We start from the raw sequence: 72,089 nt of genomic DNA on the forward strand, positions 1-72,089 counted from the left end.
ATTTGGCACATATACACGGTCCTCGAACCATAAGGTATCGTGCTCATCCTCACGAAATCCCTTGGCTTTTCCTTTGCTCATCTTCTCCTTTATCTCTTCAATCTCCTTGTCTGCCTTCTGAGCTTCTCTGATCCTTTCCATCAAGGTAGACTGAATCTCCAATGTCGCTAAATAGCCTCTAGGGACTATCTCCAAACATAGCTCGCGAAGGTCCTCGGCTAACTCCTGAGGTAATTCTCCTGTCATGAGGGTGTTGACATGACTCTTGCGGCTCAACGCGCCTGCTACTACGTTAGCCTTTCCTGGGTGATAATGCAATCTCATATCATAATCTTTAATGAGCTCCAACCATCTTCTCTGTCTGAGATTTAACTCCTTCTGCGTGAAAATGTACTTCAAACTCTTGTGATCCGTGTACACCTCACAATGATTTCCGATGAGAAAATGTCTCCACGTTTTCAATGCATGCACCACGGCTGCTAATTCCAAATCATGCGTAGCATAATTCTTCTCATGGGGTTTCAGTTGTCGTGAAGCATACGACACAACTCTTCCTTCCTGCATAAGCACTGCTCCAAGTCCTCGACGAGAAGCGTCGCAATAAACTTCATAGTCCTTGCGTTGATTTGGCAGAATCAACACTGGTGATGTAACCAATCGTTTCTTCAACTCTTGGAAACAAGCTTCACATTCCTCAGTCCAATTGAATTTGGTGTCCTTCTTCAATAGCTCAGTCATGGGCTTAGCAATCCTTGAGAAATTCTCGATAAATCTCCGGTAGTATCCTGCAAGTCCAAGAAAACTCCGGATTTCTCCAACGGTCGTGGGTGATTCCCAACTGGTCACTGTGTCAACCTTGGCAGGGTCTACTGCTATTCCTTCTCCAGAAATAACATGTCCAAGGAATCCAACTTCCTTCAACCAAAATTCACATTTGCTGAACTTGGCATATAACTGATGTTCTCTGGGCTTCTCAAGTACCAATCGTAAATGCTCCTCATGCTCTTCTTCATCCTTGGAAAAGATTAAAATATCATCAATGAACACCACGACGAACTTATCCAAAAACTCCATAAACACTTTGTTCATCAGGTTCATGAAATAGGCAGGTGCGTTAGTCAGACCAAATGACATAACGGTATACTCATACAATCCATATCTGGTGGTAAATGCCGTCTTGGGTATATCCTGCTCTCGAATCTTTAACTGATGGTATCCTGATCGTAGATCGATCTTGGAAAATACTTTAGCTCCTTGCAAGCGGTCAAACAAATCGTTGATCATCGGCAGTGGGTACTTGTTTTTGATGGTCACTTCATTCAATCCTCGGTAATCAACAACCATCCTCAGCGATCCATCTTTCTTCTCCACTAGAAGTACTGGTGATCCCCAAGGTGACGAACTTGGGCGAATATATCCCTTATCCAGTAACTCCTTGATCTGCTTCTTAATTTCCTCCAAATCCTTTGCGGGCGTCCTGTACGGTCTCTTAGATATTGGCCCTGTGCCTGGCAAAAGTTCAATCAAAAACTCAATGTCTCTATCTGGTGGCATGCCTGGCAACTCTTCTGGAAATACATCCGGATAATCTTTCACCACTGGTACTTCCTCCTGTACAACTCCTGATAAGGAATTTACTTGAGTCCTCTTCGGCATATGCCGGGATACATACTTGATCCTTTTTCCTTCTGGGGTGGTAAGCAAAATTGTCTTGCTGGCACAATCGATGTTTCCTCCATACAATGATAGCCAATCCATTCCCAAAATCACATCCAAACCTTGCGATTCCAAAACAATGAGGTCTGAGGGGAAAACATGCCTACCAATGGCCAACGGTATCTGAAAACATCCTTGGGTGGCCATATACTCTGCTCCTGGCGAGGTTACTAACATAGGGGTTTTGAAAACTTGGGTGGACATCTTAAACTTGTTTACGAATCCCCTTGATATGTATGAATGCGATGCACCAGTATCGAAAAGAACGGTTGCAGTAAATGACTTAACCAAAAACTTACCTATTACTGCATCAGGCTGAGCTTCAACCTCCTCCACGCTCACGTGGTTCACATGTCCTTTATTGAACGGGTTCGGCTTCTTCCCAGAGCTTCCATTGCAATTTCCATTTTGGGCTTCAGGACAATCAGTTGCATAATGTCCAGTCTTCTGGCACTTGAAACAAGTAACATGGCTTAGATCCCTCTTGGCTGGGGTAGATGGATTGGTACGGTTCTGTCCGTTGGTTCCTCCATTCCCATTACCATTCTTGGAGCCATTATGGTTGTGCGAACTACCTCCTCCATGGGTATGCTAAAACTGTCCTCCCGGCTTCGGGGTAAAATGGGGCTTCTGCTGGGCTCCAGAATTGTACTTCCCTTGTCCATACTTCCTCTTACGGTTTTCAATCTGCTGTTGCTTCCCTTCAATCATGAGAGCTCTATCTACCAGCTCCTGGTAGTTGTTGAAGGTTGCTACCATCAACTGCATACTCAGTTCATCATTCAGTCCTTCCAAGAATTTCTCCTGCTTGACAGCATCTGTAGCAACGTCATCTGGTGCATAACGTGCTAACTTACTGAATTCCTCCACATACTGGCCTACGGTGCGTCCTCCTTGGCGTAGGTTACGAAACTCACGCTTCTTCATAGCCATAGCTCCTGCTGAAACATGAGCTGTACGGAAAGCTTGCTGAAACTGGTCCCATGTGACAATGTCAATAGGGTGTGTGGCTGTATAATTCTCCCACCATGATGCTGCGGGTCCATCAAGGTGATGTGCGGCAAAACGCACTCTTTCCGCATCTGTGCATCCTGCAGTGGTCAACTCCCTTCCAACTTTGCGGAGCCAATCATCTGCAACAATCGGCTCGGTGCTACTGGAAAACACCGGCGGGTTTAGCCTTAAGAAGCGGGCTAAGTGATCAACAGGTGGTGGTGGCGGTGGGTTGTTGTTGTTGTTGTTGTTGCCTTGGTTCTGCACTAACACTTGCATCAGGGCATTCTGTTGCTGAATCAACTTGGTGATCTCTGGCGGGAAAACAAATCCGGTGTCGCGTCTCGGAGGCATCTGATAGGTTTAGAAAAGATGAGAGTTAAGAATAGAATGAGGTCTAGAGAGAAAACACTACCCATATGCTCATGAGACAAATTCAATCAATATCACTCAATCAATTCAAACAAGGCAAACAATCGATCTAACTAGCGTTACAAAGTGCTTGAACTATACTATTAAATGGGGGAAAACTACTACTGATATGGTGGTCTACTAGAAATTCTGATCCGTTGAAGACTCCATGATGTCTGCTCCAGCTTCATCAATCCAGTCGTCTTCACTTGGTTCCGAGTCGGTGTCGTCGATGATGATGTAGTTATCCGGACAAGTGCATTCGTCGACTTCTGCTTTTGGCACTGGATTTCCCACGAAGGCTCCAATCTTATTCTCTAGGTCGTCAATCTTCCCTACTAGTGCGTTGATTTCCTCCAAGTAATCTTTGCGTGTAGCCTTGAGTTCTTCTTGGAGTTCCTTGATCTTCGTTAATGCCTTCTTCAGTTCTTCCTTGTCCGTGCACATCTGGTTCTCCTGGCGACGAATATGTTGGTTCTGCTCCTGGATGAAAGCTGCAATTGTTCCATCCTTCTTGGTCTTGATCATCTCCCATTGCGCGTCTCGACGTCCACAAATTTGGTAAATTGTATCCTTAAGCTCCTGGTGATAGACTTCTCCAATGCGTCCCATGGCGATGTGTGCGGCCATGCTCTTCCCTAAACTCCAAGTTGGTGCTTCGAAAACCAATCTCATGGCACTAAACATCTTTCTTGGAATGATAACTTGAATCTTCCAGCTCTCCTCTTCAGGTAATGTGGCGTTGTAGGTTCCGGTGATGCTTGGTATTCCTATGTTCAAGTACTTGGTGACTTCTTTCAAGTGTCGACCAAACGGCGTGTCTTCATCTGGTTGCATGAACTTGCTCCTTGCATTCGCCATTCCTAAAAGAGTAGAAAGTGGAGAGGGGTCAGAATTGAGAAGAGAGAAGCTTTCTAGGGCTTAAGCTTAGTGGCCGTGTCCTATAGTCAACGTGTGCTCTGATACCAACTTTGTAGCGACCAGACCTCAAATGGTCTGTGCTGCTGTGCACCAGTGTCATCCCTGGATCAGTAATGCTGACACGCACAGTACAAATGGAGGATTTATAACAGAGTAGCAATCACACACTTATTACAACGAATAACTCCGAAGAGTTTAAGTATGATAAACATGGCTTAAGGCCATCTAACAACGATAACAGCGGAAGACTTGGAAGATAAGTGAGTCCATCACTCCAGCGGCATCACTGAGTATAAGACCACGACCTAAAGCACCTTACTCGTCATCTGAAAAGTCTGCAACATGAAACGTTGCAGCCCGAAAACGGGTCAGCACATAGAATATGCTGGCAAAGTAACACATAGAGAGCAATGAACAATAATAATGCTATACTATATGCATATATGGCTGGTGGAAAGCTCTATGGTTACAGTTTTTGCGAAAAGCCAATTTTATCCTACTTCAAAAGGAATAAATTTTATTTAACTATCATGGTGGTTGAAACATTGAGAAGGTACCTCCAACTCAATCCCAATTAAGTGTCATCATTAACCCAACAAAATTAATTAAAAGTATCACGGTGATGAGATTCAAATGATAATCCAAGTACTAGATACTCAAGTTGTCCATAACCGGGGACACGGCTAACCATGATTAGTTTGTACACTCTGCAGAGGTTTGTGCACTTTTCCCCACAAGACTCGATCGCCTCCGCTTGATTCTCGCACTGCATGATGTTTGAGAAACGGATGACCGAGACACAGTCTTTCAGAAACAATCACTCTTTACTCTGGATGGACCGGTACACCTACTTTCCCCTACATCTGCTAGTCCACCTCTTCAAGAGATCCTGTAACCTACTCAGCTATGCTAGAGCCCATAATAGCTTGTGGCTGCACACGTAAGTTTCTAGCATGAATAATCTTATGATCCCTTTGAGCCTGGGTGGCGGACCTTATACATACAGACAACACTGGGTTCTCCAGGTGCCTCAATCCACCCAGATGTGAATTTTAGTTGCCACCTTAAGTTGAACCATTAATAAACATCTCACATCTGTCGTGAATATCTCTCAAACCCAAATCCACGTCTACGAGCATAGCATGGCAATATAATAGCAACGTAGAAGTAACTCCCAAGGGTTTGATAAGAAAACAGGTAATAGGCACTACCTCAACTACTTCCCAGAACCCACAATTTAATTAGATCCTACTCATGCAATGTGTTTGAGGAGAACAGATCTAATGCAATAAAAACTGGGTATGGAAGGTATGATCAAAGTGTTACTTGCCTTGCTGATGATCCGCAAAACCTAGCGATTCGAAGTAACAAGCGGCACACTCCGGGTACTCTATCGCAAACAAACAAGCATACAATCAGTACTCATCTAATGCACAGGTAAAACTCGAATGAATGATCCAACCAGAAAGTTCAACTTAAGAACTCCGGTTTGCAAAAAGAATCAACTCGAAAGAAGCAACGAAAGTCAAACGGCGAAAGAAAGAAACTTCGTTTGCTAATATGGATCTAGGTCAAATTTTACTGTAGCAAAAACTTGTTTGAGTAGATTAAACGGAAAGAGAATTTCGAGACGAAACTCTAGGCGCTTGAATCGCCTGATTCCGATAAACGAGCGAGAAAATAAACAGAATCGAAGATTTGATCAGAGATCGAATCTGAGAAAATAACGAGAAAATCCGACGAAAAGAAAAACGGACGAACTGTTAAATAACGGACGTTCGTTAACAGAGAAAAACCGACGAACGCGTTCGTTAAAACGAACGGTTCGGTAAACGCTCGCAAAATAATAAAACCGAAAAAAACCGATCTAGGGTTTTTTTAAACGAAGGGTTTTTTTTAAACGAAAACCGGCAACGACGAACGGCAGCGGCAGTACCTCGACGGGCGGACTCCGGCGAGGGCTCCGGCGGGCGCGGGGCTTGGCGGCGGGGTGCGGGGTTGGGGGGGCGCGAGGGGCGGCGGCTCCAGCGACGAACGGGCGGCGGCGGGCGCGACTCCGGCGGCGGCGACGGTGAGATGCGGGCGGCGGCGGCGGCTCGGGTTGAGGGAGAGAGAGGGGGGCTATTTAAGGAGGGGGGGTTCCGAAGCTTGGGGAAGGGGGCGGCCGGGGCGGCGTGGCCGGGGCGGACTCCGGCGGCGGCTCGGCGTCGTGCGGGAAGAGGAGAGGCGCGAGGCGGGCCGTCGGCTGGGCCTTTGGCCCAGTCGGCGCGCGGGCGTTTTTTTTAATAAGTTCCGCGGAAAATAATACATAGAAAAATAAATAAAAATCGAAAAAATATGAAATAATTTTCCCCGTCTAGTTAGAAAATCTAGAATAGGGTGAACATTTTTTAAAATCAAAATAAATATTTTGAAAACATGCAATATCTTTAATGCAATAAAAATTGCAAATAGAATCCAAATAAATGCCAAATAATGATTTTAACACTTTTCCTCCAGTATTTCAATTGTTTTGGAGAAGTCATATTTTCTCCTCTCGTTTATTTTAAAATGAAATATTTTTCCGCAGAGAAAATAATTAAAACCACAATCCTCGTCTTATTATTTGATGAAAATCAAATATGAAAATTTTGAGAAAATCCCCAACTCTCTCCGAGGGTCCTTGAGTTGCTTAGGATTTATCGAGGATTTGTCAAAATGCAATAAAACATGATATGCAATGATGATCTATGTATAACATTCCAAATTGAAAATTTGGGATGTTACAATCCAGCTGAGGTCGAGGGAGAATTTCGTCAGCACGACGGCGTGATGACGCTGTTGATGAAGTTACCGACGCAGGGCTTCGCCTAAGCACTACAACGATATGACCGAGGTGGAAATCTGTGGAGGGGGCACCGCACACGGCTAAACAATCAACTTGTGTGTATATGGGGTGCCCCCCTCCCCGTATATAAAGGAGTGGAGGAGGGGAGGGTCGGCCCTCTCTATGGCGCGCCCAAGGGGGGGAGTCCTACTCCCAGTAGGAGTAGGTTTCCCCCTTTCCGTAGTTGGAGTAGGAGAAGAAGGAAGAGGGAGAGGGAGAGAAGGAAAGGGGGGCCGGGCCCCCTCCCAATTCGGATTGGGCTTGGGGGGGGTGCTCCCACCTTGGCCGCCTCCTCCTCTCTTCCACCATGGCCCATTAAGGCCCATTAACTTCCTGGGGAGTTCCGGTAACCTCCCGGTACTCCGGAAAATGCCCGAACTCATCCGAAACCTTCCCGGTGTCCAAACATAGCCTTCAAATATATCGATCTTTATGCCTCGACCATTTCGAGACTCCTCGTCATGTCCGTGATCACATCTGGGACTCCGAACAACCTTCGGTTCATTAAAACACATAAACTCATAATATCGATCGTCATCGAACGTTAAGCGTGCGGACCCTACGGGTTCGAGAACTATGTAGACATGACCGAGACTCACTTCCGGTCAATAACCAACAGCGGAACCTGGATGCTCATATTGGTTCCTACATATTCTACGATGATCTTTATCGGTCAAACCGCATGACAACATACGTTGTTCCCTTTGTCATCGGTATGTTACTTGCCCGAGATTCGATCGTCGGTATCTCAATACCTAGTTCAATCCCGTTACCGGCAAGTCTCTTTATTCGTTCCGTAATGCATCATCCCGCAACTAACTCATTAGTCACATTGCTTGCAAGGCTTATAGTGATGTGCATTACCGAGAGGGCCTAGAGATAACTCTCCGAAACATGGAGTGACAAATCCTAATCTTGATCTATGCCAGCCCAACAAACACCATCGGAGAAACCTGTAGAGCATCTTTATAATCACCCAGTTACGTTGTGACGTTTGATAGAACACTAAGTGTTCCTCCGGTATTCAGGAGTTGCATAATCTCATAGTCATAGGAACATATATATGTCATGAGGAAAGCAATAGCAATAAACGAAACGATCATAGTGCTAAGCTAACGGATGGGTCAAGTCAATCACATCATTCTCTAATGATGTGATCTCGTTCATCAAATGACAACACATGTCTATGGCTAGGAAACTTAACCATCTTTGATTAATGAGCTAGTCAAAGTAGAGGCATACTAGTGACACTCTGTTTGTCTATGTATTCACACATGTATTAAGTTTCCGGTTAATACAATTCTAGCATGAATAATAAACATTTATCATGATAAGGAAATATAAATAACAACTTTATTATTGCCTCTAGGGCATATTTCATTCAAGTTATTGTATTATGGAACAACTAAAGAGACTTGCCGGTAATGAGATTGAACTAGGTATGGAGATACCAACGATCGAATCTCGGGAAAGTAACATACTGTAGACAAAGGGAACTACATACGGGATTAGCTGAATCCTTGGCATCGAGGTTCGACCGATAAAGATCTTTGTAGAATATGTGGGAACCAATATGGAAATCTAGGTCCCGCTATTGGTTATTGTCCGTAGAGGTGTCTCAGTCATGTCTACGTTATTCTTGAACCCGTAGGGTCCGCATGCTTAACGTTCGGTGACGCTAGAGTAGTATTGGGATATTCACGTTGGTGACCGAATATTGTTCGGAGTCCCGGATGAGATCCCGGATATCACGAGGAGCTCCGGAATGGTCCAGAGGTAAAGATTTATATATGGGAAGTCATATTTTGGCTACCGGAAAGGTTTCGGGTTTTACCGGTATTGTATCGGGAAGCTTCCGGAAGGTTCCAAAAGGTTCTAGAAGGTTTCAGAGGGTTCCGGAAGGGTCCCTCCACTGCCTAGATCGTGCATGGGCTGTAGGGGGGCGTACTATCCTTATTGGTCCAGGGGCACCGGCCCCAAAGAGGCCCATGCGCCTAGGGGCCCTAACGGGGAGGGCCCTCCACTTTGACTTGGAGGGAAATCCTCCCCCTTGGACACCTCACCTCCTTGGAGGAGGGGCTAGGGCCGCGCCCCTAGGCCTCCCACACCCCTATATATAGTGGGGAGGGGCGTGGGGGGCTGGGCACACCAATTCCCATGCCCTGGAGGCATCCCTACCTCTCCCATTACTACGTTTTCTCCTCAGATCGCATATATGGTAGCACTTGGCGAAGCCCTGCTGGGTTTGCTCCACCATCATCTCCACCATGCGGTCGTAATGGTTGAGATCCCATCTACTTCTCCTCCCTCTCTTGCTGGATCAAGAAGGAGGAGACGTCATCGAGCCGCACGTGTGCTGAACGCGGAGGTGTCGTCTGTTCGGCACTTGATCAGGAGTTCGTGGGACGGATCGTGATTGGATCGCGAAGACGTTAGACTACATCAACCGCGTTTCTTAACGCTTCCGCTTAGCGATCTAGAAGGGTATGTAGATCTAGTCTCTCCTCTCGTAGATGTTCATATCCTAGATTGATCTTCATGAGCGTAGGAAATTTTTTGTTTCCCATGCAACGTTCCCCAACAGTGGCATCATGAGCTAGGTCTATGCGTAGATGATATCACGAGTAGAACATAAAGGAGTTTGTGGGCGTTGATATTCAGATTGCTTCCTTCCTTGGTCTTTTATTGCTTCGGTTTGTGGGATGAAGCGGCCCGGACCAACTTTACATGTCCACGTACATGAGACCGGTTCCATCGACTGACATGTGACTTTGTTGCATAAAGATGGTTGGCGGGTGTCTGTCTCTCCCACCTTAGTTGAATCGGATTCGACAAAGGCGGTCCTTGTAGACGGTTAAATAGCAACTTGCATATCACCTTGTGGCTTTGCGTAGGTAAGAATCGTTCTTGCTAGATACCCATAGCAGCCACTTAAAACATGCAACAACAATTAGAGGACGTCTAACTTGTTTTTGCAGGGTATGTTGTGATATGATATGGCCAAAGACATGATGAGATATATTTGATGTATGAGATGATCATGTTTTGTAATAGTTTATCACGACTTGCATGTCGATGAATATGGCAACCGGAAGGAGCCATAGGGTTATCTTTAATTATTGTATGACCTGCGTGCCAATCATTAAACGATATGTAACACTTTACTTTATCGCTAAGCGGTAGCAGTAGTAGTAGAAGCATGGTTGGCGTGAAAACCCCGATGGCGACACGATGATGGAGATCATGGTGTTATGCCGGTGACGATGGAGATCATGACGGTGCTTTGGAGATGGAGATCAAAAGCACAAGTTGATGGCCATATCATGTCACTTATGATTTGCATGTGATGTTAATCCTTTTATGCATCTTATTTTTCTTATGACGACGGTAGCATTATAAGGTGATCCCTCACTATAATTTTAAGATAGAATTGTGTTCTCCCCAAGTGTGCACTGTTGCAAAAGTTCGTCGTTTGAAGCACCACATGATGATTGAGTGTGATAGAATCTACGTTCACATACAACGGGTGCAAACCAGTTTTGCACATGCGGAACACTTGTGTTAAACTTGACGAGCCTAGCATGTACATACATGGCCTCGGAACACAAGAGACCGAATGGTCGAACACGAGTCATATAGTAGATATGATCAACATAGAGATGTTCACCATTGAAACCACCTCATCTCACATGATGATCAGACTTGGGTTAGTGAATTTGGATCATGTTACACTCGGACAACCGGTGGGATGTTGATTTGAGTGGGAGTTCTTTAGTAATATGATTAATTGAACTCATTTATCATGAACAATAGTCTAAGTTATCTTTGCAAATTTATGTTGTAGATCAATGGCTCACGCAGTAGCTCCCCTGAATTTCAATGTGTTCTAGAGAAAGTTAAGATGAAAGATGATGGAAGTAACTTTGTGGACTGGGCCCGTAATCTGAGGATTATCCTCATGGTTGCCCAAAAGGCTTATGTCCTTGATGCACTGCTTGGTGCGCCACCCCCTCCAGCGACTGTGGACGTTGTGAACGACTTGCAGTCGCGAGTTGATGACTACTGAATAGTTCAGTGCGCCATGTTGTATAGCTTAGAGCCGGGACTTCAAAGGCACTTTGAACATCATGGAGCATATGAGATGTTCGAAGAGTTGAAGTTTATCTTTGAGAAGAATGCCCGGATCGAGAGGTATGAGACCTTCGATAAGTTCTATGCTTGCAAGATGGAGGAGAACGGGTTTGTCTAAGTTGGGATTTGAGCTCCCGCCAGAGACTGTCACTGACATAGTTCTTCAATCGCTACCAGCTAGCTACAAGAGCTTTGTGTTGAACTATAACATGCAAGAGATGAACAAGTCAGTCTCCGAGCTGTTCGCGATGCTGAAGGTCACTGAGTCAGACATCCAGAAGGAGCATCAAGTGTTGATGGTGAATAAAACCACTAGTTTCAAGAAAGGCAAGGAAAAGAAGGGAAACTTCAAGAAAGGTGGCAAAGCAGTTGCTCCTCCCGTGAAGAAACCCAAGGCTGGACCCAAGCCGAAGACTGAGTGCTTCTATTGCAAGGGAACTGACCACTGGAAGCGGAACTGCCCCAAGTATCTGGCCGACCAGAAGGGGGCCAACGCCAACAAAGGTATATATGATATACATGTTATTGATGTGTACCTTACCAACTCTCGTTGTAGTGCCTGGGTATTTGATACCGGTTCGGTTGCTCACATTTGCAACTCAAAGCAGGAACTACGGAATAGATGGAGGCTGGCGAAGCATGAAGTGACGATGCACGTGGGAAATGGTTCCAAGGTTGATGTGATCGCCATCGGCATGCTCGCTCTTCGATTACCATCGGGATTAGTGATGAACCTGAATAATTTTTATTTAGTGCCTGCGTTGAGCATGAACATTATATCTGGATCTTGTTTAATGCGAGCCGGTTACTCATTCAAATCAGAGAATAATGGTTGTTCTATTTATATGGGTAATATCTTTTATGGTCATGCATCCATTGTAAGGGGTTTATTCTTATTGAATCTCGATAGTGATGATACACATGTTCATAACATTGATGCCAAAAGATGTAGAGTTGATAATGATAGTACCACTTTCTTGTGACACTGCCGCTTAGGTCATATTGGTGTAAAGCGCTTGAAGAAACTCCATGCTGATGGACTTTTGGAGTCACTTGATTTTGAATCACTTGACACATACGAACCATGCCTCATGGGCAAGATGACTAAGACCCCGTTTTCTGGAACAATGGAACGGGCAAGTGACTTGTTCGAAATCATACATACTGATGTGTGCGGTCCGATGAGCGTTGACGCGCGCGGTGGATATCGTTACTTTCTCACCTTCATCGGTGATTTGAGTAGATATGGGTATATTTACTTAATGAAGCACAAGTCTGAGACGTTTGAAAAGTTCAAGCAATTTCAGAGTGAAGTTGAGAATCATCGTATCAAGAAGATCAAATTCCTACAATCTGATCAAGGAGGAGAGTATCTGAGTTATGAGTTTGGCAATCACTTAAGACAATGTGTAATTGTTTCACAGTTGACTCCACCTGGAATACCACAGCGTAATGGTGTGTCTGAACGTCGTAATTGTACCTTATTGGATATGGTGTGTTCTATGATGTCTCTTGCCGATCTGCCACTATCGTTTTTGGGTTATGTGTTAGAGAAAGCTGCATTCACTTTAAATAGGGCACCATCTAAGTCCGTGGAGACGACACCGTATGAACTGTGGTTTGCCAAGAAACCTAAGTTGTCATTTCTTAAGGTTTGGGGCTGTGATGCTTATGTCAAAAGGCTTCAGCCGGGAAAGCTTGAACCCAATGCGAACAAATGTGTCTTCATATGATACCCAAAAGAGACGGTTGGGTATACCTTCTATCCCATATCCGAAGGCAAAGTGTTTGTCGCTAAGAACGGGTCCTTTCTCGAGAAAGAGTTTCTCTCAAAAGAATTGAGTGGGAGGAAGATAGAACTTGATGAGGTTGTTGAACCTTTACTTCAACCAGAGAGTAGCGCAGCACAGAAAGATGTTTCTGTGGCACCTACGTCAGTTGAAGATGAAGTTAATGATGATGATCATGAAGCTTCGGATCAAGTTGCTATCGAACCTCGTAGGTCGACGAGGGTACATACAGCTCCTGAGTGGTACGGTAACCCTGTCTTAGAGGTCATGTTGTTGGACAACAGTGAACCTACGAGCTATGGAGAAGCGATGGTGGGCCCGGATTCCTACAAATGGTTAGAGGCCATGAAATCTGAGATGGGATCCATGTATGAAAACAAAGTGTGGACTTTGGAAGTATTACCTGAAGGGCGAAAGGCCATTCAGAATAAATGGATCTTCAAGAAGAAGACGGACGCGGACAGTAATGTCACCGTCTATAAAGCTCGACTTTTGGCAAAGGGGTTTTCACAAGTTCAAGGAGTTGACTATGATGAGACTTTTTCACCCACAGAGATGCTTAAGTCCGTCAGAATCATGTTAGCAATAGCTGCATATTTCGATTATGAAATTTGGCAGGTGGGTGTCAAAACAGCGTTCCTTAACGGTTTCCTTAAGGAAGAGTTGTATATGATGCAACCGGAGGGTTTTGTCGATCCATAGAAAGCTGACAAAGTGTGCAAACTCCAGCGGTCCATTTATGGGCTGGTGCAAGCATCTCGGAATTGGAATCTTCGCTTTAATGAGGTGATCAAAGCGTTTGGGTTTATACAAGTTTTCGGAGAATCTTGTATTTACAAGAAAGTGAGTGGGAGCTCTATAGCGTTTCTAATATTATATGTGGATGACATATTGCTGATTAGAAACAATATAGAACTTTTAAAAAACATGAAGGAATATTTGAACAAGAGTTTTTCAATGAAGGACCTACGAGAAGCTGCTTTCATATTAGGCATCATGATTTACAAAGATAGATCGAGATGCTTAATAGGACTTTCACAAAGCACATACCTTGATAAGATTTTGAAGAAGTTCAAAATGGGTCAGTCCAAGAAGGGGTTCTTGCCTATTTTGTGAGGTGTGAAGTTGAGTCAGACTCAATGCCCAGCGACTACAGAGGATAGAGAGAAGATGAGTGTCATCCCCTATCCTTCCGTCATAGGCTCTATCATGTATGCGATGCTGTGCACAAGACCGGATGTCAGCGTTGCCATAAGTATGGCCGGAAGGTTTCAAAGTAATCCAGGAATGGATCACTGGATAGCGGTGAAGAATATCCTTAAGTACCTGAAAAGGACTAAGGAAATGTTTCTCGTTTATGGAGGTGATCAAGAGCTCATCGTAAAGGGTTACGTTGATGCAAGCTTTGACACTAATCCGGATGACTCTAAGTCTAAAACCAGATACGTATATATTCTAAATGGGGAAGCGGTAAGCTGGTGCAGTTCCAAGCAAAGCGTGATAGCTGATCTAATACAGACTTGCACTTTCATTGTATTAAGTTGCTTTCTAGAAACTAGTACATGTCCTAGAAACAACACGTAAGAATTTTAATGATATGCAAACATTTATATAGAAGAAACTTACCTTATAGCTTCAACCATTAATAAGCATATGGTACGTATATCGGTTTTGTAAAGGAAAAATTATGGTTTTTGCACAAATCTAATTTTGATAACAGAAATTTGTTTATTTAATATCAACACACGCCCTCCGGAAAATTGCAAATATGTTTTTTGTGGCCATTTTGATGAGACACGGTCTACGAAAAATGCTACACCTAAGTATTGCTTTATGAAAAGTTACGTAAATCTTTCATCCCTAACTAATCAACCACGCCCCCTTAATTTTCACTGGGTGGGCCCCCTTCCCTCTTCTTTTCCAATCAGCTGTTTCCACCTAAGCCTGTTCGTAAGATACGTAAAAGAATTTACGTAGGTGTAGCGTTGTCCCACAGTCTACTACATCCCAACTATATACTAGAAGCTTGCTTTTAATCCAAACAACTACATCCCAACTATATACTAGAAGCTTGCTTTTAATCCAAATAATTATCAACTTATCAGCTATTCTAGAAAGTATCTGTCTACGAGAAATTTCTTTATGATAGAAAAAATTGTGTTGCAGAAAATGTGTCCGAATATTCCCATGTGGGATCTAGTTTTGAAGATCATGTACAGGAACGTAATAGTGAAAACTAAATATGATTTGGATGCTTGCTTTGAAAGTGATGCATCTTTTTAATTCCTTAATACATTTGCATGCCACGTTTTTGCTAGGACATGTTTGCATGCACTAGCACAATCTTTTTTGTCATTGTGTGATAATATGTTGCTTTTGCAATGAATACATGCAAAAACATATGGTGTGGATGGTCCGTGTCTATGTCTCACTTCATGCGTGACAGTAGACCTCGTCGCCTGCAGGGAACATGTAGTGGGTTGGCCCACTAACCACGTGATCCCATCACACTGATGTCTTATGCATGTTGTATTTTATTATTTACTTTATTTATATTTAATAAATACCAAATACATATATTATGGGAAAAGTATTTTTTTTGAAGTGTTCATCCCACATTTAAAAAATGTAAATGCAGCATAAAACTGTTCGCTCAAATTAGAGAAAATGTTTGTACCATTAAGAAGATGGTTTCGAAATTTCATAAAATGTTCTCCCATTTCAAACAAATGTACAGGATTTAAAAAAAATTCATACAATGTTTCGTGTAACTAAAAAAAGGTATACTACAGAAGCAATGCATGTTACATTTAGAAAATGTGCACATGTTTCGAACAGAACGTTTGCGTCACTTTTAAAAAACAAGTTTCGTATCATACAAAAAAAATTCAACACGTATTTAAAAATGTTTAACACGTATTTGGAAAAAATATGTTTGAAACAAATATTTGTAAAAATGTTAACCAAGTATTTCAATTTTCTAAACTAATATAAAAATACTTTAAATAAATACAAAAATATACAATGTGTACGAAAAAATGTAGACACCAAAGCACACATTTGTAAAAACATTAATCATGTATTTTTAAAATATTTAAAATATTTAAATGGGTATACAAAAAAGGAAAATGCATATGACATGTATTAAAAAAATAAAGAACCCAAAGAAAACAAATGAAAAACAAAGAAAACCGTTGAAAACCAAAGAGAGAAGCAAGGAAAACAGAGGAGAAAAGGAAACTAAAAAGAAAAGGGAAAGGGAAAGAAAGGGAAGGAAAGCGAAGAAAAACAAAGGAAACCCATGAACAACGAAGAAGAAAAAAGAAAAGAAAAAACGTGTAGAACAGTGGAAACCGAAAAAGATCGTGCTACAATAAAAGTGCCGGCCAGTAGAGCGTCCGCCAAAGGCGAGCTGGGGCCTCGCATCGGGTGATATATAGCTCCGGCGGTGGGCGGATCCTATTTGGTGCATCGGTCGCTGTGGAGCGACCTAGCGCGTACCCCCCTTGCCTGATCATTCACACAGTGGGTCAGCCCATATTTTGGGACTTCACGTGCGTTCTGCATCGGTTTTGGGATGGTTCCTTCCCTGAACCAGGTTTTTGTTTTATTCATGTATTTTTGTTCCGGTTTTTCTTTTATTTTTTTTGTTTCTTTTCTATTTTTTATTTTTCGTTTATTTTCCTTTTTCTCTCTCTTTTCTTCTTTACTTTTCACCTTTTTTGTGTTTTTTTTTCAAATTCGTGAATACACTTTTTCTTTGAATTCAAAAAATGTTCATCAATGTAAGAAAAGGTTCATAAAATTCAAAATATGTCCATTGGTGTAAAAAATGTTCATTAAATTCGAAATTCGTTCATCGAATTAGGAAAATGGTCATCAAATTCAAAATATGTCCATGGGTTTCAACAATGTTCAACACATTCAAAATTCGTTCATCAATTTAAGAAAATGGTCATCAAATTCAAAATTTGTTCGTCAATTTAGAAAAAGTCATCAAATTCAATTTTTCTTCATCGAATTGAAAAAAATCAATGAATTCAAAATCTGATCATCCAATTTTCTGGAAAAAAATGTTCTTGAATACAAATTTGTTCATCAAGTTCAAAACATGTTCATCGAAGTCAAAATTTATTCATCAAATAGAAAAAAAATCATCATTATTAAAAAACTGCTTTTAATGATGTGTTCATCAAAATGAAAAAATGCTCATTTTTTGAATCACAAACTTTTTTGAATTCAGTTAGCATTTTTTAATCCTTCAATGAAAAAATGTTTGAATTCAGTGCGCGGGTCGCCGAATAGGAGGCCCCCTGGCTGTGTGTATGTGCGTCTGCTCAGAAAGCCAGAAGCGCACATGCACGAATTAGCATTTGGGCCCTAAATATTGTAAAATTGTAATGGGCTGGGCCAGTCGCCGCAAGGGAGAACATGGAGGGCTCTAGGAGTTGAAATTCCTTTTTTTTTAGGGAAAGCCTGTTCAAAGAGCACAAACCACCTCTACCTAGCTTGTTTGGAAGTCCCGCTAAAAAAAACCTCGACCCATCTTAGGAAAAACACATTCTTGGACCCTACTATCAGTGTTTGAGATTCAAGCGGCGCTACACCCATCGATCACCTGAGCTGGACATCCACTGTTTTACCAGGGCCTAAGCAACCTGGCCTTACTAATAATCTGGCAGTTAGGCAGGCAATCAAATCCATAATGCCACGACCTGATAAGTTTGGCCACATGTACGTAAATGGCAGCAGTTAGAGGCTGTCCCACAAGATAAGGTAAAGCCTTTCCTCTCACGACAACCAAACTGTTACCTTATCTTTTTCGGACAGCTTGCACTAGCGCGTGCATCCATGAAAAGTCATTACCGATACCAACTTATCCTGACGAGCGCGTAGTCCAATCTAAATCTAATGGCTAAAGTTGATGCAGCCCGTACGGGCACTGAAATCCAAAGTTGCAAGCTGGATAAAGCAGTATCTGGCGCACCGACAGGGAGAATCTACCGTTGTTACTTGCAAAGCAAACTTCTTGCTCCGATAAGGACGACGTCGTGGTGGAAGCTCATACGGGCACGTACTCCATCACCAGTGCTGCTGCATGGACATCACATGTGTAGGCTTTCGGGTGTGCGCCGACACACAGGCAGAGACAGATTGGTGTTTAGCTGAATGCTCAATGCTGGAGTTGGAAGCGAAGATGCTAGTACAATAAAATATGCGGAGCATCTTACACGTATTAGGGTGCAGTATCAAAGTACAGATCCAGCTCGATCTCGTAGCTCCAAGGGAATAGGACGCGCCATTCCCAATGACTGTTAAAGAATAACACTGGAACGAACTTCAAGTTTTCTGCATGATGATTACTCACGCCAGCCAGGAAGCCGGGAGCATATTGGGAATGGGATTTCCTGGTTGCGTACGTATCATTCCGCGGTATTTCGAACATCACAGACCAGAAGTCCAGAACAGCATTTGGTCTGCACGAACAAAGATGGCCCTCCCGTTCGCGGTCGAAATCCACCGGGTTTTTCAGGTAATTTACACGGGCGGCCGGGGGGGCACTGGCGAGACAAGGTCACTTTCTGATCGCCGTTGGTGATCAACTTGGCGCCTTATCCGATGGGTGACCGCTGCGGGCAGGGCACCAGACGACGGCGACCCGAGGTGGGTGGGCGGCCAGCTCTCCGGCTCTGCTCCGGGGCAACCCGCCAGGCTCGGCCCGGCCGGCCACGTACGGTCGCTGTCCCCGCCGGCTGATCCTGCGTCACTAGCGCGCAAGCTCACTCCCCGCTGCCCGTCTCGGCCCCCTGCCCGGCACCCGTCCGACCATCTGATGCGTGCGTGTGTGGACGTGGTTAGAGCTGCCGCCACCGGCCCTCCTTGGATCGCTCGGGGATTCCATGCGCAGGACAACCGACAGGTCCGATGGTGTTGTACTTTGGGCGCGGTAGGGGGGCGCCTCCCCGTCGCTGGGAGGGCCGGCCGCAGTGGGTGCCAGCCAGGGGTGAGGTGAAGGTCCAGATAATGGCGCGCGGGTACGTGCCGTTGGCGGCATCCGCGACGGTCCATGTGGGCGTATCTCGGCGCGCGATCCGCCGGCTCGGCGGGCGTCCTTGAATATTGCTTGCATCCGTCCGGCCCCCGGCAGCACGAACATGCCATGTTATTCGAAATTCCAAGAGCTTTGAGGTTCCACCAGAAAATTCGGGATTAAGTACAGCTGGGCCGAAATTTTTAGATGCTCGATGTTCAACGTGAATTACTACTTGGTAGCCTTGCTGCTCATCCCATCCCAGGCCAGAAGGTTGATCAGTTCCATCCAGGTAGATAGTTACATCATCATCTATCGACGTCTCGGGTCACATCGTGCATGGGCTGCACGCACGGGCGCCACTATTATTAAACAATCGCCGGACTGCGCGTCGGGTTAGGTGGCAGGTTTAGTCGTGACGTCCGGCCAAGACGCTGTGGGACAGCGAAGCTCTCGGCGACAAAAGGAAGCCACAACTACGAAGTTTAGGTTAATCACTTAATCAGCGTCAACACAAACACAATGGAGTGGCCTGTTTTTCTTTTACATACATCGGTTTCTATCTAGAGTCGTCATACGCCGATCGACTGTAACGTTCTTGGAAAAGCACCGTCGTTTTCCTCACTCTCAGAAGATGACAAGATATTTCTGAAAAACAAAGATGACAAAAGAACTTGCCAGTGGACGAAACGGCAGCGTGATGCTACAAATTTGTCACCACCACCAGTATATACAACATTCGAATGTCTAAGTTAACTGAGCAATGCAGGCCCTCAGTAAGTAACAATTGTTGGCCTTGCCCAACTCCAAAACAAAAGAAGGGCTTGTCGTTAGCACTGCATATCTTGAAGTCTATCTCATGGAAATGGAATAATCAAGATGGCCCCTGGACCTTAAGAATCCATTTTGCAATCAAGGTACATCTGTATATACTAATTGCGGTGGTTGATTTGCTGATAATGAAGTACACGAAAGAAGATTGCCACGATCTGATTTCATGTGCCACCACAAACAAACATTTTGTCTGTTCTGTAGAAGGATCAAGGAGAATCCTAATGCCAGCGAAACCTAGCTTAGTCATTCGTTCAGGGCAATGCTGTCCTTAAAAATACCCCTTTGTTTTTATTTACTTTGCATATTTGCTTTGTCTTAAATCCAATTTTGTAACTTTATCCAAGTTTCACATATACAATGCCAAATTAATACCATTATATTCGTCACTGAATATATTTTCTCATTGTGTGTGTGTGTGTGTATATATATATATATATATTCATTTCGGTATTATAAACTTGGTCAAATTTTATAAATATTGACTTAGGACAAAGCTAATATGTAGAGTAAATAAAAACAAAGTGTTGGTCAATAATTCCGGCGGTAATCTCGATGGGATGTCGCATGTAGCAGGATGCGAGGATGAGATTCATATAAGGCAGTTTACCCATGTTTGACCCCTCGTGATCAAGGTAATACCCTACTCCTACTTGATGTACATTGATCATATAGTATGAGAACTATAGTATGGTGCACAATGGAGAGATCGCTAGGATCACGTAGGTATGATATTAAATGCCTACAGATCGCTAGGATCACGTAGGTATATATATATATATATATATATATATATATATATATATATATATATATATATATATATATATATATATATAGATGGGGAACAAAGTATGAAAATAATTAAAAAAAATCCTACGGAACACACAAGATTTGATCTAGGAGATGTATAGCTATGAGAAGGGAGTGTGTCTACATACCCTTGTAGACCGAAAGCGTTAGCGTCGTAACGCGGTTGATGTAGTCGTAATCTTCACGATCCAATCGAGATCCAATCCGATCTAGTGCCGAACGAACGGCACCTCCGAGTTTAGCACACGTATGGCTCGGCGACGTCCTCTCCTTCTTGATCCAGCAAGTGGGGGAAGGAGGTAGATGAGATTTGAACCAACACGACGGCGTGATGGTGATGGTGGCGACGGAACTACGGTAGGGCTTCGCCAAGCGCTGACGGAACGTGGAGGAGGAGTAACGGGAGGGAGACGGGGCAAGCACGGAAGGGCAAGCTGCCCCCTGCGCCTCCCCACTATATATAGGGGTGAGGGAGGGCGTGGCAGCCCTAGCCCCCGTCCCAAGGTAGGGGGTGGCGGCCAAGGGGGGAGGAGTGCCCTCCAAGTCAAGTGGAGGCCCTCCCCCTTAGGGCTTCCCCTCCCCGATGCGCACGGGCCTTGTAGGGGCTGGTGCCCCTGGCGCATCAAGGCCAGGGCGTCCCCTACAGCCCATGCTATTGTACGGAACGTGGTGGAACCCTCTGAGGACTTCCGGACCCCTCTGGAACCTTCTGGTGGCTTCTCGGTACAATATCGAAAAACCGGACTTTTTCTCGAAACCCCGTCAACAACTTTCCATATATAAATATTTACCTTCGGACCATTTCAGAGCTCCTGGTGATGTCCCGGATCCCATCTGGGACTCCGAACAACCTTCGGATTTTCCACTATTAATATCTCAGTACTACCGTAGCGCTACCGAACGTTAAGCGTGCGATCTACGAGTTCGGAACATGCAGACATGACCAAGACTCCTCTCCAGTGAATAACCAATAGCGGGACCTGGATGCCTATATTGGTTCCAACATATTCAACGAAGATCTTTATTGTTGAACCATAATGTCAAGGATTCAGTCAATCCCGTATGCAATTCCCTTTGTCCGGCGAGATGTTACTTGTCCGAGATTCGATCGTCGGTATCCCCATACCTAGTTCAATCTCGTTACCGACAAGTCTCTTTACTCCTTCCGTAATACAAGACCATTGACTAAACTCATTAGTCACATGAAGCTTCTTATGATGTTGTATTACCGAGAGGGTCCAGAGATATCTCTCCGTCACACGAAGCGACAAATCCCAGTCTTGATCCATACAACCCAACAGACACCTTCGGAGATACCTGTAGAGAACCTTTATGATCACCCAGTTACGAAGTGACGTTCGATAGCACACAAGGCATTCCTCCGGTATCCAGGAGTGGCATGATCTTATGGTCTAAGGAAATGATACTTGACATGAAGAAAGCTATAGCAAATAACTAAAAGATCTGATGCTAAGCTTACGGTTGGGTCTGTCCACCACATCATTCTCCTAATAATGTGATCTCATTATCAAAATAACAACTCATGTCCATGGTTAGGAAACCATAACCATCTTTGGTCAACGAGCTAGTCTGGTAGAGGCTTACTAGGGACACGGTGTAGTTTATGTATTCACACATGTATTTAAGTTTCCGGTCAATACAATTCTAACATGAATAATAAACATTTATCATGACCGGGAAATATGATAACAACCATTTTATTATTGCCTCTAGGGCATATTTCCAACAGTCTCCCACTTGCAGTAGAGTCGGTAATCTAGATTACACTGTAATGAATCTAACACCCATGGAGTCATGGTGTTGATCATGTTTTGCTTGTGGAAGAGGTTTAGTCAACAGGTCAGCCACATTCAGGTTTCCAAAGTTCTACGTCTCCCTCCTTGATGTAATCGCGGATGGAGTTGAAGCGGCGTTTGATGTGCTTGGTCTTCTTGTGAAACCTGGGCTCCTTGGCAATGACAATTGCACCAGTGTTGTCACAAAAGATAGTCATTGGATCCAATGCACTAGGCACAACTCCTAGATCGGATATGAACTCCTTCATCCAGACTCGTTCATTCGTCGCTTCCGAAGCAGTTATGTACTCCGCTTCACATGTAGATCCCTCTACGACACTCTGCTTGAAACTGCACCAACTGACTGCTCCACCAATCAAAATAAATATGTATCCGGTTTGTGACTTCGAGTCATCTCGATCAGTGTCAAAGCTAGCATCGACGTAACCCTTTATGTTGTGGATTTGTCATGGCACATGCCCTTGTGAAAGGCTTAGGTGTGGAGTCATCGCAACGTAGGTTAGCTCGAAGGGGTTGGACAGGACAAAGGACACCAAAGGATTTACCCAGGTTCTACCCCTCACCACGAGGTAAAAGCCCGCGTCCTGCTTCTAGTTGTATTGCTTGAGTTTCAATTACAAGGGAGCGAATACGCTTGACTTAGCTATCGATCAATTGTATCCTGAGTTAACCCGCCGCCGGGTCTCGCCTTTATATACACAGGTCGAGGTCCGGCGGCTTACAAGAGTCCGGGTCAGATTACACAACGTAACCGACCCTGTCCCTAATTTATCTTGCCTTGTTAGGTAAGCTACCATCAGGCGGCTCACACCTTCGGGTCTAGAGTCGCCTCTGGGTCACGGGCCTTCAATAGCCTGCTTGTAAGCCGCCTTCGGTCTTCTCATCTTATCTTCTTTAAGCCTTACAGGGCCTTTGCTACCTCTTGAGCACTGCGTTGGTTTTCCCTTGAAGAGGAAAGGGTGATGCAGCAAAGTAGCGTAAGTATTTCCCTCAGTTTTTGAGAACCAAGGTATCAATCCAGTAGGAGGCTACACGCAAGTCCCTCGCACCTACACAAACAAATAAATCCTCGCAACCAACGCGATCAGGGGTTGTCAATCCCTACACGGTCACTTACAAGAGTGAGATCTGATAGATATGATAGGATAATATTTTTGGTATTTTTGTGATAAAGATGCAAAGTAAAGTAAACAAAAATAAAAACGACAAAAGAAATAGCTAAGTGTTGGAAGATTAATATGATGGAAAATAGACCCGGGGCCATAGGTTTCACTAGTGGCTTCTCTCAAGAGTAGAAGTATTTTACGGTGGGTGAACAAATTACTGTTGAGCAATTGACAGAATTGAGCATAGTTATGAGAATATCTAGGTATGATCATGTATATAGGCATCACGTCCGAGACAAGTAGACCGACTCCTGCCTGCATCTACTACTATTACTCCACACATCGACCGCTATCCAGCATGCATCTAGAGTATTAAGTTCATAAGAATAGAGTAACGCTTTAAGCAAGATGACATGATGTAGAGGGATAAATTCATGCAATATGATAAAAAAACATCTTGTTATCCTCGATGGCAACAATACAATACGTGCCTTGGTGCCCCTACTGTCACTGGGAAAGGACACCGCAAGATTGAACCCAAAGCTAAGCACTTCTCCCATTGCAAGAAAGATCAATCTAGTAGGCCAAACCAAACTGATAATTCGAAGAGACTTGCAAAGATAACCAATCATACATAAAAGAATTCAGAAGATTCAAATATTGTTCATAGATAAACTTGATCATAAACCCACAATTCATTGGTCTCAACAAACACACCGCAAAAGAAGATTACATCGAATAGATCTCCACAAGAGAGGGGGAGAACATTGTATTGAGATGCAAAAAGAGAGAAGAAGCCATCTAGCTAATAACTATGGGCCCGAAGGTCTGAGGTAAACTACTCACACTTCATCGGAGAGGCTATGGTGTTGATGTAGAAGCCCTCCGTGATCGATGTCCCCTCCGACGGAGCTCCGGAACAGGCCCCAAGATGGGATCTCGTGGGTACAGAAGGTTGTGGCGGTGGAATTAGGTTTCTGGCTCCGTATCTGATCGTTTGGGGGTACGTAGGTATATATAGGAGGAAGAAGTACGTCGGTGGAGCAACGTGGGGCCCATGAGGGTGGAGGGCGCGCCCGGGGGGGTAGGCGCGCCCCCCTACCTCGTGGCTTCCTGCTTGATTTCTTGACGTAGGGTCCAAGTCCTCTGGATCATGTTCGTTCCGAAAATCACGTTCCCGAAGGTTTCATTCCGTTTGGACTCCGTTTGATATTCTTTTTCTGAGAAACTCTAAAATAGGCAAAAAAACAGCAATTCTGGGCTGGGCCTCCGGTTAATAGGTTAGTACCAATAATAATATAAAAGTGTATAATAAAGCCCAATAATGTCCAAAACAGAAGATAATATAGCATGGAGCAATCAAAAATTATAAATACGTTGGAGACGTATCAAGCATCCCCAAGCTTAATTCCTGCTCGTCCTCGAGTAGGTAAATGATAAAAACAGAATTTTTGATGCGGAATGCTACTTGGCATAATTTCAATGTAATTCTTCTTAATTGTGGTATGAATATTCAGATCCGAAAGATTCAAGATAAAAGTTCATATTGACATAAAAATAATAATACTTCAAGCATACTAACTAAGCAATTATGTCCTCTCAAAATAACATGGCCAAAGAAAGTTCATCCCTACAAAATCATATAGTTTAGTCATGCTCCATTTTCGTCACACAAGAATGCTCTCATCATGCACAACCCCGATGACAAGCCAAGCAATTGTTTCATACTTTAGTAATCTCAAACTTTTTCAACCTTCACGCAATACATGAGCGTGAGCCATGGGTATAGCACTATGGGTGGAATAGAATATGATGATGGGGGTTATGTGGAGAAGACAAAAAAGGAGAAAGTCTCACATCAACGAGGCTAATCAATGAGCTATGGAGATGCCCATTGATTGATGTTAATGCAAGGAGTAGGGATTGCCATGCAACGGATGCACTAGAGCTATAAATATATGAAAGCTCAACAAAAGAAACTAAGTGGGTGTGCGTCCAACTTGCTTGCTCACGAAGACCTAGGGCACTTGAGGAGGCCCATTGTTGGAATATACAAGCCAAGTTCTATAATGAAAGATTCCCACTAGTATATGAAAGTGACAAAACAAGAGACTCTCTATCATGAAGATTATGGTGCTACTTTGAAGCACAAGTGTGGTAAAGGATAGTAACATTGTCCCTTCTCTCTTTTTCTCTCATTTTTTTGGGGCCTTCTCTTTTTTATGGCCTTTCTCTTTTTTTTATTCCTCACTTGGGACAATGCTCTAGAAAAATGATGATCATCACACCTCTATTTATTTACAACTCAATGATTACAGCTCGATACTGGAACAAAGTATGCCTCTATATGAATGCCTCCGGCAGTGTACCGGGATATGCAATGAACCAAGAGTGACATGTATGAAAGAATTATGAATGGTGGCTTTGCCACAAATACTATGTCAACTACATGATCATGCAAAGCAATATGACAATGATGAACGTGTCATGATAAACGGAATGGTGGAAAGTTGCATGGCAATATATCTCGGAATGGCTATGGAAATGCCATAATAGGTAGGTATGGTGGCTGTTTTGAGGAAGATATAAGGAGGTTTATGTGTGAAAGAGCGTATCATATCACGGGGTTTGGATGCACCGGCGAAGTTTGCACCAACTCTCAATGTGAGAAAGGGCAATGCACGGTACCAAAGAGGCTAGCAATGATGGAAAGGTGAGAGTGCGTATAATCCATGGACTCAACATTAGTCATAAAGAACTCATATACTTATTGCAAAAATATACAAGTCATCAAAAACCAAGCACTACGCGCATGCTCCTAGGGGGATAGATTGGTAGGAAAAGACCATCGCTCGTCCCCGACCGCCACTCATAAGGAGGACAATCAAAGAACACCTCATGTTTTAAATTTGTTACATAACGTTTACCATACGTGCATGCTACGGGACTTCCAAACTTCAACACAAGTATTTCTCAAATTCATAACTACTCAACTAGCACAACTTTAATATCACTACCTCCATGTCTCAAAACAATCATCAAGCATCAAACTTCTCTTAGTATTCAACACACTCATAAGAAAGTTTTTACTATTCTTGAATACCTCCATGTCTCAAAATAATATAAGTGGAGCATGAGAGATCAATAGTTTCTATAAAACAAATCCACCACCGTGCTCTAAAAGATATAAGTGAAGTACTAGAGCAAAAAACTATATAACTCAAAAGATATAAGTGAAGCACATAGAGTATTCTAATAATTTCCGGATCATGTGTGTCTCTCTCAAAAAGGTGTGTACCTCAAGGATGATTGTGGTAAACTAAAAAGCAAAGACTCAAATCATACAAGACGCTCCAAGCAAAACACATATCATGTGGTGAATAAAAATATAGCTCCAAGTAAAGTTACCGACGGAAGTAGACGAAAGAGGGGATGCCTTCCGGAGCATCCCCAAGCTTTGGCTTTTTGGTGTCCTTAGATTATCTTGGGGGTGCCATGGGCATCCCCAAGCTTAGGCTCTTGCCACTCCTTGTTCCATAATCCATCAAATCTTTCACCCAAAACTTGAAAACTTCACAACACAAAACTTAGCAGAAAATCTCGTGAGCTCCGTTAGCGAAAGAAAACAAAAGACCACTTCAAGGTACTGTAATGAACTCATTATTTATTTATATTGGTGTTAAACCTACTGTATTCCAACTTCTCTATGGTTTATAAACTGTTTTACTAGCCATAGATTCATCAAAATAAGCAAACAACACACGAAAAACAGAATCTGTCAAAAACAGAACAGTCTGTAGTAATCTGTAACTAACGCAAACTTCTGGAAATCCAAAAAATCAGCCAAAATAGTACGACCTAGAAAATTTGTTTATTGATCAGCAGCAATTGGAATCAATATTTTATCACGTTCTGGTGATTTTTAACAATTATTTTCGTGAACAGAAAGTTTCTGGAATTTTCTGCAAGATCAAATAACTATCATCCAAGAAGATCCTATAGGTTTAACTTGGCACAAACACTAATCAAAACATAAAAACACATGTAACCAGAGGCTAGAACAAGTATTTATTCCTAAACAGAAGAAAAAAGCAAAAAACTAAAAATAAAATTGGGTTGCCTCCCAACAAGCTCTATCGTTTAACGCCCCTAGCTAGGCATAAAGGCAAGGATAGATCTAGGTATTGCAATATTTGGTTTTCAACTTTTTAGCGGAATCAAGCTCGAATCTGGGAGGTTCTTTACGTTTCCCTTCATGTTCTGAAATTTTTAGATCTAAAGAATCCAACCGCTTATTGCAAAGAGTAATCAACATATTCATGCGGTGAATATTTCCGCTAACGTTCTTAAGAGGTTCAGGAGACTTATGTAAAATTTTAGTTACTTCGCAATTTTTTTCAAAAACTTGTGTCTCTTCCTGGGTATGATGAGGCCCCTTTTGTTGAGGTAGTGTTCCCACTATACCTTCTATAACTTCATCCGCAATATGGGGATCAATTTCAATAAAATTGCCTTTGGCAACGCAATCCAAGAGTTGTCTATGAGACATATTTAATCCAACATAAAAATTGCGAAGCAAAATTCTCAGGTTTACTTCAAAGGTACAAATACGGTAAGACTCCATTATTCTCAACCAGGCATCTTTTAAGTTTTCTCCTTGTCTTTGTTTGAAGTGAAAGACTTCAAACTCAGGGGATAACGGAGTAGATAAGGGACTAGCCATAACGACAAGCAAACGGAAAAGAGGCAAACGGAAAAGAGAGGGCGAATAAAACGGCAAGGGTGAAGTGGGGGAGAGGAAAACGAGAGGCAAATGGCAAATAATGTAATGCGGGAATTAAGGGTTTGTGATGGGTACTTGGTATGTTGACTTTTGCGTAGACCTCCCCGGCAACGGCGCCAGAAATCCTTCTTGCTACCTCTTGAGCACTGCGTTGGTTTTCCCTTGAAGAGGAAAGGGTGATGCAGCAAAGTAGCGTAAGTATTTCCGTTAGTTTTTGAGAACCAAGGTATCAATCCAGTAGGAGGCTACACGCAAGTCCCTCGCACCTACACAAACAAATAAATCCTCACAACCAACGTGATAAGGGGTTGTCAATCCCTACATGGTCACTTACGAGAGTGAGATCTGATAGATATGATAGGATAATATTTTTGGTATTTTTGTGATAAAGATGCAAAGTAAAGTAAACAAAAATAAAAATGGCAAAAGAAATAGCTAAGTGTTGGAAGATTAATATGATGGAAAATAGACCCGGGGGCCATAGGTTTCACTAGTGGCTTCTCTCAAGAGCAGAAGTATTTTGCGGTGGGTGAACAAATTACTGTTGAGCAATTGACAGAATTGAGCATAGTTATGAGAATATCTAGGTATGATCATGTATATAGGCATCACGTCCGAGACAAGTAGACTGACTCCTGCCTGCATCTACTACTATTACTCCACACATCGACCGCTATCCAGCATGCATCTAGAGTATTAAGTTCATAAGAACAGAGTAACGCTTTAAGCAAGATGACATGATGTAGAGGGATAAATTCATGCAATATGACAAAAACCCCATCTTGTTATCCTCGATGGCAACAATACCATACGTGCCTTGCTGCCCCTACTGTCACTGGGAAAGGACACCACAAGATTGAACCCAAAGCTAAGCACTTCTCCCATTGCAAGAAAGATCAATCTAGTAGGCCAAACCAAACTGATAATTCGAAGAGACTTGCAAAGATAACCAATCATACATAAAAGAATTCAGAAGATTCAAATATTGTTCATAGATAAACTTGATCATAAACCCACAATTCATCGATCTCAACAAACACACTGCAAAAGAAGATTACATCGAATAGATCTCCACAAGAGAGGGGGAGAACATTGTATTGAGATCCAAAAAGAGAGAAGAAGCCATCTAGCTAATAACTATGGACCCGAAGGTCTGAGGTAAACTACTCACACTTCATCGGAGAGGCTATGGTGTTGATGTAGAAGCCCTCCGTGATCGATGCCCCCTCCGGCGGAGCTCCGGAACAGGCCCCAAGATGGGATCTCGTGGGTACAGAAGGTTGCGGCGGTGGAATTAGGTTTTTGGCTCCGTATCTGGTAGTTTGGGGGTACGTAAGTATATATAGGAGGAAGAAGTACGTCGGTGGAGCAACGTGGGGCCCACGAGGGTGGAGGGCACGCCCAGGGGGGATAGGCGCGCCCCCTACCTCGTGGCTTCCTGCATGATTTCTTGACGTAGGGTCCAAGTCCTCTGGATCATGTTCGTTCTGAAAATCACGTTCCCGAAGGTTTCATTCTGTTTGGACTCCGTTTGATATTCTTTTTCTGCGAAACTCTGAAATAGGCAAAAACGGCAATTCTGGGCTGGGCCTCCGGTTAATAGGTTAGTCCCAAAAATAATATAAAAGTGTATAATAAAGCCCAATAATGTCCAAAACAGAAGATAACATAGCATGGAGCAATCAAAAATTATAGATACGTTGGAGACGTATCAGCCTTCAATTATAAGTTGCCAAGAATATGATCCGGCCCCTCCTGGGCGGGTCATACACGGGGTTATATCCCCAACACTTTATGACAATCTCTTCATCACCTCCATAAACAAGAAACACGTCCTTAGTCCTCTTTAGGTACTTAAGGATATTTTTGACTGTTGTCCAGTGATCCACTCCTGGATTACTTTGGTACCTTCCTGCCACACTTATGGCAAGGCACACATCAGGTCTGGTACATAGCATGACATACATTATAGAGCCTATAGCTGAGGCATAGGGGATTACCTTCATCCTTTCTCTTTCTCCTGCCGTGGTCGGGCTTGGAGACTGACTCAACTTCACACCTTGCAACACAAGCAAGAGCCCCTTATTTGACTAGTCCATTTTGAACTTCTTCAAAATCTTGTCAAGGTATGTGCTTTGTAAGTCCAATCAAGCGTCTCGATCTATCTCTATAGATCTTGATGGTCATATGTAAACAGCTTCACCTAGGTCTTTCATTGAAAAACTCTTGTTCAAATAACCCTTTATACTTTCTAGAAATTCTATATCATTTCCAATCACTAATATGTCATCCACATATAGTATTAGAAATGCTATAGAGCTCCCACTCACTTTCTTGTAAATACAAGCTTCTCCGTAAGTTTGTATAAAACCAAAAGCCTTGATCACCTCATCAAAGCGTAAATTCCAACTCTGAGATGCTTGCACCAGTCCATAGATGGATCGCTGGAGCTTGCATACCTTGTTAGCATCCTTAGGATCAAAAAAACCTTCTAGTTCCATCATATACAACTCTTCCTTAAGGAACCTGTTAAGGAACTTGTTTTGACGCCCATCTGCCGGATTTCATAGTCATAATATGCGGCAATTGCTAACATAATTCTAACAGACTTAAGCATCGCTACGGGTGAGAAAGTCTCATCGTAGCCAACTCCTTTAATTTGTCAAAAACCTTTTGCGACAGGTCGAGCTTTATAGATGGTGACATTACCATCGGCGTTTGTCTTCTTCTTAAAGATCAATCTTATTCTCAATGCCCTGCCGGTCATCACGGAAGTCTACCAAAGTCCATACTTTGTTCTCATATATGGATCCTATCTCGGATTTCGTGGCCTCAAGCCATTTCTCGGAATCTAGGCTCATCATTGCTTCTTCATAGTTCATAGGTTTGCCATTGTCTAACAACATGACTTCCAAGACGGGATTACCGTACCACTCCGATGCGGAACGTGTCCTGGTCAACCTACGAAGTTCGGTAGTAACTTGATCTGAAGTTTCATGATCATCATCATTAGCTTCCTCTCCAGTTGGTGTAGGCGTCACGGGAACTGCTTTCTGTGAAGTGCTACTCTCCAGTTTGAGAGAAGGTACAATTACCTCATCAAGTTCTACTTTCCTCCCACTTACATCTTTCGAGAGAAACTCCTTCTCTAAAAAGGACCCATTTTTAGCAACAAAAAAATTTCGGATCTGTGGCAGAAGGTATACCCAATGGTCTCTTTAGGGTATCCTATGAAGAAGCATTTCTCCGCTTTGGGTTCGAGCTTATCAGGCTGAAGCCTCTTGACATAAATGTCACATCGCCAAACTTTAAGAAACGACAACTTAGGTTTCTTGCCAAACCATAATTCATACGGTGTCGTCTCAACGGATTTAGATGGTGCCCTATTTAACGTGAATGGGTTTGTCTCTAATGCATAACCCCAAAAAGATAGTGGCAAATCGGTAGGATACATCATAGAACGCACCATATCCAATAAAGTACGATTACGATGTTTGGACACACCATTACCCTGTGGTGTTCCAGGTGGCATGAGTTGTGAAATGATACGTCTCCAACATATCTATAATTTATGAAGTATTCATGCTGTTATTTTATCATTCTTGGATGTTTTACAATCATTTTATAGCAACTTTATATCATTTTTTGGGACTAACCTATTGACCCAGTGCCCAGTCCCAGTTGCTGTTTTTTTCTTGTTTTTTACATCGCACGAAATCAATACCAAACGGAGTCCAAACGCAACGAAACTCCACGGAGATTTTTATGGACCAGAGGGAACCCAGTGGGCTAGAGCTGCACCTGGGGGTGCCCCGAGGGGGGCACAACCCACCAGGGCGCGCCAGGGCCCCCTGGCGCGCCCAGGTGGGTTGTGCCCACCTCGGTGGCCTCCCGCACCCCCTCTTTGCACTATAAATTCCCATATATTCTAAAACCCATCGGGGTTAACCTAGATCAGAATTTCCGCCACCGCAAGGCTCTGTAGCCACCGAAAACCAATCTAGACCCCGTTCCGGCACCCTGCCGGAGGGGGGGAATCATCTCCAGTGGCCATCTTCATCATCCCGGCGGCCACCACGATGAGGAGGGAGTAGTCCACCCTCGGGGCTGAGGCTTTGTACCAGTAGCTATCTGTTTACTCTCTCTCTCTCTCTCTTGTGATCTATATCATGGGCTTTGTTAATATAGTCGGATCATATGATGTTTCTCCCCTCTATACTCTTGTTGTGATGAATTGAGTCTTTACCCTTTGAAGTTTTGTCATGTCGGATTGAATATTTAGAGATGAGAACACATGATGTATGTCTTGCGGTATGAATACTTGAGGTGAAAATTGGGGTATCATATTGATTCACTTGATATGTGTCTTGGCATTCAACTTGCGGATTCCCGCGGTGATATTGGGGTAATCTATGCATAGGGGTTGATGCACGTTTTTATTATCGTTTCTCCGATAGAAACTTTGGGTAACTGTCGTGGTTTTGTCACGGCAGATGTCCTAGAGAAAGGACTTAGTCGTGGAGCCATCGCTACGGGTTAGCTTAAAGGGGTTAAAGCGGACAAGGGACGCAAGAGAGTTTTATACTAGTTCGGCCCCTTACGATGAAGGTAAAAGCCTACGTCTAGTTGTGATGGAATTGATGGGGTTTCGATGACCAGGGAGCGAATACGCTTTTCCTGGGTCTCGAGTTGTTGTTTGTTGTCCCTGAACTGCCGCCGGGCCGTCCCCTTATATACATGGGTTGACGCCCGTCAGTTTACAGACTCCGAGGCCGGCTCATAATCGTGTCCGGCTCGGTCTCTGCTACGCACATCTTACAATACAAGTTTACATCTCAATGCCGGTTTGTGTCTACATGCCTTAAACCGGCTTTGGGCCCTGGGCCTTCATGAAGCGTCACCGTCTGTCTTCATGGGCTTCAGATACAGATGAACTACTTATGAAGTTAACCCGGCCTCTCCTGGCCGGTTTACGCCCAGTGGTAATATCCCCAACATTAGGCCCCAAATTTATTTGAACTGGTTCATGTCAATCCTCAATACTTGAGAAAATTTCTTCTTCAAAATCTTCACACAGTCTTGTAAACCACCATGACATCATCTTCTAGGATCTTGGTAAACCGCTGTGACGTCACCTGCCATTAACGAGCCTCCGACAATCGAGGCGACAACATCACCTTATATCAAAAAATCCGGCTCCTCGATTTTTGCATCTGTCGTTTATCTTCTTATAAATAGGGCCAGGGGGTCTTTCCATTTCCCCCCTCGTGCCTCTTCGCTTCATCTTCATCCTCGCGACGCCCAAACCTTCGACCTCGGCCGCCGCCGTCAACCTTCGACTGCTACACTACCCTTGGCCGCTGCATCGACCTGAACATACCAGAGCTCCTCCGCGCCGCCACTACTCAACAGCACCCGTAAGTCTCCCCTTTCTCTTACCATAGATCTACACTTAGGGTTTTCGTCGTTCATCGGTGTTCGTCGCCGCCCTTCTTTTCCCTTGTTTATATCCGTGGGTTAGATCCAAAAACCACATAGGTCTCATGCGGTAGTAGTTCAAACCACATAGATCTCGTGCTTTAGCAGTTTCAACACCTGTTTGATATCCAACTCATCTCATCTTAGTGAACCTTCAGTATACTGGAATTTAGGTCAGAATGCCTTTTGTTTTTCCCATGCGTGGTAGATCTGAAATTACCATAGCAAGATGTGAAACTTGTTTCTTCCTTCTCTTACACCCTTTGAATACCAGATTGGTCGCTTTAACCTCACAGAAAAAATGATGACCCGGTAGATACCATTGGTCCCCTGTTGAACCGCCAATGCATTACACAGTTCCATTCCCAGACTCCGGTTTACCAATATGCTAGTATCCTCATACCGCTGTATAGTTTTCCACTGTAAATCTTAAACCGGTAATACTCATGTTTCAGATTTTCCTTGTCATGGCTAAACAAGTTTATGAGTGCAATTGGGCTCCCTCTCGAGTAACCGAGGAGCAATTAAACAACCTTGTTAAGACGGGCCCCTAGCCAAGAAAGATGTCATCCACTGGAGGGTCCCTGGCCCGGAAAATCCTCCTACACCCAAGGATGGAGAAGTAGTCGTGTTTGCTGATCATCTCGGACGAGGTTTTAGCCCTCCCGGTTCAAAAAAATTCCGAGATGTGCTAGCCAATTTCCAGCTGCGCCCTCAAGACATCGTCCCAACTCTGTTACCAATATCTGCCACTTCCAAGTATTCTGTGAAGCTTATCTGCAAGAGGAACCTACAGTCGAACTGTTTAGGGATTTCTTTCATTTAAACCATCGCACCGAGTTCTCAGATGGACCCAATACGGAACTGGGCGGAATGGCGGTTCAGAAGAGAAAAGAAGTCACCTTCCCCCATCCCAAACTCCACAGTCACCCCAAAGAGTGGAACCAAACTTGGTTTTACTGCATGGATACCTCTCCATCTAACGAAAACCCCCTGTCGGGTTACCGCCCTGAACGCCTGAGCAACACACACTCGTTTCCTCAGAGGCTGACAGCAAGAGAACGGGCCAACTATGCTCCCCAACTTTCGAAGCTTAGAGCCTTCATGGCGAACGGTTTGACAGGAGTCGATCTTGCTCGTTGCTGTATAAGCTGGAGCATTCTGCCCTTAAGCCGGCGCCCCGGTTTGATGTGTGAGTACACGGGGAGTTTGAAGGATGCTCAGCGGCACATTGACATTCAGCTTACAGATGACGAAGTCACTGAGGCTGTAAAGAAAATACTGAACAAATCGGAGGCCGTCTGTGCCCAAACCGGGCTACTCCCTTTCTGCACCTTCAATAAACCACCAGCTGTAAGAATCATATAATCCTTTGTATCTGAATTTTCTTCTGTCCAAATATTCGCTGAAAGTGTGATTATTTTTCTGACTGGGTGATGATCCGTTCTGGAACAAGAAACCATCACAAGATAAACCGGCAAAACCGCAAGACAAACCGGTCAAGCCAGTTCATCCAAAGACCAAGGTTGTCAAGAAACCTGCCAAGAGAAGGACCACAGCATCCTCCGATCTACCAGCTGATGACAATGTGCGTAATCCGGAATCAGAGGTAGAACTTGACTCTCTTGGCTTATTTTTCATACATCTCATTGACAATTATTATTATCAGGACGACGCTGAAGGCTGTCACGCCGAGGACGTAGAGGTAACTATTCTTTCCTCCGATTCACATCCTCTGCCAACATCAAAAATCCGTCAAGCAAACCGGAAAGTAAAATTTTCTCACCCTCTTGCTTATTTGGATCCAAACTTTCTTTTGAAGACGCAGCAGCACGAAGCTCGCCGTACAACCCAGCACAGCGGCCAGGTACTTACCTCCGCCGGTTTACCGAACAGTCCGGTTCGGAAACGCCGATCAGAGGTCTCTTATCCCTTTGATACTTCATGCCCAAAAGCAGGTTGTTTTCGCCAGCCTCTTAACCCGCCTGATTCAAATTATCAGGGTACTTCTCACTCATCCTCTGGCGAGTCTTCGGCCACACAGCTTCCACCTCTCAAAACAGTTCCTGGGTGAGTTATGCACATGTCTTTATTCTTGATATGTTATCTTTTCATACTGTACTGATCCTTATGTCTTATCTTTTCGCAGCGCCAAGCCAAGACCCAGCAAGAAAGCTCGGTTGAACAAACCGGCTGATGAAAATGTAGCTGCTGAACCAGAAACAACTCCAGATCTGGAAAGAACCGATGCTGACGCCATGCTTCATGATCTGCCGCTTCAAGACCATGATTCCCTTGCTGAACAAGTGCAAGTTGATATTACAAGTCATGCAGACCGGCCAACCAGCCCTGTCCGAACTGGTGACAAACCGGTCAGTCCAACAAAAGACACTGATAAACCGCCAACTCCGGCAAGAGCTGCGGATGAACAAGATGATGATGTTATGATTACTGGCACTGGCCACTCCACTCCAGGCAACCCTGTAGCTTTGTCAAAGCATACTGCCAAGGATGATCTCTCTGCTATCGGCAAAGGCAAACGGAATGCCGATTTATCAAGCTTCGCCAACCTCAATGTTCAAGATATTCACTCTGGCTTCTTGAACCGTCTATATACCAGTCGCGACTATGAAGCTAGTTTGGTAAACTTGATGAAGGAGCGATATGAGGTAACTACTGTTTCAGTTCATTGGCTCGTAGTAGCTCCCACGTGACGGTTTATGATACCAATCTGAACCGAGACTTTTGTCATAACTTAACCTTGCCTATTTAGCCTCCACGGACCGGATTACCTTATTAAGATGAACCGGTTCCTTATAATTTGCCATACTTCTCTTTCGCCGGTATAGTCCCCAAGGGCCGGTTTAACTTTATAAAGATGAACCGGGACTGTAGAAGAATTCCCATATCAACAGGTTTTTGAGCAAACACACATTAGCCCCCAAGTACCAAGCTTAATACTTGTATTGTGTTTGGGACTTGTAAAAATTTCTGAGTAAACGCAAATATGCATTAGCCCCCAAGTACTAAGGGCATAACTTGTTATGTGCTTGGTGCTTCAAATATGTACTGTCAACTCATTATGTATCTGTCTCTTTACAGGCGGAGCTGAGCAAGAAGGAACACCAAACCGCTGATCTGCAGGAGAACATCAAAACCCAGCAATCTGAAGCCTCCAAAGCGAAGGAAGAGTTGACCCGCACTCTAGGCGCTATGGAGAAACTGAAAGAGGGATTCAACAAAGAGCGGGCGGATTGGGAGACTGAAAAAGCCGCTTTGATAAAAAGGGCTGAAAACGCAGAAGCCGCTCTTAAACCGGTGGTTGACGAGCTGACTGGTGTAAAGCGGCAAGTGCATGCTATGACCTCTGTTGTGTTTGGTAAGCATCCTTCCTTTACGCTTTCAACATATGCTCTCATGCGTTGCCAGTTTACTGATGTTTATAATGATACAGGAACCCGCATTAGCCATCTAGGCTCAGATGTGCAGAAGAAGTTGAAGGCTGCCTACACGCTGATAGAGCAACTTTATACTGGCGCACAACGGATTATCTGCACCGCTTCGCACAATAAGCCACCCCCGACGTTGATCAAGGATACCTTAGACAGGCTATCTATGATGCCTGCCCGGATAGAAGAGCTGAAGAGGTCTGCTGCAAGGGCTGGCGCTCTGACCGCGCTAACCCGGGCAAAAGCATGGGTGCCTGATCTTGATCCAACGGACGTGGCTAAGGGCTACCCAAGCTTGAAAGAGGACGGATCAGAATTTTGCACTGAAGATCTCCGCGCCATAAACTAGGAAGTACGTCCACTGGCTTGTCAACTTGCTGAAGAAGCTGATCTTTCACATTATCAGGCGAGTTATGATATCAACAACAAGCGGGTTGCTGCACCAGCTCTTGAAACTCAAAGCCTGATCCCTCCAATCCGTAAGCACACTTATGCCCCTGATATTGAACCGTCCACCCTTATAAGCGATGAAGCTGTGTTCCAAGCTTTAACTGGGATCGACTGGACAACTGTTGACTTCCAGCCGCTGGGTAGGGACGAAGAAGAAGAACCGGTGCAAGATGACCCGCAGCCGTCAGGTCAAGCTGCTCAAGGATCATAACCTGGTGGCCGGTTTATCCTTCCATACTGCAATGTTTATTGAGACACAATTATTCCTTTGAGTACTGAAACGCCTTGTAATAGGCTAGTTAAAACACTTGGTCTGTTATGCCTTCGTGCATATTTATCTGCAACTGATGCGTGTTAATCCGCCATGTTTTGAGATATGATGTTCATAATCCATAGCTTTTTATTCCAATTGTTCCTGCAGATAAAAAGCTTAAAATGCCCTGGCGGTTTACCACCGGGCGCATCATGATACCCAACTATATAAATGACCAAGTTTTAAAACCTAGGTTGTAAAGGATAACCAAGTATGGAAATATATGATACCTGCGACCTTTAGGCATAGTGTTGGCTGACCAACCTTGTAATGAAGGTAATAACCTTAATCCGGAGTAAAAACATCTCCTGCTATATAATGCCGGTTAAAAAAAACCATTCCGGGTTGTGAAAAACACCGGCTTATTCCATACTGGTGACTATGAGTCAAAACCAGGCCGGGCTGATAGTCTCCGGATTATAACTTGGCCATGTACTGACAACTTGTAGTTGACAGCCCAATCGGGTTGATAAACGCTGGTTTTAAAATAGCACAAATCTTAGCAAAAGAAAAAGAAACTTAGCAAAAGGCAAATAAAACCGTTGTAGTCGAGGCTTTTCATGGGCTGCCAGGCCCCAAATTTGATCAAGAGGTGTTGCTATGGTTCGGGTTCGACCAAGCCCCCAAATGATGCTGTGGCATTACGCCGATCAAAAGGCATTGCTATGGTTCGGGTTCGACCAAGCCCCCAAGTGATTCTGTGGCTTTACGCCGATCAAGAGGCGTAGTCATGGTTCGGGTTCGACCATGCTCCCAAGTGATGTTGTGGCATTACGCCGATCAAGAGGCGTGGCTATGGTTCGGATACGACCAAGCCCCCAAGTGATTCTGTGGCTTTACGCCGGTCAAGAGGCGTAGTCATGGTTCGGGTTCGACCATGCTCCCAAGTGATGCTGTGGCATCACGCCGATCAAGAGGCGTGGCTATGGTTTGGATACAACCAAGCCCCCAAGTGATTCTGTGGCTTTACGCCGATCAAGAGGCGTAGTCATGGTTCGGGTTCGACCATGTTCCCAAGTGATGCTGTGGCATTACGCCGATCAAGAGGCGTGGCTATGGTTCGGATACGACCAAGCCCCCAAATGATCTGATATCAAGCTTTAAGAAGCTAAATCAAGGGGTAAACGGGACGCCACTTTGTAAGCTCCATGTAACCACACGTGATGTAAGAAACAACAGATACCCCGCTTTAGCCGAGGTTCCGGTTTATTATATTGATCATAATATCTACAATGTCATAATATGTACATAAGCAGAGCCTGTAGCTCAAGTATAGTAGGACCGAAGATGAGCAATATTCCATGACCGGTTGGTCTCCTCCTTCGATTTACGTGAGTCTTTGCGCTCTCGAACATCGATTAGGTAGTACGACCCATTGTGCAAATCCTTGCTGACCACAAAAGGCCCTTCCCAAGGGGGGGATAGCTTGTGCATATCCGTCTGATCCTGGATGAGTCGAAGCACCAAATCTCCTTCTTGAAAGGTTCTGGTTCTAACCCGGCGGCTATGATAACGACGCAGATCTTGCTGATAAATCGCCGAACGGGCTGCCGCCATGTCACGCTCCTCATCTAACAGGTCAAGAGCTTCCTGCCGTGCCTTCTCGTTATCCGCTTCAACATATGCCGTTACACAAGGCAAGTCATGACGGATGTCACTAGGAAGAACCGCTTCCGCTCCATAAACCATGAAGAACGGTGTGTAGCCTGTTGATCCGTTGGGTGTGGTATTGATGCTCCATAATACTAAAGGTAACTCCTCAACCCAACAACCCGACGTCCGTTGCAAAGGAACCATAAGCCGGGGTTTGATGCCTCTCAAGATCTCTTGATTGGCCCTCTCCGCTTGACCATTGGACTGGGGGTGAGCCACTAATGACACGTCAAGCCGGATGTGCTCACGTTGACAGAACTCCTTCATGGCACCCTTTGACAGATTGGTACCATTGTCTGTTATAATGCTGTGTGGAAAGCCAAACCAGAAGATCACCTTTTTGATGAATTGAACTGCCGTGGCTGCATCACACTTACTAACTGGCTCTGCCTCCACCCATTTTGTGAACTTATCAACTGCCACCAAAAGGTGGGTCTTCTTGTCCTTGGACCTCTTGAAAGGCCCAACCATATCCAGCCCCAAGTTGCAAACGGTCAGGTGATTGGAATCATCCTCAATTCTTGAGCTGGTACATGAACACGCCGTGAGAATTTTTGACAGCCATCACATCTTTTAACCAAGTCCTCGGCATCAGCATGAGCTGTCAACCAATAAAAACCGTGACGAAACGCCTTGGCCACCAAAGATTTTGAACCGGCGTGGTGCCCACAATCTCCTTCGTGGATCTGTCACGGCCTTCCTCAGGAGATACACAGCGTTGAAACACCCCTGTCACACTGCAATGATGTAACTCTCCATTGATAATAGTCATGGACTTGGACCGCCGGGTTATCTGTCTGGCCAAAGTTTCATCCTCTGGTAACTCACCCCGGTTTATATACGCCAGATACGGAACCGTCCAATCCGGGATAATACATAGAGCTGCCACCAACTGAGCCTCCGGATCAGGAACAGCCAAATCCTCTTCACCATGGAGCTTGACGGACGGATTATGCAAAACATCCAGGAAAACATTAGGTGGAACCAGTTTACGTTGGGAACCCAGGCGGCTTAAAGCGTCTGCCGCTTCATTCTTCCGCCGGTCCACATGATCCACCTGATAACCTTTGAAGTGACCTGCAACAATATCCACCTCACGACGATATGCTGCCATCAGTGGGTCCTTGGAATCCCAAGTGCCAGACACTTGTTGAGCCACCAGATCCGAGTCACCGAAGCATTTAACTCGACTGAGATTCATCTCCTTAGCCATCCGTAGACCATGGAGTAAGGCCTCATATTCAGCTGCATTATTAGTGCAAGGGAACATCAAACGGAGAACATAACAAAACTCACCTCGTGGGGAAGTTAACACGACTCCAGCCCCCGAGCCCTCCAATTGCCTGGACCCATCAAAATGAATAGTCCAATAAGTGTGATCTGGCTTTTCTTCTGGCGCTTGTAACTCTGTCCAATCATTGATGAAATCCACAAGTGCTTGAGATTTGATCGCCGTTCGGGGTATGTATTTCAACCCGCGAGGCCCGAGCTCGATAGCCCACTTAGCAATCCGACCAGTTGCTTCCCTGTTCTGGATTATATCCCCCAAAGGTGCAGAACTGACCACCGTGATGGGATGACCTTGGAAATACTGCTTAAGCTTCTGGCTTGCCATGAAAACCCCATACACCAATTTTTGCCAATGCGGGTACCTCTGCTTGGACTCAATAAGTACCTCACTGATATAGTAAACCGGCCGCTGAACCGGATATTCCTTTCCTGCCTCCTTGCGTTCCACCACAATAGCCACACTAACAGCCCGAGCGTTAGCTGCCACATATAGCAGTAACGGTTCTTTATCAACCGGAGCAGCGAGAATCGGCGAATTAGCTAGCTGCCGCTTTAAGTCCTCAAATGCTTCATTAGCGGCATCACTCCAGACGAAGTTATCCGTTTTCTTCAGCATCTGATACAAAGGAATGGCCTTCTCACCAAGACGACTGACAAACCGGCTCAACGCGACAATCCGTCCTGCCAGGCGTTGAACATCATTGATACACTTTGGTTTCGCCAGGGAGGTGATGGCCTTGATCTTTTCCGGATTAGCTTCAATGCCCCTGTTAGACACCGAAAAACCCAAGAGCTTACCTGCAGATACACCAAAAACGCACTTGGCCGGATTAAGCATCATTTTATAAACCCGCAGGTTATCAAAGGTTTCCTTCAATTCATTAATCAATGTCTTCTTTTTCCTTGATTTCACCACAATATCATCCACATAGGCGTGAACATTGCGGCCGATCTGTTTATGAAGACAATTCTGCACACACCGTTGATAAGTTGCCTGTGCACTCTTGAGCCCAAAGGGCATGGACACATAGCAGAAGGCTCCAAAGGGAGTTATGAAGGCCGTCTTGTCCTGGTCCTTAACTGCCATCTTGATCTGATGATAACCAGAATATGCATCCAAAAAACTTAACCGCTCACAACCCGCCGTAGCATCAATAATCTGATCAATACGGGGGAGGGAAAAAGGATCTGCCGGACAAGCCTTGTTGAGATCTGTGTAATCCACACACATACGCCAAGTGCCATTCTTATTGAGGACCAGCACCGGATTAGCCAACCACTCAGGATGGAATACTTCAACGATAAATCCAATCGCCAAGAGCCTGGCTACTTCTTCTCTAATAGCTTTGCGTCTCTCTTCATTGAACCGGCGGAGAAACTGCTTGACCGGTTTAAACTTAGGATCAACATTGAGGGTGTGGTCAGCGAGTTCTCTCGGTACACCAGGCATGTCAGAAGGCTTCCATGCAAAGATGTCCCGATTCTCATGGATGAACTCGATGAGCGCGCTTTCCTATTTCAGATCCAAGTTAGCGCTGATGCTAAACTGCTTGGATGAATCGCCAGGCACAAAGTCAACAAGCTTAGTCTTATCAGCCGATTTAAACTTCAAGGCCGGATCATGCTCCATAGTTGGTTTCTTCAAGGAAGTCATATCTGCCGGATCAACATTATCCTTGTAAAACTTCAACTCTTCTGTTGCACAAACCGACTCAGCATAAGCCGCATCACCTTCCTCACACTCCATAGCAACCTTGCGGCTTCCATGCACGGTTATAGTTCCCTTGTGACCCGGCATCTTGAGCTGTAGATAGACATAACAAGGCCGTGCCATAAACTTGGCATAAGCTGGCCGTCCAAATAGGGCATGATACGGGCTTCTGATTTTTACCACTTCAAAGGTCAAGGTTTCCGATCTCGAGTCATGCTCATCTCCAAAAGCCACCTCCAGGGCTATCTTACCAACAGGATATGCCGACTTACCAGGCACCACACCATGGAACACCGTATTGGATGGTTTAAGATTTTCATCTGTTAGCCCCATGCGACGGAAAGTTTCATAATAAAGGATATTGATACTACTCCCTCCATCCATGAGTACCTTAGTGAACTTATAACCTCCCACCTGAGGTGCCACCACCAGAGCCAGATGACCCGGATTGTCAACCCGGGGTGGATGCTCGTCTCTGCTCCACACAATGGGCTCCTCGGACCAGCGCAAAAAACGGGGCACCGCCGGTTCAATGGCATTCACCATCCTTTTATGAAGCTTCTGATCGCGCTTGTCCAAGCTAGTGGTGAAGACATGATACTGTCCGCTGTTTAACTGCTTCGGGTTGCTCTGGTAACCCGACTGCTGCTGCTGCTGATTGCCCTGACCATTATAGCCACCTTGGTTACCTTGATTATTTTGACTATTATGTCCACCCTGATTGCCATGGAATCCTGAACCGGAATTTCCTCCGCCTGAACCGCCTCCTGATCCATGATCATACCGGAAAGAGTCAGAATTTTTGAACTCTTGCATGATATAACAATCTTTCCAGAGGTGTGTAGATGGTTCCTCCTTCGTCCCATGCTTTGGACAGGGCTGGTTCAATAGATACGACAATCGGTCCGGATTAGGATTCAGCATTCCATTCCGCCGGGGCGGTTTACCCTTACGCCGCTGGCCCTTGTCGTGCGTATTAGTGTTTGCCACAAAAAAACGTGGTCCGCTTTACGCTTGCCGCCGTTTCCATGACCTGGCGGGTTGTGGTGCTGCCCCTTGGTGTTGCCGCTCTTCTTTCCCTTCCCTGTCTTGTCATCGTCAGACTCGGGATCCTTGGTACTATCAGAGTCGGCATACTTCACCAGTGCAGCCATAAGGGTTCCCATGTCATTACAGTGACGTTTGAGCCGTCCCAACTTCAACTTCAAGGGCTGAAATCGGCAATTGCCTTCCAATGTTAAAACTGCGGTGTCAGCGTTGATGCTGTTTGATGAATGCAAGATCTCCGAAACCCGGCGCACCCAATGGGTTGTTGACTCTCCTTCCTCCTGGACACAGGCAGCTAAGTCCACAATTGACATGGGCTGCTTGCATGTATCCTTGAAATTCTGAACAAACCGGGCTCTCAGCTCAGCCCATGACCTGATAGAATTAGCTGGTAAACTCTTTAGCCAAGTGCGGGCCGTTCCTTCTAACATCATGGTGAAGTACTTCGCACATGCCGCATCATCCACGTCCAGCATCTCCATGGCCATCTCATAGCTTTCAACCCATATTTCAGGGGATAAATCAGCGGTGTAATTCGGCACCTTGCACGGGCCCTTGAAATCTTTGGGCAGGCGCACATTGCGCAACGCTGGGACAAGACATGGCACTCCCAAGGAACAAGAGGTAACTCCTGGTTCCACCGATGTGGTTGGATGAACCGGAGTGAGCTGACGGGCCTCGTGCTGCACCGCTAACTCGGCCTCTCTGCGTGCCCGAGCCCGGTTCACCACATCCTGAGCATCACCGGCACCACCCGCCGGGTTATGGCCACGGGGCAGATCACGGTTCCGCGCATTGCTTGACACTGCCGGTTCATCCATACGCCTGCTGTAACTCCGGCTTGGACGGGGAGTGGAATGAATCCGATCGCGACTATACGAATAAGCCTCCTGTTGAATCAGGGCTTTCTGAAGAAGCTCCTTAACCCGACGCGTCTCGACCGCTGCTGGAGAATCGCCTTCGATCGGGATGGCCGCCAGCCGTGAAGCGGCAGCGACAATGTTGTCCATTGGGTTAGAATAATGACCCGATGGTGTGCGGACATGAGGTACCACAACGTTGTTCTGACGAGGCGGGTCCACCAAACGTGGCTGAACTGGCGCCCCTGCTCCGGGTGCCTCTACCCGGTTTACCACCGGCGAATTACTGGTTCCTGCCCCTGGGGTGTTAAAGAGATTTCTAGCGTTGTAAACTGGCGGCAGGCGAGATCGGTGCCTCCTCTTCAGGACTTCGTTCGACGCACTCTGATCCAGCATAATCCGATAAGCTTGTGCATCCAAAGCGGCCCACTCCACGGCTATCCTGGTATCCTCAGCTGCTAAGTCGGCTTTTGCCTGGGTGATCTGATCTTTCACTTTCGCAACTTCCGCATTGTGTGCATCCTGATCCACCGAGTTAACCTGCGCCATCAGCGTTGCCAACACATAAAACAAATCAGATAGAACCTGAGCTGGCGGTCGCACAGGGCCTCCTGCCCCAGCCGCTGCCGCTGACTCGGAAATCATTGCCGCTGCGGTTGAAGAGTGGAGCGCTGGTTGCGTGCCGGCCATGAAGATCGCCACACGGTTTGGCAGATCGAAGGGGTCCGGAATACTGTCGCCCTCGGAACAGCCCCCAATCCGGCCATCTTGTAACTGATATAACGACTCGATCTCTCCAGTCGATGACTCGTCGCCGGAATAAACGACGGTCTCACCACCAGATTTTGATCTATCCTCAGATTCACCACCATGGATAACTCCCACGAAGGCACGCTTCATGACAGGCTTCACCCGGGCAGATCTCGCACGCTGAGCCGTTTCGAAGAGGTCGGCGCAGATGTCCGGCTCAGGGCCCGGTTCACCGATCTTGCCAATGAAAACGTGTATGCCACCAAAGGGGACCCGGCACCCGTCCTCGACTGAGCCAGCCTCGGGGCCCCAGCCTGCATCATCGATGTAGAGCTTGCCGCGACGACTCTTGGTCATCCGGCCCACAGCGTAACCCTTGAGTCCTTCGAAGCTGCTCTCCAAGAACTTGAAACCATCGTGCGATAGCCCCACGGTGGGCGCCAACTGTCGTGGTTTTGTCATGGCAGATGTCCTAGAGAAAGGACTTAGTCGTGGAGCCATCCCTACGGGTTAGCTTAAAGGGGTTAAAGCGGACAAGGGACGCAAGAGAGTTTTATACTAGTTCGGCCCCTTACGATGAAGGTAAAAGCCTACGTCTAGTTGTGATGGAATTGATGGGGTTTCGATGACCAGGGAGTGAATACGCTTTTCCTGGGTCTCGAGTTGTTGTTTGTTGTCCCTGAACCGCCGCCGGGCCGTCCCCTTATATACATGGGTTGACGCCCGTCGGTTTACAGACTCCGAGGCCGGCTCATAATCGTGTCCGGCTCGGTCTCTGCTATGCACATCTTACAATACAAGTTTACATCTCAATGCTGGTTTGTGTCTACATGCCTTAAACCGGCTTTGGGCCCTGGGCCTTCATGAAGCGTCACCGCCTGTCTTCATGGGCTTCAGATACAGATGAACTACTTATGAAGTTAACCCGGCCTCTCCTGGCCGGTTTACGCCCAGTGTTAATATCCCCAACAGTCCCCTCGTAGTTCCTTGTGATGGATTGAGTATTATGAATATGAATTTGCTTTGGTGTTATTCTAGTACGAACTCTAGGATAGATCGAACGGAAAAAATAGCTTTGTGTTATTTTAGTACGAACTCTTGAATAGATCGAACGGAAAGAATAGCTTTGAGGTGGTCTCGTACCCTACAAACAATATCTATCTTTTGTTCTCCGCTAATAGGAACTCGGGAGTGATTCTTTATTGCACTTTGAGAGATAATCATATGATCCAACTATGTTAGCACTGTTGAGAGATTGCACTAGCGAAAGTACGGACCCTAGGCCTTGTTTTTAAGAATTGCAATACCGTTTTTGTGTCCGTTTACTATTTGCTGCCTTGCTGTTTTTATTTATTCAGATTATAAAAATATATTTCTACCATCAATATTACACTTTTATCACCATCTCTTCCCCGAACTAGTGCACCTATACAATTTGCCATTGTATGGGGTGTGTTGGAGACACAAGAGATTTCTTGTATTTGGTTGCAGGGTCGTTTGAGAGAGACCATCTTCATCCTACACCTCTCACGGATTGATAAACCTTAGGTCATCCACTTGAGGGAAAATTGCTATTGTCCTACAAGACTCTGCGCTTAGAGGCCCAACACGTGTCTACAAGAATAAAGTTGCGTAGTAGACATCATGAAACAATTATACATTGTCTTAGATGAGCGCCAAACTCGTAACTCAAATATTCACCTCCATGATTAGATCATAGAAACTTTATTTTCTTGTTACCATGATTCTCCACTTCACTCTGAAATTCCTTGAACTTTTCAAATGTTTCAGACTCGTGTTTCATTAAGTAAATATACCCATATATACTCAAATCATCTGTGAAGGTAAGAAAATAACGATATCCACCGCGTGCTTCAACACTCATCAGACCGCATACATTGGTTTGTATTATTTCCAATAAGACACTAGCCCGCTCCATTGTACCAAAAAACGGGGTTTTAGTCATCTTGCCCATAAGGCATGTTTCACATGTATCAAATGATTCATAGTCAAGTGATTCCAAAAGTCCATCAGCATGGAGTTTCTTCATGCGCTTTACACCAATATGACCTAAGCGATAGTGTGACAAGTATGTGGTACTATCATCGTTAACTTTGCATCTTTTGGCATCAATATTATGAATATGTGTATCGCTATGATCAAGATTCAACAAGAATAAACCATTCAGAAGGGGTGCATGACTATAAAAGATATTATCCATGTAAATAGAACAACCATTATTCTCCGACTTAATTGAATAACCTTCTTGAAATAAACAAGATCCAGATATAATGTTCACGCTTAACGCAGGCACCGAATAAAAATTATTTAGGTTCATAACTAATCCCGAAGGTAAACATAGAGTGAGCGTGCCGACGGTGATCACATCAACCTTGGAACTATTTCCGCCACGCGTCGTCACCTCGTACTTAGCTAGTCTTCGTTTATCCTGCAGCTCTTGTTTCGAGTTCCAAATATTAGCAACCGAAACAGTATCAAATACCCAGGCGCTACTATGAGCACTACTAAGGTACACATCAATAACATGTATATCAAATATACCTTTGTTGATGTTGCCAGCCTTCTTATCTGCCAAGTACTGGGGCAGTTCCACTTCCAGTGTCCATTCCCCTTGCAATAGAAGCACCCAGTCTCGGGTTTGGGTCCAGCCTTGGGTTTCTTCATGGGAGCGGCAACTGTCTTGCCATTCTTCTTGAAGTTCCCTTTATTTCCCTACCCTTCTTGAAACTGGTGGTCTTATTGACCATCAACACTTGATGCTCTTTCTTGATTTCTACCTCTACGGCCTTAAGCATTTCGAAGAGCTCAGGGATCGTTTTCTCCATCCCTTGCATATTATAATTCATCACAAAGCCCTTGTAGCCTGGTGGTAGTGACTGAAGAACTCTATCACTTGCTCATCTTTAGAACAACAATATATTGTCATTTAACTTCTTATGCTAAAGTGGTAATTCGTTCACAAGGTAAAGTATGAACCAAAAACTTTATTGAAAACTAACAAACTATGATCTCGGTCACTGAAGCAGTTGCAATTTATCATAACATCGAAAAAGAGTCAATATAAGAGCTTTGTCTAGCAAATCCAGATACTCAATCATCATTTAGTATTTCATTATTGCTGACACTCACATGACACTTATGAGATCAAAGCTTAAATTAGACATAGAGAAAGATAGGGGCTTACAGTTTTGCCTCCCAACTATTTACCTCAAGGGAATGTCAACAATAATAATTTATGATCACCTATATCCCAGTGGATATGTTTGTCTGGATCTTTCTCCAACATATAGTGCTTGCCAAAAAGAAAAAGTATAAAATAAAATGTGAAGATCACCCTGACTCTTGTATAAAGTTAAATGATAAAATAAAAGATAGGCCTTCGTAGAGGGAAGTAGAGGTTGTCATGCGCTTTTATGGTTGGATGCATGAAATCTTAATGCAATATAACGTCACTTTATATTGCCGCTTTTGATAAAGAACTTTATTATGCACTTCATCACTTTTATTTCTTCCCCATCACAAGTTCGTATAAATTTTATTTTCCTCACACTAATAGATCATACCTATTTAAATAGCAATTTTTATTGCTTGCACCGATGACAACTTACTTGAAGGATCTTGCTCAAACCATAAGTAGATATAGTGGACTCTCATGGCAAAACTGGGTTAAGGGTTTGTGGATGCACAAGTAGTATCTCTACTTGGTGCGGAAGTCTTTTGTCAACATAGGATGAGAAGCAAGCTCAACATGTTGGAGGATCCATGACTATATAACTTCTATTTGGATACAAGGGAACATAAAGCATTATGTTGTCTTCCTTGTCCAACCTCAACTTCTTAGCATATAATATTTTAATGAGTGCTCACAACCATAAAAAGATGTCCAAGATAATATATTTATATGTGAACCTCTCTTTCTTTATTACTTCCTTTTAATTGCAACAATAACCAAAAAAAATTGTCAACCTTCAACAAGTTTAAATCCTCATACTTCTTATATGTGAAGTCATCACTCTCCATAAGATTATTATATAATCCTTTATTTCTTTATTCTTTTTCTTCTATTTGAAGATCAAAACAAGAAATCAAAGCCCTTATTCAAAACTACTCTTTATAAAATAACTCTCACACTCGATTACATAGATAGATCATGAAGCAAAACTAAAAAAACTTGAGCATACTAAAAAAATTATTCTACTAGATCAAAATCTAACCAAAAGGATCAAACTAAAGTAAACTATAAATGTAAAGATGTGATGGTGATACGATACCGGGGCACCTCCCCCAAGCTTGGCACAAGCCAAGGGGAGTGCCCATACCCATGTACTCAAGTCTCCTTCTTCGGAGGTGGTGATGATGAAGTTGATGATGTGGGAAGCTTGTCTTCAGTCTTCCAAGGCATAGGCTCCTCATCATAGAAAGATGAACGAGTCTTCGGAATCCTCAAATCTGCAGCCAAACTCATACTCACACTTCTGGTTTTGCAAATCGTAGATCTGCGCTTGAAGGTGCTCTATCCGCTCATGAAGCTTGAAGATAGCCTCCCCAATATTAGCGGCATCCAGCTTGTGGTCGCGGGTGAATTCCGTGATCATGGAGTGGTTGGCGTTGAGTCCGCGTTCCACCATCCCTTGGCACCAGAAGATCTCCTGCTCCACCGCTTGAAGCCTGGTCTCCACGGTTCCGGTCTTCTTTGGCCCTTGAACATCCCGCATGTGAAGCACCCCCTCACGCGTCTCAATGGTTTTAGGGTGATGCATCACCTCCTGAAGGTAAGGGTTGATGACCTTCTCGTAGAACTTGTCCTTGGGGGCGCTTGGAGATGACATGGCGATCTAGATCTGTCAGAAAAATAGCTCGAAACAAGAACAGAGGATACTGTCGTGATACGGTGGTCAAAACCTTCGGAAGATTATATAATGATTTTTTCCCGTGCCAAACAAGTAATCCGAGAGAAAACGGAGTTCGGAAGGCACACAAGTTGGCCACAAGCCTGGCAGGCACGCCCGGGGGGTAGGGCGCGCCCCCACGGCTTGTCGCCTCCTCGTGCACTATTCGGGCTACTTTTTATTTTTCTAATTTTTTAATATTCCAAAACAGAGTAAAATTGCCTTTAGGAGACTTTTGGAGTCGGTTCACTTACTATATCACATACCTACTCCTTTTCAGGGTTCTAGCGTGTTCTGGAAGGTTTCCTTTATGTACTCCTCCGGTGTTGTGGTATGAATAATATTAGTTTCCACATCTATGGGCGTACCTAAAATATAATGTTTGATTCTTTGCCCATTCAGCACCTTCGGATTATTACCTTCAGCATTGTTGATCATGATGTCACCGGAACGATACACTTCCTTAATAATGTATGGACCTTCCCATTTGGAGAGAAGTTTTCCTGCAAAGAATCTTAAACGAGAATTGTATAGCAAGACTTGGTCACATACATTGAATTCCTGCTTTTGTATTCTTTTATCATGCCATCTTTTAACCTTTCCTTTAAACAACTTGGAATTTTCGTAGGTTTGGGTTCTCCATTCATCAAGGGAGCTAATGTCAAACAACCTCTTTTCACCAGCAAGTTTGAAGTCATAATTGCGTTCTTTAATTGCCCAATAAGCTTTTGTTCTAGTTCCAGAGGTAAGTGACATGATTTTCCATAAACCATTTTATATGGATACATACCCATAGGATTCTTATAAGCAGTTCGGTGAGCCCATAATGAATCATCAAGTTTCTTAGACCAATTCTTCCTGGATCTATTAACAGTTTTTTGCAAGATTAATTTTATTTCTCTATTACTTAATTCTACTTAACCACTAGACTGAGGATGGTAAGGAGATGCAATTCTATGGTTGACATCATACTTAGCAAGCAATTTACGGAAAGCACCATGTATAAAGTGTGAACAACCATCAATCATTAAATATCTAGGGACTCCAAACCTCGGGAAAATAACTTCTTTAAGCATTTTAATAGTAGTGTTATGATTAACACTACTACTCGGGATAGCTTCTACCCACTAAGTAACGTAATCAACAGTAACTAGAATATGAGTATACCCATTGGAGGAAGGAAAAGGTCCCATATAATCAAAACCCCAAACATCAAATGGTTCAATAACAAGTGAATAGATCATAGGCATTTCCTGACGTCTACTGATGTTACCAATTCTTTGACATTCATCAGAAGTCAAGACAAACATACGACCATCTTTGAAAAGAGTAGGCCAATAAAAACCAGACTGTAATACCTTGTGTCCAGTTCTATCTCAGCATGGTGTCCTCCGTATGACTCGGACTAGCACTTCCGTAGGATCTGTTCCTGTTCATGCTCAGGTACACAACATCTAATATCACCACCTACTCCTTCTTTATATAGATGTGGGTCATCCCAGAAGTAATGTCTTAAATCACAGAAAACCTTTTTCTTTTGCTGGTATGTGAAACTAGGTGGTATAAATTTAGCAAAAATATAATTAGCATAGTTTACATACCGTGGAGTACTACGAGAAGCATTTATGACAGCTAATTGTTCATCAGGTAAACTATCATCAATAGGTAGTGGGTCACCAAGAATATTTTCTAACCTAGACAAGTTGTCTGCTATGGGGTTCTCAGCTCATTTCCTATCAACAATATGTAGATCCAATTCTCGTTGCAAGAGAACCCGTCTAATGAGTCTAGGTTTAGCATCTTTCTTTTCTATAAGGTATTTAATAGCAGCATGATCAGTATGAATAATTACTTTGGAGTCAACAATGCAAGATCTAAATTTATTACAACAAGCACAACTGCTAAGAATTCTTTTTTAGTAGTAGCATAATTTCTTTGAGCGTTGTCTAGAGTTTTACTAGAATAATGGATAACATTTAATTTCTTATCAACTCTTTTCCCTAGGACAACACCGACAGCATAATCACTAGCATCACACATAATTTCAAAGGGTAGGTTCCAATCAGGTGGTTGAATAATAGGTGCAGAGATTAAGGCTTTCTTAAGTATTTCAAAGGCTTCTAAACAATCATCATCAAAAACAAATGGAACATCCTTTTGCAAAAGATTAGTAAGAGGCCTAGAAGTTTTAGACAAGTCTTTAATAAATCTCCTATAGAGACCAGAATGACCAAGGAAACTTCATATACCTTTGATATCTGTAGGACACAGCATTTTTTCAATTGCATCAACTTTAGATTTATCAACTTCAATACTCCCTCCATTTACTTATATAAGGCCACTATGGAATATACATTTTGCATCTATACAAGGCCACAAAGAGTAATCAAGGCAAAATTAATGATATTTTCTCGTAGTAGCAACCTGTTTAATACTTGCATGCATGCAGTCATAATGACAGTCAGCTACTTCCTCCACTCAGTTTCCTTGCATGCATGCGGCATATTAATGATCACAGTAAACAAAAAGAAAAATTGACTTGCAAAGCAGGAATTAAAATTTACATTGGTACCTGTAATCTGTGTTTGTGGCCTTGTATATAAAAATAGAGGGAATACCTCTTTCAGAGATTTTATGCCCTAAGACAATACCTTAATTAACCATAAAGTGGCACTTCTCCCAGTTCAAGACAAGATTAGTTTTTCTCATCTCTACAAAACTCGATCAAGGTTGCTTAAGCAATCATCAAAAGAAGTCCTGTAATCGGAAAAATCATCCATGAAAACCTCCACAATCTTTTCACAAAAGTCAGAGAATATAGCGGTCATACATCTTTGAAAGGTGGCAGGTGCATTGCATAAACCAAAAGGCATAGGTCTATAAGCAAAAGTACCAAAAGGGCATGTAAAAGTGGTTTTTTCTTGATCCTCTTATGACACAGGTATTTGAGAGTGATGACCCACAAGTATAGGGGATCTATCGTAGTCCTTTCGATAAGTAAGATTGTCGAACCCAATGAGGAGCAGAAGGTAATGATAAGCGGTTTTCAGCAAGGTATTCTCTGCAAGCACTGAAATTATAGGTAACAGATAGTTTTGTGATAAGATAAATTGTAACGAGCAACAAGTAACAAAAGTAAATAAAGTGCAGCAAGGCGGTCCAATCCTTTTTGTAGCAAAGGACAAGCCTGGACAAACTCTTATATGAAGGAAGATGCTCCCGAGGACACATGGGAATTACCGTTGAAAGTGCGTTATATCGACTAGAGGGGGGGGGGGGTGAATAGGCGATTTTTATAAATTCTTCACTGAGGAATTTGTGGGTGAGGAAATTCCTTAGCGAAGAACTACTTGCAGCGGAATAAGTACTCAAAAGTATGCATAACAGAACACAAGCATACTCATCATGATGAAATGAAAACAAGCACAGAGTACAGAAAGCGTAAACACAGGATAACACAGGATGAAGACAAACAGACTAAGGAAATTGAACTGAGGAAATTGAGAAAGTCTTCAGTCAAAGTCTTCAAACACAGATATGAACAATTGCACAACACAAGAATGAGGAAATGAAAGAGTTGAGGAAATAGAACCAGTTGGCTTGGTGAAGACAATGATTTGGTAGACCAGTTCCAACTGCTGTCTCAGTTGTACCTCTGGTTGGAGTGGCTAGGTATTTAAACCTGAGGACACCCAGTCCCGGACACACAGTCTTGAACACACAGTCCAGGACACCTAGTCCTCACCATATTCTCCTTGAGCTAAGGTCACACAGACCTCGCCCAATCACTCATGGTAAGTCTTCAGGTGACTTCCGAACCTTCACAAACTCGGTCACTCGGCGATCCACAATTTCCTCTTGGATGCTCTAGACCATGACGCCTAACCGTCTGGAAGAAGCACAGTCTTGAAAGGTAACAAGCATCGGATCCACGTAGGATCAATCTCTTCAGTGATGCTCAATCACTTTGGGTTTGTAGGTGTTTGGGTTTGGGGTTTTTCCTCACTTGATGATTTTCGCTCAAAGTCCTCGGAGGATGGGATTCTTTCAAATGACAAGTGTTAGTTTCTCTCGAAGCAGCCAACCAGCTAGTGGTTGTAGGGGGCAGCTATTTATAGCCTAGGGAGCAGCCCGCATGATAAGACATAAATGCCCTTCAATGATATGACCGTTAGGTGGGTAGATATTTTGGGACAGCTGGCGCATAGCACAGCAATGGTTGGAAATTTGAGGTTCAAATTCCTCAGGGCTATCATGTTCCTCACTGTGTAGGCAATCCGCACTGGCGAATTCCTAACTCCTCAGTCAGAACAAATTCCTCAGAGACCAGAAGAACTTCGTCTCTGTCACTGAAGAATATGACTGAACTGTATGAGATTTCCAATGGCTTCACTCGAAGGGATTGGTAGGTGTGGGATTTTGAGTTGAGCATCACATGGAAATTTTTTCCTTAGTATTTCCTCGACCCCCTTTAAGAGTACGGTGTTTCCTATGACTCAAGAAAGAGAAAATGAAACTACGAAAACAAAAGTCTTCACGCTTCATGTTCCTCAAATGAATACCAAGTCTTCAAGGTCACACCAATTTCTTCACTTTCAAAGTCTTCAGAAAGTCTTCAGAAATCCAAAGTCTTCAGTCGAAGAACTTCATTTTTAGGGGTCGACTTTCTCTGTAAGTATCAAACTCCTCATAGACTTATAGACCTGTGTACACTCATAAACACATTAGTCCCTTAACCTATAAGTCTTCAATACACCAAAATCACTAAGGGGCACTAGATGCACTTACAATCTCCCCCTTTTTGGTGATTGATGACAATATAGGTTAAGTTTTCAACGGGGATAAACATATGAAGTGTAAATATTGATATTGAGGAATTTGATTGCAAGATATAGAAGAACTCCCCCTGAAGATGTGCATAGTGAGGAATTTGCTTTTGAAGCAATGCACACTTGAAGAGTAAAATCATGGAGATCTCCCCCTATATCTTGTAATTCATACACGCATTTGACATAATATATGAAGAATTTGAAATGCATGATGATATATGGTGATTGATGTAATTCAGCATGCGTGCAATAACATTAACGAGGAATAAGCATGCAGAAGAAACATCAAAAGTATCAGGCCACCATAGAGTTTTAAGTTTACAACTCGATCCAACAAAGTTATCAGAAGAACGAGAGTTGTAACTTAGAAAAAAAAACGCCCATAAAAGATAGACTCGCTTGAAGACTAACTCAAATTTCTCCCCCTTTGTCATCGAATGACCAAAAGGTTCGAAAATGAGGACTAACTCCCCTGAAGAATATCAAGTTGATGAAGGAGCACCAGCGTTGTTGGGGTCGTTTGTTGATGTAGGGCCTGCCGCAGTGTCGTCCAAGTCTTCATGTTCATCAGTGTCACGTGATGAAGAATAGGAGCTGGCCACCAAGGAAGGAACCTTGACCTTCTTGTACTTCTTTGGAGGAGGTGCAGCCCAGTCAAGATCGTCCTTGAGACCCATTGTCTTCAGATCTTCTTCACTATAGACTTGAGACAGAACAGCCCAGGTGCGGTTGAGGATTTCATGAAGGTAGTAGTGTTTTTTCTTCACCGCATTGTGGGTAGCAGTCATGTTGTGAAGAATTGAACCAAACTGGCGCTTGACCCATTTATGATTGTGATCAACCTTCTGGTGAAGACTGAGGAGAAGCTCACGGTCAGTCATCACCCTAGGTGCTGTGCCTTGAGGATTTTGCTTGGGTGCGTTGGCGGCAGAGTCATGGGTGGCAGAGTCATCATTGGTGGAGTAGGATGCAGCCTTGCGAAATTGTCCATCCAATGGACGAATGCCTTCATCAATTACAGTAGTAGCCTTACCCTTTTCATCAGCCGAGGAAAATGTCCGTTTGAGGACTTCAATTGGGGGCAAGTAGCTGCAATGGTTCAGTGTATCAGCTTTATAGTTGAGTGAAGACCTTGTCCTGATGAATCTCATAATCCAAGGTGCATAAGGCTTCAACTCAAATGGTGACATGGCGACATTAGCCAGAGTCCTCATGAAGAAATCATGGAAGTTGATGGGAATGCCATGAATGATATTGAAAAGCAGATTCTTCATGATGCCAACGACTTCTTCTTCATTTGAGTCGTGGCCCTTGATTGGACTCAATGTCTTCGTCAGAATGCGATAGACAGTCCGAGGCACATACAACAATTCCTTCACAAGGAATTTTGTTCTTGAGGTCTGACCTGGCTTCAAGGCTTCATCAGCACTTGCATGTAGTGATCGGTTAGCTCAGGTTGATTGTAGACGCAACAAGCACCTTCAAGGGGCGGACTGAGAGGTAAGGCATGAAGCAATTCAGTAGCTGGTGCCTTGTAGTGAGTGTTTTCAGACATCCAGTCCAGCACCCATGAATTCACATCTTCAGAATTTTCGGTGATGTGCAGCGTTGCATAGAATTGAAGAATAAGTTCTTCATTCCAATCACAGATGTCAGTGCAGAAATTTAACAGTCCAGCGTCGTGAAGAACACTGAGGACTGGCACGAAGCACGGCAGAGATTCCATATCCACGTGAGGAATGTGCTCATGATCGAAGACTTTGTCTTTGTCGAACAGCACTAAGGAATAGAAATTTGCCTGGCTGGCAGTCCAGAAACGCCTCTTCCTTATGCGAGCAGAGTCATAAGGGTTGTAATCAGTGAAGAATACATGCTCGCCAAAGAAGGCATCAGTCTTGATTTTTTGCTTCCTGGAGAATGGATCCTTTGGTTTGGGCAGAGGAGTGTCAGTGAGTTGCATCACAACCTCAGGAATCGCAATCTCAGGTTCTTCAGGCTGAGGAATTTCTGGTTCCTCTTTAGTGGCAGCCTAGTTCTTGAATTCTTCATTTTCAGTTTCTTCAGCACTAGCGGCTGGAATGTCTTCATGAGCTTCATCAGATCCCATTTGAACTGTATTGACTGGGGACTGAGGAATTTGCTGCAGTGGAGTGAAAAGTGGAGAATTGGGGTGCTGACTTTCCCAAAAGTCATCATTCATCACAGGTGTGGTACAGCCAATGTCCACATCTTCATCTTCAATTTCTTCAACGCCGGCCTCTTCAGCAGTAAACTGAGGCACATGAGAGGAAACAACTGGGGTTGAAGGGATTTCATCCACTTCAACTTCTTCACCCATCTGCTCTGACGTAGCAGCAGAAGGAGTTTCTACATCAGATCCGCTAGGGATCACATATTCTTCACCAAAAGGAACAAGGTCCTTTGATGGCATGGTTGAGATTGGAACAACATCAATCGGGTTTGCAAAAGAGCTGGTCATAGGCTTCATTTTCTTCGGAGCAGAAGAATCTGAAGAAGCTGATGCTTTCCTTTTCTTCACTGCTGCACGCTCTGCAGCCTTGGTCTTCTTCACATCTGATGCAGATGGAAGGATTGGAGTTGGAGTAGGCGCAGGTGGAGCAGAGGAATTTGGTGCAGTTTCTTCAGGCACAACTGATGCAGTTGCCCTGACCTCTTCATTTTCTTCAAGCGCACCACAAGTGGGTGCCCTGGGAATTTCATCAGCGGCTGGAATGCAGTCATCAGCCCTGGAACTCACATTATCTTCAGCAGCCTGATTGTCATCAGCGGTGCTGGCATGTTCTTCAGTTTGCTGAACAGATGCTTCAGCCGGAGTGACTTCAATATGCACAGGGGCAACGGCACTTGAAGTGAGTGTCTTCGTCAGATTGACGAACCTGACCTTGGCTCCTTTCCAATCAGCATAGTAAGCATTGAAATCATCGCTGAGGACTTTGATTTCAGACTGGAGCTTTACGAGTTCATCAGTTGTCATAGAGACAACGTTGTTCTTCATAAACTTCTGCTTCCTGTACTGTGCTTTCTTGAGTTGTCTGGCCTTCTCATATTTCCATTTTTCTTCACTGATGAAATGGGTCAGCATGTGACTTTGGCCAGGTGTCAACTTGAAATCAGGCATAGGAGTGTTTGGGTCCTTGTGCCAGAGATCAATATAGTCGAGGATCAGCTTTGGATCCAAAAGCAGTGGCACTTCTGTGCCCTTGGCTCTAGCGGCCCTGACTTGCCTATCTCTGATGATTTCAGCAAGTTCTTCATCATCAGCTTCGTCTTCTTCAGACGGTACTTGGAAGGCGACCTGCTTCTTCTAAGGACTTGGGCGAGAGCCTTGTCCTGCAGTGGTCTTAGTCTTCAGCAGAGAGGGTCCTATTGAAGAATATGGTGCAGCTGAGGAACTAGCTAAAGCTCCTGAGGCAATGGAGATGCCTGTAGTCCTTTGGCACGTGGCAAGATGCACAGGTGCTGAGGATTTTGTCGAAGCAGCTGAGGACTTTGGAGGAGCAGGAGCGGCTTGAGGAATTGGCTGTGAGGGCTTAGCTGAGGAAATTGGCTGTGAGGGCATTGAAGAAGAGGCACTTGGCTTGTGCGCAGGCTTCTTTGCCATGGATTTCTTTGGCCTTACAGAGGCCTCAGCAGCAGCAGCAGTGGAATCTTCGTTGAATTTCCTCACTGCATCTTTTGCCTGTTTGGCCAATTTGGCCTGGCGCTTGGCCCATTCTTTAGGAAAATCCTCACCGCGCTTGATGCTAGTGGGATCTGCCTCTTGGCCAGGTGCCAATGGAGGTCTTGAGCATGGAGGAGTAACAGCGAATTTCTTCATGTCTTTTGGAGTCACATACCTGTACTCCCTCCACTCTTTTGCCCATCTCCTTTCTATCCTCTGAATGCGCACCTTGCGCTGATTTTTATCTTCCTCAGGGGGTGTGCAGTACCCCGCATAAATGTCCTCAGGGATTTCAAAGGCAGTATTGACCTCAGGCCTCTTTCCTCCTTTCTGTGGCCTCTTTTCATTAGCCATTTTCTTTAGTTCAGTAATTTGAACAATTGAACTCTCTGAAGAAGTATGCAACTTTTCTTCAAGGAACGCTGCAAATGAGTTAAGTTGATGAGAACCTAGTGATTCAGCAGCGGACATGAGTACCTGTGAACAGAGTATAGTTGCGAGGAATTTCGAGAGGTCATATGCATTCTCAGAAGGTTTTTCAATAAGAACAAGTTTGAGGAATTTGACCAGATGAGTCTTGAAGAATTTCACTAAGCGCTCTTTGTCTTAGGTTCCAGAGTTTTATAGATCGAAGATCCACACAATTGAGGAATCTTGAAGAAAAGTGATGCTTAGAGAAACGAATCAAGAGCAGATGACATGTGAGGTGTTTAGTGTGTGAGGATTTGAAGAAAAACACCTTTGAAGAATTTGTTTTTAACATTTGAATCAAAGTGGGCAGTAAAAGTAACTTTTAATTACCCTGAATGAAGAACACGACGAACTGGGATGTGGAGAGGTGAAGCTCGTCTGTGCAGATCTTCCACGCCCTAACTTGGCGGAGGAAGACGGCTACAGCGGCGGCGGAGTGAAGATTTCCGCGGCCGGCGTGAGTACGGCGGCGACGAGGTCGAGGCAGTGAAGCTCTTCCTCACCGGCGACAATGATGTAGCGGCGGCGCTAGGGTTTGAGAAGCTCGAGCTGGAGAGAGGTCGAGCGGAGTAAAAGAAGTGAGGAAGGGGAGAGGGGGTATTTATAGCCACGGTGTAAAACGGTTCGCCCGAAGAAATTGGACAAACGTGCCCCTGACCCTTCTCATTCGCATGACATGTGTCACCCACGTATTGAGAAGTGGAGATCGTGTTAGATCGTGGGTGAATAGATAAGTATATCGTGGAAAGCGGAACGGTTTGAGCGGCAAAGCCGAAAATTTGGATAAGATAAGTTAAAAGTTCCGTTCGCAAATTCTTCAGCTGACAAGGACGCAGTGAAGATTTTGAATGAGTTTCAAATAGAACGCACATGAAGAATTTGTGAATAGATTGGGTTGAGTATAGCATAGAGGGGGAAGGGTCCGATCACATTCACTTAGCAGAAAAACCAACTTGAAGAATTAGCCATAAGTGAATGCTGTAGAGGACATAAACTCATATATATATATATATATATATATATATATATAGCCAATGAAGAGAAACGACAGAAACAGTGAAGATTTTGCAAAGTTGAAGAATATGAACAGCTGAGGAATTTCAAAACTGAGGAAAAACTCAAATTGAAGATTTTCAACTTTTGTGGTGGCGTGACCCACCGTATAAGAATGATGATTTCAGACACCGCGTACAATTGTCGTAGGGTTCTGAGAATCAAATTCTTCAATAATTTCTTCACACTTAGAGTGTTATTCTTCATTGATTGAAGAAAAACGTTTCTTCATGTGTTGCACATCTAAGTCATCAATTTTGCTTAAGTGTTAGGATGAGGGTCCTTTTCAAAGAACATTCGAAGATTCTAAGATATTTAGCTCACACCGCAACTTGCTAAATCTCTTCTCATCCAAGGGCTTTGTGAAGATATTGGCTAGCTGTTCTTCAGTCTTCAAATGCTCAATAGAAATGTCGCCCTTCAACACATGATCGCGAAGAAAATGATGATGAATCTGAATGTGCTTTGTCTTTGAGTGCAGAACTGGGTTGTGAGCAATCTTGATGGCACTCTCATTGTCACAGAAGATAGGCACATTCTTCACGTTGACGCCGTAGTCCTTGAGAGTTTGCTTCACCCACAGCAATTGAGCACAACAAGAACCAGCAGCAATGTACTTAGCTTCAGCAGTAGAAAGTGATACGCAGTTCTGTTTCTTCGAGGACCAACAGACCAAAGATCGTCCGAGGAAATGACATGTACCAGATGTTGACTTGCGATCCACATGATCACCAGCATAGTCAGAGTCAGAATATCCAACGAGATCAAAAGCCGAGCCCTTGGGGTACCATAATCCTAGTGTTGGTGTGTGAGCTAGATATCGAAGAATATGCTTCACAGCCTTATGGTGTGATTCCTTTGGTGTAGCTTGAAATCGGCACACATGCAAACACTAAGCATAATATCTAGCCTAGATGCACATTAGTACAATAAAGAACCAATCATGGAGCGGTATACCTTTTGATCGAAGTCAATACCATTTTCATTAGTGCACAGATGGCCATTTGTGGGCATAGGAATTTTGACGCCTTTGCAATCTTGCATGCCGAATTTCCTCAGTACATCCTTGAGGTATTTCTCCTAAGATATGAGTATGCCATTGCGCAGTTGACGAATTTGAAGACCTAAGAAGAATTTCAACTCTCCCATCATAGACATTTGATATTCTTCACTCATCATATAGGCAAATTCATCACTATAATGTTGGTCAGTACAGCCAAAGATGATGTCATCAACATATATTTGGCATACAAACAATTCATCGTCATATGATTTAGTGAAAAGATTAGGGTCGAGTGAACCGGGTTTGAAGCCCTTCTTCATGAGGAATTCCTTCAAAGTATCATACCATGCCCTAGGGGCCTGCTTGAGGCCATAGAGGGCCTTATTTAGTCTGAAGACTTTGTCAGGATGCTTAGGATCTTCAAAACCTGGGGGTTGAGCAACATATACTTCTTCCTCAAGCTTACTATTGAGGAATGCACTTTTCACATCCATTTGATATAAAGTGATATCAAGATGGTTAGCATAAGCAAGTAATATGCGAATAGCTTCAAGTCTAGCAACAAGTGCGAAAGTTTCATCGAAATCAATTCCTTCAACCTGTGTGTAGCCTTGAGCTACTAGTCGTGCCTTATTCCTAACCACAAGGCCATTTTCATCTTGCTTGTTGCGGTGGATCCACTTTGTGCCAATGATATTGTGTTTGCGAGGATCTGGACGATTGACCAGTTCCCAAACGTTGTAGAGCTCGAACTAATGTAATTCTTCTTGCATGGCCTGAATCCACTCAGGCTCCAGAAATGCTTCATCTACCTTAGTGGGCTCTGAGATAGAGACAAAAGCATAGTGCCCACAAAAGTTAGATAAATGTGAAGCTTTTGAGCGTGTGAGAGGACCTGGTGCTTCAATGTCATCGATGATCTTCTCAACTTGCACTTCTTTTGCAACACGAGGATGAGTAGGTTGTCGTCGAGGAATTTGATCAACATTTTCTTCAGCACCATTTTCTGCAGCAATTTCTTCAGGTGCATTAGCTCGACATTCTTCACGTTCTGGAATGAATTCTTCAGCAGATTCTTCGGTAGGAATGACATCCTAAGTAGCCTTGAACTTGATAGTTTCCTCAGGTGCTGGTTCATCTATCATAGAGGGTAGATGCTCTCTTTGCGAGCCATTAGTTTCATCGAACCGCACATCTACAGTTTCAACAACCTTGTGAAGAACGGTGTTGAAGACTCTGTAGGTGTGCGAGTCCTTTCCGTAACCAAGCATAAAACCTTCATGTGCTTTCGGTGCAAATTTAGCATTGTGATGAGGATCTCTAATCCAACATTTAGCACCGAAGACTTTGAAATAACTCACATTGGGTTTCTTGTCAGTGAGGAGTTCATAGGCAGTCTTCTTGAAGAATTTGTGAAGATATACCCTGTTGATGATGTGGCACGCAGTATAAATTGCCTCAATCCAGAAGTGACGAGGCGTCTTGTACTCATCAAGCATAGTGCGAGCCATCTCAACAAGAGTTCTGTTCTTGCGCTCCACGACGCCATTTTGCTGAGGAGTGTAAGGAGCAGATAACTCATGAGTAATACCATGTTCATCAAGATAGTCATCAAGACCAGAATTCTTGAACTCAGTTCCATTGTCACTTCTGATGTGCTTGATCTTCACACCAAAGTTGGTTGAAGCCCTCGAGGAAAATCGTTTGAAGACTTCCTGCACTTCATGTTTGTAAGTAACAATGTGTATCCATGTGTAACGAGAGTAATCATCAACAATAACAAGCCCATAGAGAGATGCGTCATTTGTGACGGCTGAGTAATGGTTAGGACCAAAGAGGTCCATGTGAAGCAATTTGAATGGTCGCGTAGTGGTCATGATAGTCTTCGCTGGATGCTTAGCCTTGGTCATCTTTCCAGCTTCACAAACTCCACATAGGTGATCCTTGAGGAATTTAACATTCTCAAGGCCAATGACATGCTTCTTCTTCGCAAGCATGTGAAAATTCCTCATGCCTGCATGACCAAGTCGTCGATGCCATAGCCATCCTTCTGAAGCTTTTGCAAGTAGGCACACGGGTGGTTGCGGTCCTGTAGAGAAATCAACAATATACAAGTCTCCTCTCCTAAAGCCTTCGAAGACTTTGGAATTGTCAGCTTCCATAACCACAACACAACGATACTTGCCAAAGACAACTACCATATCAAGATCACAAAGCATTGAGACAGACATGAGGATGTATCCTAAGGACTCGACAAGCATGACTTTGTCCATGTGTCGATCCTTTGTGATCGCAACCTTACCTAGACCCAATACCTGACTTTTGCCTTTGTCAGCGAAGATGATATGTTTCAGATGCGATGGTGATAAGGGAGCATCAATCAATAGATTCTTATCACCAGTCATGTGATTTGTACATCCACTATCGAGGACCCACTCAGTGGCTTTGGGTTGATCATCCTGCAGATGAATTAGTGCAGCTTACGAACTTCATATACTTCATTAGTGAAGAATATGACATCAATTAATCAGATCAATTTCATCAAGCAATAGAACATATAAAGCAGTATGAGGACGTGAGAAATGAAGTTCATTTCTTCATGATTATCATGCGTCCTTTCAGGCATACTTCAGGTCTCCAGCAAATTCTTCAGACGTTCAAGTACGTCTGGAGACCTGACCCTGCAGAAGAGATTAGTTCTTTTTCTTCACCACCCACATCTGAAGGGGTGGCAAAGAGTTCATCACTCTGCGAGCTCCATATGAGAAAGGTGGCATAGAAGCCAATCCATTTCATTTCACATAAGAGGAGTTAGGGTAAGCATATGAATAAGCAGAGAAATTCTTCGAAGACTTATGAACATAATGATTAGAAGATAATGCTCATATTCATAGCCCTTAGATCTTACGTGTGAAACAGAGTTGTTAGCACGATGATGTTCATATGAGGACTTTGATCCTCTTGACGAATTTGATCCATGTGAGGAATTTGGTCCGTATGAGGACATGGATCCATATGAAGAATTTGGTCCATATGAAAATTTGATCTGGGGTTCCTATTCCTCACAGGTGGTCTTATGAGGACATTCACCTAAAGACTTTCAAGGCATCTTTTGGGAACCCAGATTTTCTTCATAGGAGAACCGTTCTGCAGTTAGTGCCAACATATCTAGCAAATACTTCACCATTCTGATTTTTGAACAGTTTATAGTTGGAGTCAAATGACTCATCAGAAGAATGAGGAGATTCACATGTAAAGCCAGATAAGTTAGATGGATCAACTGGAGGTCCCTTTGCAGCAACCCATGAGGTTTTGGGGTACTGCTCAGGCTTCCAATATGTACCATCAGCATTGAGTTTTCTCTCAAAGGTAATACCCTCTTTCCTAGGGTTTCTGTTGAGGATATGTTTTTAAGCACTTCACAAATAGTCTGATGCCCTTTGAGACTTTTGTACATGCCTGTCATGTACAATTCCTTCAGCCCTGCATCGTTAGTGATACTAGCAATGTCCTCAGATGAGTAATTAATGATTGCAGAGACAGTTGAGGAATTTGTAGCATTAGGAGCATTTGAACATTCAGGTGAAGAATTAGCAGATTCACGTTCAATGCATTTCAAACATGGAGGAACAAATTCTTCCTGAGCAGCGGTGATTTATTGAGCAAGTAATGAATCGCGCTCCTTCTGAAGATCTTCATAACTCACTTTTAGCTTCTCTAGATCTTGCTTTCTTTGAAGAAATTCATAAGAAAGCTTCTCATGATCAGACAAAGAGTGTTATGATGACCTTGAAGGTTGTCATACCTAGTCTGAAGTCTCTGAAGATTTTCAGTCAAGGTTTTAGTGCGATCCATTTCTTCACCCAACATATCATCACTCTTGTCTAGCATGTTTTGAACCTTTTCAAGGGCCCTTTGTTGTTTCACAACAATCTTAGCAAGTTTAGGATAGCTAGGCTTAAGGTTTTCATCAGATTCATTTTCACTTGATTCAGATGAGGCATATTTGAGTACCTTGGCACCCTTTGCCATGAAGCAATAGGTGGGAGCGTAGTCATCATTGCCTTCATCAGCCTTGTTGGTGAGGTCATTTTCTTCAGAGTTGAAGATAGACTTGTTGACGAATGCAGTAGCGAGGGCTAGGCTCGCCAGACTGGATTCGGAATCCTCAGATGCCTCCTCTTCCTCATTTTCTTCAGATTCAGCCTCAGAGTCCATTTCCTTGCCAATGAATGCCCGAGCCTTCTTGGAGCTACTCTTCTTGTGAGACGAAGACTTTGAGGATTTTGATGATGAAGATTTTGAGGATTTCTTTTTTTTCTTCATATCATCAGAACTGTAATCCTTGTATTTCTTCTTCTTTGATTCCTTTTCCCACTGAGGACAATCTTGAATGTAGTGTCCTGGTTTCTTGCATTTGTGACAGAGCCTCTTCTTGTAGTCATTGGATGAGGAATCATTGCTCCTTGAGGGTCTTCCAAAGCGACCACGTCTTGAGAGCTTCTGGAATTTCTTCACAAGAAGTGCTAGATCATGGCTCAGTTCTTCAGGATCACCAAGACTGCTTTCAGAGTCTTCATCTTCAGACTCAGAAACTGCCTTGGCCTTCAGTGCACGTGATCTGCCATAGCTCGAACCATAGAGATCTCTCTTTTCAGCAAGCCAGAACTCATGAGTGTTTAGCCTTTCGAGGATATCAGCGGGATCAAGTGACTTGTAATCAGCACACTCTTGTATCATCAAGGCCAGAGTATCAAATGAGGAATCAAGCGATCTCAGCAGTTTCTTCACCACCTCGTGGTCAGTGATGTCAGTGGCACCAAGTGCTTGAAGCTCATTTGAGATGTCAGTGAGGCGATCGAAGGTTTGTTGAACATTCACATTGTCGAGTCTTTTGAAGCGGTTGAAGAGATTGCGAAGAACATCAACTCGAGAGTCACGCTGTGTTGAGACTCCTTCATTTACTTTGGACAGCCTATCCCAGATAAGCTTAGAAGTTTCCAAAGCACTCACTCTTCCATACTGTCCTTTGCTCAGATGGCCACATATGATATTCTTCGCTTGAGAATCGAGTTGCTTGAATCTCTTCACATCGGCAGCGTTCAGTGAGGGTGAGACAGAGGGAACACCTTTTTCCACAACATACCAGAGATCGTTATCAATTGCCTCAAGATGCATTCGCATCTTATTCTTCCAGTAGGGGTAGTCCGTCCCATCGAAGGTAGGACACCCAACAGAGACCTTGATCATACCTGCGGTCGACATAACTAAAACTCCAGGTGGTTAAACCAAAATCACACAGAACAAGGGAGTACCTTGCTCTGATACCAATTGAAAGTGCGTTATATCGACTAGAGGGGGGTGAATAGGCGATTTTTATAAATTCTTCACTGAGGAATTTGTGGGTGAGGAAATTCCTTAGCGAAGAACTACTTGCAGCGGAATAAGTACTCAAAAGTATGCATAGCAGAACACAAGCATAGTCGTCATGATGAAATGAAAACAAGCACAGAGTACAGAAAGCGTAAACACAGGATAACACAGGATGAAGACAAATAGACTGAGGAAATTGAACTGAGGAAATTGAGAAAGTCTTCAGTCAAAGTCTTCAAACACAGATATGAACAATTGCACAACACAGGAATGAGGAAATGAAAGAGTTGAGCAAATAGAACCAGTTGGCTTGGTGAAGACAATGATTTGGTAGACCAGTTCCAACTGCTGTCTCAGTTGTACGTCTGGTTGGAGCAGCTAGGTATTTAAACCCGAGGACACCCAGTCCCGGACACACAGTCCTGAACACACAGTCCAGGACACCTAGTCCTCACCGTATTCTCCTTGAGCTAAGGTCACACAGACCTCGCCCAATCACTCGTGGTAAGTCTTCAGGTGACTTCCGAACCTTCACAAACTCGGTCACTCGGCGATCCACAATTTCCTCTTGGATGCTCTAGACCATGACGCCTAACCGTCTGGAAGAAGCACAGTCTTCAAAGGTAAGAAGCGTCGGATCCACGCAGGATCAATCTCTTCAGTGATGCTCAATCACTTTGGGTTTGTAGGTGTTTGGGTTTGGGGTTTTTCCTCACTTGATGATTTTCGCTCAAAGTCCTCGAAGGATGGGATGGTCTCAAATGACAAGTGTCAGTTTCTCTCGGAGCAGCCAACCAGCTAGTGGTTGTAGGGGCGGCTATTTATAGCCTAGGGAGCAGCCCGCATGATAAGACATAAATGCCCTTCAATGATATGATCGTTAGGTGGGTAGATATTTTGGGACAGCTGGCGCATAGCACAGCAACGGTTGGAAATTTGAGGTTCAAATTCCTCAGGGCTATCATGTTCCTCACTGTGTAGGCAATCCGCACTGGCGAATTCCTAACTCCTCAGACAGAACAAATTCCTCAGAGACCAGAAGAACTTCGTCTCTGTCACTGAAGAATATGACTGAACTGTATGAGATTTCCAATGGCTTCACTCGAAGGGATTGGTAGGTGTGGGATTTTGAGTTGAGCATCACATGGAAATTTTTCCTTAGTATTTCCTCGACCCCCTTTAACAGTACGGTGTTTCCTATGACTCAAGAAAGTGAAAATGAAACTACGAAAACAAAAGTCTTCACGCTTCATGTTCCTCAAATGAATACCAAGTCTTCAAGGTCACACCAATTTCTTCACTTTCAAAGTCTTCAGAAAGTCTTCAGAAATCCAAAGTCTTAAGTCGAAGAACTTCATTTTTAGGGGTCAACTTTCTCTGTAAGTATCAAACTCCTCATAGACTTATAGACCTGTGTACACTCATAAACACATTAGTCCCTTAACCTATAAGTCTTCAATACACCAAAATCACTAAGGGGCACTAGATGCACTTACAATCGTTAAGCTAGTTTTCATCACGTTCATATGATTCGCGTTCGGTACTTTGATAATTTGATATGTGGGTGGACCGGTGCTTGAGTGCTGTCCTTACTTGGACAAGCATCCCACTTATAATTAACTCCTATTGCAAGCATCCACAACTACAAAAGAAGTATTAAGGTAAACCTAACCATAGCATGAAACATATGGATCCAAATCAGCCCCTTACGAAGCAACGCATAAACTAGGGCTTAAGCTTCTGTCACTCTAGCAACCCATCATCTACTTATTACTTCCCAATGCCTTCCTCTAGGCCCAAATAATGGTGAAGTGTCATGTAGTCGACGTTCACATAACACCACTAGAGGAGAGACAACATACATCTCATAAAAATATCGAACGGATACCAAATTCACATGACTACTAATAGCAAGACTTCTCCCATGTCCTCGGGAACAAACATAACTACTCACAAATCATATTCATGTTCATAATCAGAGGAGTATTAATATGCATAATGGATCTGAACATATGATCTTCCACCAAATAAACCAACTAGCATCAACTACAAGGAGTAATCAACACTACTAGCAACCTACAGGTACCAATCCTAGACTTGGAGACAAGAATAGGATACAAGAGATGAACTAGGGTTTGAGAGGAGATGGTGCTGGTGAAGATGTTGATGGAGATTGGCCCCCTCCCGATGAGAGGAGCGTTGGTGATGCTGATGGCGATGATTTCCCCCTCCCGGAGGGAAGTGTCCCCGGCAGAACAGCTCTGCCGGAGCCCTAGAATTGTTCCGCCAAGGTTCCGCCTCGTGGCGGCGGAGTCTCGTCCCGAAAGCTTGCTTATGATTTTTCTTCGGACGAAAGACTTCATAGAGCAGAAGATGGGCACCGGAGGGCCACCAGGGGGCCCATGAGGCAGGGGGGCGCGCCCAGGGGGTAGGGCGCTCCCCCACCCTCGTGCCCAGGGTGTGGGTCCCCTCTGGTATTTTGTTCGCTCAGTATTTTTTATTATTTCCAAAAATAACTTCCGTGGAGTTTCAGGACTTTTGGAGTTGTGCAGAATAGGTCTCTAATATTTGCTCCTTTTCCAGCCCAGAATTCCAGCTGCCGGCATTCTCCCTCTTTATGTAAACCTTGTAAAATAAGAGAGAATAGGCATAAGTATTGTGACATAACGTGTAATAACAGCCCATAATGCGATAAATATCGATATAAAAGCATGATGCAAAATGGACGTATCAACTCCCCCAAGCTTAGACCTCGCTTGTCCTTAAGCGGAAGCCGATAACGATAAATATGTCCACATGTTTAGAGGTAGAGGTGTCGATAAATAAAGGGAGATGAGGGCATCATGATCATTCTTATAACAGCAACATATATATGAATATTGTCATATGATTTCTTATGCTCAAGTAATAATCTATCACAACGTCAAGTATGAATCAGAAACTTCATTGAGAACCAACACACTATAATCTCAGTCATTGAAGCAATTGCAATTTATCACAACATCAGAAAGAGTCTATGTCAGAGCTTTTTAGCAAACCCACATACTCAACTATCATTTAGTCTTTCACAATTGCTAACACTCACGCAATACTTGTGGTTACGGAGTTTTAATCAGACACAGAGGAAGATAGGGGCTTATAGTTTCGCCTCCCAACCTTTTACCTCAAGGGTAATGTCAACAATAATAGCTCATGCAAATTTACATCCAATTATATATATATATCAGGATCTTTCCAACACACTGAGCTTGCCAAAGGATAAAATGTAAAAAGGAAAGGTGAAAATCACCATGACTCTTGCATAAGGGTAAGAGATAAAAGTAAAAGAGAGGCCCTTCGCAGAGGGAAGCAGAGGTTGCCATGCGCTTTCAAGGTTGGATGCACAAAATCTTAATGCGAAAGAACGTCACTTTATATCGCCACTGGTGATATGGACCTTTATTATGCAGTCCGTCGCTTTTATTTCTTCCACATCACAAGATCGTATAAAGCTTATTTCCTCCACACTAATCAATCATACATATTTAGAGAGCAATTTTTATTGCTTGCACCGATGACAACTTACTTGAAGGATCTTACTCAATCCATAGGTAGATATGGTGGACTCTCATGGCAAAACTGGGTTTAAGTGTATTTGGAAGCACAAGTAGTATCTCTACTTGGTGCAAAGAATTTGGCTAGCATGAGGGAGAAAGGCAAGCTCAACATGTTGGATGATCCATGACAATATACTTTATTTCAGATATAAGAAAACATAACCCATTACGTTGTCTTCCTTGTCCAACATCAACTCTTTAGCATGTCATATTTTAATGAGTGCTCACAATCATAAAAGATGTCCAAGATAGTATATTTATATGTGAAACCTCTCTTTCTTTATTACTTCCTATTAATTGCAACGATGACCAAAGCTATGTTTGTCAACTCTCAACAACTTTTAATCATCATACTTTTTCTATGTGAAGTCATTACTCTCCATAAGATCAATATGATCTCTTTGTTTCTTTTTATTCTTTATTTTTCTTCTATTCACTCAAGATTATAGCAAAATAATCAAGCCCTTGACTCAACACTAATCTTTATTATATAGCTCACGGACTCGATTACATAGAGGGATCATAAAGCAAAACTCAAAACTAGATCATAGTAAAACTTTTATTCTACTAGATCAAGATAATACTAAAAAGGATCGAACTAAGAAAAACGGTAAAGATAGAGATGTGATGGTGATACGATACCGGGGCACCTCCCCCAATCTTGGCAGTTGCCAAGGGGAGTGCCCATACCCATGTGATTATATCTCCTTTGCTGGTGAAGAAGGTGGAGGTGATGATGGATAGTCGCACATCGAGCGTAAGAGGTCCTCCAGCTTGCGGATAATGCCCTTGAGTGCGGTGATATGCTCCTTCAACAAAATATTTTCACGTGTGAGATAGTTGTTTTGAATACGAGCTAACTCAATCATGTTGAAAGCTTCGTTCTCAGTTGGGGTAAGAAGATTGTGATCAAGGTGAAGGATGTCTTCTACTGCCAGAGCTTGGTCCTCCGTGGCCTTCTTGATCCCTTCATCCTTGTTGATTTCCATGGGTTCTTCCCTCTTCAGCTCTATCTTCATTAGCCAAGCATCATTGTCACCATTGTTGGAGGAGGGGGACGACATGATGCCTGGCCTTGACAACCTTGACAGAAAACAGCTCGAAACAAGAACAGAGGATAATTGCGTGATACGGTGGTCAAAACCTTCGGGAGATTATATAATGAATTTTTACCGACCAAAATATGTATCGTGCAAGAAAACGGAGTCTGGAGAGCGCACGAGGTGCCCACGAGGCAGGGGGCGCGCCCAGGGGGGTAGGGCACGCCCTCCACCCTCGTGGAGGCCTCGTGTCCTTCCCGGACTGCTTCTTATTTTTCTATTTTTCTAATTTGTCCAAAACGAAGAAAAATTGCCATTAGAACTGTTTTGGAGTCGGTTTACTTACCGTACCACATACCTATTCCTTTTCGAAGTCTGAAACGTTCTGGAAAGTGTCTCTTATGTATTCCTCCGGGGTTACGGTTTCAATAACATTAGTTTCAATATTTATAGGATTACCTGAGATATAATGTTTGATTCTTTGACCGTTCACCACCTTCGGGTTTGTACCTTCGAAGTTGTTGATTTTTGTGGCACCGGAACGATAGACTTCCTCGATAACGTAAGGACCTTCCCATTTAGAGAGAAGTTTTCCTACAAAAAATCTTAAACGAGAGTTGTAGAGCAGTACATAATCACCTACATTAAACTCACGCTTTTGTGTTCTTTTGTCATGCCATCTTTTAACTTTTTCTTTAAACAATTTGGCATTCTCATAGGCTTGGGTTCTCCATTCATCAAGTGAGCTAATGTCAAATAACCTCTTCTCACCGGCAAGTTTGAAATCATAATTGAGTTCTTTAATTGCCCAATATGCCTTATGTTCTAGTTCGAGAGGTAAGTGACATGATTTTCCATAAACCATTTTATACGGAGACATACCCATAGGATTTTTATATGCAGTTCTATAGGCCCATAATGC

This window comes from Aegilops tauschii, chromosome 2, assembly GCF_002575655.3.
Source record: "Aegilops tauschii subsp. strangulata cultivar AL8/78 chromosome 2, Aet v6.0, whole genome shotgun sequence".
Taxonomy (NCBI): Eukaryota; Viridiplantae; Streptophyta; class Magnoliopsida; order Poales; family Poaceae; genus Aegilops; species Aegilops tauschii.